At 37.4% G+C, this 67,281-nt stretch overlaps 1 protein-coding gene across 1 annotated transcript; it reads right to left on the reverse strand.

Annotated features, from left to right (window-relative positions):
• Positions 1-338: 338 nt before the first annotated feature.
• Positions 339-52,894, reverse strand: LOC126752607 (dual oxidase maturation factor 1). The gene is made up of 7 exons (XM_050463543.1): positions 52,633-52,894; positions 40,993-41,179; positions 38,041-38,098; positions 37,633-37,767; positions 4,742-5,173; positions 4,060-4,603; positions 339-1,283 (listed from the first exon to the last, which is right to left on the reverse strand). Exons 2-7 carry the CDS (start codon positions 41,155-41,157, stop codon positions 1,241-1,243), a joined length of 1,377 nt encoding a protein of 458 aa, XP_050319500.1. The 5' UTR covers positions 41,158-41,179; positions 52,633-52,894; the 3' UTR covers positions 339-1,240.
• Between the last annotated feature and the right edge of the window lie 14,387 nt (positions 52,895-67,281).

Consider the following 67,281-nt stretch of genomic DNA (forward strand, 5'->3'; position numbering starts at 1 on the left):
AAATTGATATTCGCAGCAATGTACCTGTCGGCAATATCCAAAGGTGCTAGGTGTAGAATGGCATGAAGTGCCATGTTGGTGTAGTCCGCAGGGCACCGCAGCTGTCGACGCGAGCCGTTCCCACGACAGTCGGGTCTAAGCACCATGCCTAGAAATTAGTTCAGGAATGTTTTATGCCGCTTAACAACAACACGAAAGCCGTTCTTTGGGTACGTGCTTCTTAGCGAGTTTGGTCTTTTCGAGCACCATCATTTTGGCAAAACTACGGTTTCTTAGAGCCGAAACACCACTTTTGGGAGCCTTCCACCTTTAAGAAGTTAAACCCTTCTAAAAAAACCTTATATTATGGCATTAAGTTGATTTATTTCATTTTTTTATAGCTTCTTAGTTTATAAAATATTCTCGCGTTCGAAATGGCTGCTGTGCTTCCTTACAAATTTATTGTTTCTAACTTAATTAATAAGCCAATTTGATACGCTACTGCATTACTGCAGGGTCTGAAAACACTCAGATTTTCACATTACTCTTTAACATATTATTTTATGACAAAAGTTACGTTTATTAAATACACATAGTTTAGGGACTAATTCAAATGTCTTAAGTTCGTAAGCATAAAATAAATTAGCATGAAATGCAAAATTTACTTAAATATTTTACATATTATACGCACTTAAAATTATCTCATTCAATTATTTAATTTTTGTTTCATCTTTTAATACTCAATAAATAATTTTGTTAAATTAGGACTAACTTAATCGTTACTTTCTAATAAACGCCTTCGACAATAACTACGGAAACTTTTAACAAAGCGAAACTTTTTGTTTTGTGAGAGTGAAAATAATTTAAATTTATTTTTTTTTAAATGTTGTGCTGAAACATAACTGATTTATCACATTGAAACTATAAAGTTGTGCCGTTGTCTGTGCTGTCATCTAAGCTTCTCGGAAATTGTCTCTCTATTTTAAAATCATAATCATACTTGTATTGGCATTCGATTGCTTAAGACCTAGTTTATTTTTCCTATATATGGTAATGTGTATATGTATACTTGTCAATTGTAGTTCTAAATAGTTTCTTATTTTTCGTTTTTGTATCACAATATTTGTTTTCAGTTACACGTATAACTTTAATTGCGAACCGGAAGTTACGCTCTAAATTAATTTTCACTTTAAATATCTGCTTTTGCTTATTCATATTTTCCAGAAAAAGAAGTTTGTCTCAGACATTAATATTGTTGAGGTCACCAATGTTCCACATCTCGAATGCGATTCATGGGTGGATTACTAAAAAGAGGAATAAAAGTGGCATGTGTATTAAAATGAATGAGTACCATAAGCAATATATAAAAATAACAAAAAAAAGAGCTTTGAGGTAAAAAACTTAATAATTCGTTCCACTAATAATAAGTACAGGTTAATAAGTGCCACATTATGCAATCTGAAATTTTGGTATCTGTGAAGTTAAATTTCTGTAATCAAGTTAGTAAAATTTAATGGTAAAAAAGTTGTTTCCTCCGCTACGAAATTTACTCACTCCCGATATACACAGTGCAATGATTCGATTTAACCCTTTCAGGAAGGCACCTAAACAAACTATGAGACATTGTTTTTTGATTTTCTGACTTAGAAGGCCTCCATTAACTACCAAAAAAAGTTTTAGCTCTCTAGCTTGATGCGGTCAAGAGATACATATATAAGCAGCTTTTAGCGTTTAGATATACAAGCAATATTTGAGTGATAAAATATACCTGTATATACAATTGAACGGGAAGGTTTATCTTTATTTATCATATATACATATATATGTTTCTTTTGTATTTTAGTTTTTTAACTGTTTTTGTGCGTATTGCAGCATATATGACCACGCATTTTGAGAGAGGTGTTCCAGTTTTACAGGGACGGCATCATCCATTTTCTTTCCAAACTATCCAATGACCATTTTCATCATATTGCTTTGAGTTGTGGGGTTCTTCAACAAGATTACGGCGCTTCGGACTAGACGACTCTGAGGAAGCAGGTGAAGCCGAAGTTCAGTCGGTTTCTACATTTTGCGTAGCACTAGGGCGTCCTCTCTTCTTTTGAGTAAAACTGGAAAACACCGTGGCGTAGCGCTTAAGAGCTCAGTGACCATATCTATCTGGAATTTTATAAGTGGCACATGCTTGGCGGTTGTATTAACGATTTTGAGATGTCTCCGATATAGGAGCCAGGAATTGATAACTACTGTGCCTAAGCTCCAGTAACATAATATCATGTGCAACTTATTGGAGCGATGTTTCATTTAATACAGCTCCATTAGCATGTCGGCAAGATCAACTCCTCCCATGTATTTATCTCGGAACCTCAACAAACTGTTTTTGGTTCATCTCCCACAAATGTGGGCAATAACTGAACTGACTGGAAAATAAGCCAGCGCACTGCGGCATTGCCAAGATTAGCTTCACATTTCATTTTATATGATCCCCTGCCAAGCTTTTTCAAGTCTGACTCAGACTTTAGTTCACATTTTCTCATTCGACTTTTTCGGACCGTGCCGCTTCAAAATATCACCATTTCTTTTAGAGCTACAAGAAGGCTTGCTGAAGTGTACCAATCATTCAAACACAGCGTGTAATTTTTAAACTTTGATACTGCGGATGTTAAGTGTAACACAATGTCCGATGATATGCTGAGCCCATAGGAAGGGCTTGCACATTTTAAGTCCGCAATTGTGGGGCTTAGCAGGGCTTTGAGCAACGATAATAGTGGACGGATTTTGTATAATTTGTCATAATTATTATCGCTTCGAGACGGTTACTACGGCTTATCAGAAAAATTGATAAATTTCTTTATTTTCTTAAATTTATTTCTCGGCCTCGAATCTTTTATTGCAATTAATTTCAACTCTTGGAACCATGCCATTCTAAAAAGCAGCTGAACTACGCCCAAGTACAACAAAACTCCATGAAATCGACGAATATCTTCATTTGAACAATTGAGTTCACTGCCGAACTCTCGGAGGGAATACATATTGGTCTGTTCCTCAATCTAATTTATTAAAGAATCATCGAAAACCGTTTTGACATATGGAATTGGCTTATGTACTACGTGAATGTCTTCTTCGGACTCAAGTAACGTCTTCAATGCTGGTTGGACTTTTTCTCCATTTTCTGGTTCTTTGGAAATTTCTTGGTTGGCAGTACTTTCTAGTATAACGATTTCTAATTCTTCACCCTTTTCTAAAATCTCTTTCAAACCATGAATCCAGAAGCTCATCGTCGTCTTCATCACACTCTTCATCAGAAGATTTGTCCCAGTATATCTTCAAAATTTGCTGTTCGTGCTTTACACATTTTAATATTTGTAAGATTTAAACGCCCAAAGTTGCTGGTAAGCAACTTGGACAAACAAAAAACTCTGTACCGGTACACAAAATATTTTCGATTTTTTTCAATATTTGAGATAGCGTGTGGTATTTTCCTGCTCACATAGCTCAAAATATGGAAGTGGTGTGAACTCTCTGGAGGATAAGGACATTGAGCCTTGCCACGCAGTGATCAAAGTCTGTGCGGATATTTGGTGGAAGAGTATACTAAAAAGGCGTTATTAGCCTTGAGCTCGCTGAGATTTCTTACCTCTGACATCGAGCTACTAAATGATTAAGCTGGTTGGGTTGCCTGACTTGCCTAAGCTGCTTAGAAGAAGATGAAATATAATTATCTCAACACTTCCCTCTCGATTATCCGCCTTTGCTAGATCGATTCTAGATATCCAGGCGAAAATAGAAAAAGGCACCGAAGCCGATTTCTGGTAAGTTCAAGGTGCTTTCAGATAGCTGATAATGAAATATATGAGTTTTTAATTGACTTCACAAAGGTTCTAAATGTGATCCCTCGCCAGATTGAGTGATCAGCCATCTAACATTACCTAACTGTGGACATCTTAAGAATTCTAAGAAAGTATAAACCAATACACTCAGTTTTGGGAATTTTTAACCATTTATGATTTCATATCCTATTTCAAAATTAGCCCTGGCCCTTAAAAACGTAACTGAAATTTCTTCCCCCATTCCAATACTTACGGCAGCATACGCGCCAGCGCGTGCTTATGTAATGGCGAAATATGTATGGCCGCTGATGCTATACTGGAGCCCGACTCCTGTGAGATGGTGCGCTGCAGACGCGCATTCGGACGCGCCGCTTGCAATTGCTGTGCACGTCTAAACGGATAACGCCATGGACTTTTCGGCACGTCCGGCTGGAAGCTTTTATTTTCAAAAGAACCCGGCACCATAGCACCCGATGCACCAGCACTAACACTCGCCGCACCGGATACGCCAGCACCACCGGCATTACCACCGTAATAAGCGGCAGCATTACCATGATCTCGTGCCTTCGACGAGAGACGACGCAAAATACGCGAACCCAAGCCTGGTGGATCCTCTAAGCCACCAGCACCACCGCCAGCAGTACCACGTTTGCGATAACGGACATCACTTGATTCCTCCAGGATAACATGTCTGTCGTACGGTGTGCCATAATACACTTCGAGCACGGTGGAGAAAGTGTGCGGCCACACTAAGTCAATTATGGATATTAAAACGCCACAAATGAAGCAAAGGATACCTGGAAAGAGATAATTGCCAAAGCAAATTAAAAAAAAAAAAAAAAACACATAAAAAATTAGAAAAAGAACATCACAGAAGCGATTAATTCATTCGACCTAATTGCAATCAACGTTAGTCATACGCAATATGCGCTTACCGGCAACCAGCAAAAGCCAATAACACCAGCCGAGCTTGAACTCCAAGCGGCCACCTTCCAAATAGATGATCAACGGACGCTTTGGCAGCATGCAATAATAGCCAATATTGGTGCCAATGAGCAATGCGCCCGTTAGCGCCTTCATGTAAGCACCGTAACGTGGTACAGCGATAAGCAGCAGATTCATGAGCAGCCATGAGGCTAACGATGCCCACAGCATTATGCTGGCAAAGTAGCCGGCAGCACGATATTGGCCACCCCAGCAAAAACCCTCGCGGCCCTGACTGAAATACTCAGCCACAGTCAGTATTGGAAATGGAAGGCCACGTCTCAACGCATCGCGATAATTGGCACTCATATCGTTGGCACCCTCCCATCCGAAGCGTTCATTGTAGTCCACATCCGGTGCTGTCCAATTGCCAACCGGTATGGCTGTGCGGCGAACACATACATATATAAGTAGCGCAAGGGAGATAAGAGAAAAATAATAGTTTTTGATTAGAAACGTGATGATGTTGAAATTTAAAAAGATATAAAGCGGAAGTAGGTGTAAAAACCAAAAGTGCGAAAAACCATTAATAAGAAAGAGAACACAATTTATTTTTCCAACTATTTTACGAGAATTTTGGTGTAATTATAAGATTTTCGTTCATGAAAAAATTTATTAATTTTACTTAATGTCATTCGTTTAATCAAACCGAAGAAGAAACTGTTGAAAATATATGGTTAATTGGTCTAAAACCAAAGCAAGCTTTTACTGAGCTTTTTGTTAACTTTAAGAAAGCAGTGTCAAATGTTGTTGTTGGAATAAACTAATACTATGTTCCCACCAAAAATTTTAAGTGATTAGATTACATTTAACCTCTTCACTAATCAGCCCGTTCTCACTGCCGTTGGACAGATGATAAAACAGCTTTTGCCATTCAAGAACTCACATCGCTTAATATTTATTAAAAGAAAACATTGTCATATAGTATTTTGTAATAAAAGCCGTATTCTTTTAAATAATTTCCATATAATGGAAATAATGGACGCATTTTTTCATTTTGGGAAGCCGATTTTCAGGTGAAATTAGATTCATTGCTTAAAAAAAATATTGTAGTGTCTAAATCAGGTGTGATAATGTAATAGATTCCAATGCTGACAAGTAGATGGCGCAAAAACCAGAGTCGCACCGAGAGATTTAGGTTGGATCAGTTTCAAATTATTTCGATGAAGTGGTTTTGAACTGTCATTTTTGCATGGCGAAATCTTGATAAATTTATAAGATTAGTGGGATAAACTACTCAACAGCCGAAATCGTGTGATTAAGTGTCGGTCTGAACATAGTATTACTTGATATCATAGAAGAGAAAGATAGACACTTATTCAGTGTTAGTAATTGTTGGGGACAACAGACACAAATTTCATCTTCTTCCTTAAAATCACTTGATTAACTAGAAAACGCTCAAGATATTTATACTACTAATCTCAAACAATCTGTTATTCAAGACCTAGATAGTCCTTAACAACCGCAACTGCAGTACATTTAACCAAATAAATCAGAACTCACTTTAATTACCTGAAATTTATCATTCGATAGCCAAACTTGACTTTCATCGAACCAAAAAGTTTTTAGAGTACTTTTTCTCGAATACTATCAAACCTATTAACAAGAGGTGCTTTGCTTTAGTGTCTGTTTATGCTTAGTCTTGTCATGGAATCTTATTTGCGCTAAAGTGTTAAAGTAACGTAAAATTTTTTGGCAAACGAAATCTCTAAAAATATAGTATCGTGTTTTGTAACTGCAAAAGCAAATCAAGAAATACAGTGAAATCGCTCATAAGCGGACACTAGTGGGACGAGCCTTTCAGTCCGGTTAATAGAGATGTGCGCTTAATAGATTTTCCTTAATGAACATTAAAAAATGCTGGGACCCGCCAAAGTGAATGGTTAATGGAGATGTCCGCTTAATAGAGCGTACATTTAATAGAGATTTTCCTGTACTTTTTAATCGTCAACATTCAGTCTGGCATATCTAGAAATCCGCCCGACCGATTTCAACCATCTTTTCTCTTGCGAAATCGGACTACATCTATTTTCAGTGGTAAGTTTTTTGAACATTTGGAACAATATTAACTTATGGGTTTTGACTTTTTAAATCATATGACATCGGTCAATGTGTAAGAAAACACTAAAAATTTAAATTTGGAGGGACAGTATCGTTCCTTAGTAAATTGTACATCTCTGTATCCAAAGCGATTTGAATCAAGTCAATTCTTCCATTAGCCCCCGTATACTTTTCATGCTCTTGCAAGCCTTATGTACTAGACTTAAGCAAGTTGCCAGGTTATGAAATGTTCGGTTATACTCGAACTTAGTCTTCCTTACTTGTTCATTTATAGTTTTCCTAAATAAGTTCACCTTGGTAGCAATTGTAGTTTTTTTGATATTCTAGTCGACCCCACTGACATAGAGTTGAAAACCCTAATAACACAAAAGTGTGAAGTTTGGCAACACTTCCATCTAGTTTTTTACATTATAATGGACAAAGCAAAACTTTTGCAAATACAGTTGAGTTGAAACCGTAATAAGGGCTTTCGTATTTAAAGAACAGCCAGTAGTATGTATACTGAGTTCAAAACGAACCCGTAGTTAGTATTTTAAGATTTGCAGTTTAGTCCAGAATTAAACACTTTATATATATTCTTCTCCAATTACCACAAAAACGAATATTTAAATTTAGTTATGCACTATAAACTTTCTACGTTCTTTGCGCGAACTATAGATCGTCAGCTGTCAAGCTGTTGAAGCGTGTAAAAGCTTTAAGGTGAGTTTGAAACCGATCATCCGCAGCTGATTTTGCGTTGCGGTTCATATGAGTGAAATTTGAAGAAACTTGTTTAGGCTGCCGATAGATAGTATATACATAGTACATACGTACATATATGTATACATAATATTTATGTACATACTTTGGAGCAAGAACATTTTCGACTTATAAATTAAAGAATTCAAATGCTGTTGTATTTCTTTTAATTCTTAGCTTCAAGCATTATAGCTATCATTAACTGAAAATTAATGTAAGGAATATTATGTGAAGGCAACCATATTCAGGTCTTTCTATTAAGATGAACCCGAAGAGACTCTACTATAATTCTGTATTTTGTTTGTAAAAAAAGACTAAAATGTTTGTTAACCAAAGTGGTTTGGAAACGACTGAATAACCTCAACCGAAAATAGCTTTGTCTTGGTGCTCTCAGAGGACACTTATTTTATGAACAAGCTTACCACAAACTATGGTGTACCTAACTGCTTTCAAGATGTAGAACCTTTACTTACTTGGAAATAATTTATATACGTTATGTTTATCATTACAAAATCTAAGGTCAAAGATGAGATTAACAATTGGGTGAGACCATCATAAATAATAACATTAGGTCCAACGAACTTAATTGAATTTTATCAATGGACTTCCCCCTGACACAATCTCTAATTCGCTGAAAATCTTCGAAAACAGTTAAAAAGGTACAATTTCATAATATTTTTAAATGGATGGGAAACAGTTCACTTAGCACATGCCTTGAGAATATGGAAGAGACAACTACTTTGAACAGTATTTACAAGAAAGCAAAGTATAAAGGCTAATGATAGCAACCTCCCAGTATATTCTGACAGTTAAAGGATTTTAGAGAGAGTCCAGGATTTTCAAAAACTCGATTTTCTTTGCATAAAGAAGATTTTAAGGTTCTAAACACATTGCTAAATAGTTAAAAAAGTATTCTATCTGCTATCCCTGGAAAACGAATATGGGTAAGCTGACGGTGAGCAACACCAAAAGCTCCGTCAGGTTCTGGAAGAACCTCTCCAAGCCGTTCGATGACAAGCGAGGTTTCAAACAAGGGGCTCACTGACTTCTTCAATCTATTGTTGGAGAAAATAATACGAGCTGCAGAGTTAAATAGAAAAGTTACAATCTTTTATAAGAGTGTGCAGCTGCTGGCGTACGCTGATGATATCGATATCATTGACCATAACAACCACACCGTTAGTTCTGCTTTCTCCAGGCTGGACAAGGAAGCACAGAAAATGGGTCTGGCAGTGAACGAGGGCAAGACGAAATATCTCCTGTCAAACAGTCATCGCATTCGCAACTTGTCCCACACGTCACCGTTGACAGTCGTAACTTTGAAGTCGTAGATAATTTCGTCTGTCATGGAACCAGTATCAACACCAACAACAATAAGTGACTAGAAATCCAACGCAGAATCACTCTTACCAAGAGGTGCTACTTTAGACCAAGTAGGCTATTGAAAAAATTGTACTCTCTCGACGAACAAAGACCAAACTCCATAAGTCATTCATTATTCCCGTCCTGCTTTATGGTGCAGAGGCTTGGACGATGACAGCAACCGATGAGTGGACGTTACGAGTTTTCGAGAGAAAAGTTCTGCGAAATATTTATGGTCTTTTGCGCATTGGCCACGGCGAATATCGCATTCGATGGAACGATGAGCTGTACGAGATATACGTCGACATTGATATAAATCAGCAAATCAAGAGACAGTGGCTGCGTTGGCCACGTCATATTTTCCGATTTGAAAAGAACACTTCAGCTTTGAAGGTTTTCGTACCCGCCGGTTGACTTTGTTAGAGAGATTAGGTGGAGAATGACCACAATTTTTCGGTCAAAATTGCACTTTTACCTTTTGACTTATTCGTCATTGTGTGAAAAATAGTTGACCGATCTTAATAAATTGTTTGAGAATTGCAACGTTGTCTTTAACAATAATCTGTGCCAAATATGCTTGGCCCTACTCACATTCGAAATAACTAAACTAAATAATACATCGAGAATAAATTATTTGGATCACCCTGTAGTTCTTAGTTTCAGCCATTTACTTTGTATCAACATAACACAAAGGAAGATTTTTATATTAGTTATTAAATTCTTACATATGTACATACATATATACATATATTAAAAATAAAAGTTCAGTGAAGCATCCAAAATTGGGTGAATTAACCTCATATTACACCTTGTTCAATCAAAGTGGACCACTAAGCTTTTCAACATGCTCGTAGCACATACATAAAACCAATAATCTAACAAGTGTGTCAAATGTCTTACAAAATTATAAATATACATACATACATACATAAATAAATATATCATAAGTGCGTCAGCGTGGAAATGTAAGTCAAGTTCTCGACGGCGCGTCAGCGCTGGAATGCACGGCATTTGTGCGTAATCCACACAAACATGCACACCGACAAGTGCATTCAGTGACGCAGGTGTGCTTGTGTGTGTGTGATTTCAGAAGTAGGCCTGAACTCGAATTACCAATTCGATATGACGCCAAAACGAAAAAACACAGGCGCTGGCGTCGGTCGTGTTCGCTTGACCTTCACAGAAATACAAGGTTACGCCGACAACAACAAAAATGAAACACCAAAACCAGCAAGCTGGTGGCAAAGGAGTACTTAACACAAAAACTGCCACCAAAATGGTAACGGCGACGAAAAATAGCAATGCGTATGAGCAACAACAAAAACAACCAACGCGTTGAGTATATGTGTACATGTGTATGTATGTAAGTGTGTGTGTGTAAGATTTTAACGTTTGTACGCATATTCGCCAGCTCGCACAGCAGCCGCGCCAAGGCATTAATTTTGTGGTCAACCGGTAAAAATGCGCATACGCGCATGCGTATGATTTGAGGCGAGCAAAACAAAAGCTCACAGCATTCTACGCGCACTTGTAGCGGCGAAACGCAAACCACTAGCGCTCTCAACTTGTCGCACACACCTCACCTTTACACTTGCATACAAACAAACACGCGGTTTGTGTTACAAAAAATGTCGCATATGTGGGGCTTTGAGTGTTACAGTTGCCGCGTGCAACGAACCACAAACACCGTAGCGCCGAAACAAATGTTGGTGAAGGTTGCGGTGGCGCGAAACGGCGACGACGACGGTGCAGCGGCAATCAATCGCAAATCGGCGAAGCGTTGTTTTCGTATCGGAAGTCATTCAACTGTGCTAAGTGGCGGCTTTTAACTATAATTATATGTAAATCTATGCAGCATTTACCGTTATATATGTGTATATGTTGTATTTAATCGTGTGTTTGCTTAAATAATTCGGTCTCTTGCTTGCTTCAAACCCCACCGCGGTTTAGCGTTAGCGCAGACCTAGTCTTCCGCAAGGCTCCATATCTCCAAATCTGCGCAGTTGTTTCCGTTTTGCCGCACACTTGCCTCTTCTGCACTCTTTCACGCCAGACTTTTCACTCTCCACTCCACTTCGGCTGCTTAATGTTCTACTTAGCTCTTTTTAAAGTTTTTTATACCCTGAACAGGTGTTTTAAGGTTTTTACGAGGCTTGTAAAACCAATAAGACAAAGTCGGAGATCCTTGAGTGAACTGAGTTGATCAGACATTTTCGTCTGTCTACGCTTCTGCACGTCTGTATAGACGCAAACTTCCCCATCAGCTTTTGAGATATAGAACTGAAAACTTTTACACGTCCTTCTCTCTTCAAGAAGTTGCTCATTTGTCGAAATGGCTGATATCGGACGACTATAGTAAAGAGCTACCATACAAACTGATCGATAAAAATCAGAAAAAGATCTTTTTAAACCCTTTTATGCTTTAAAAAATGCAACTGTGAAGGGTATTATGGCTTCAGTGCGACCGCAGCTAACGTGTTTTTTGCTTTTATCTCAGTTCCCCCCAAGTTTTTCGAATTGCAACCGCGTTACTTCCACTGCACTTGGCGACCGCGTGCGGTCAGCCCAGCCCGAACTGCTTTGCACTTCAACACACTTCGCCTGAATTGGTGCTAGTGCGCTGCAGTGTTATGCTGTGCGCCGAGCAGTCACTTTTGTTTTCAATGCAAGTTTAACCGGTATTTTTTATGTCTTTATTCCGTTTTGAGGCAGCGTTTTTATGTTGTTGTACTTTTGTCTGTTTTTTTGGGATAATTTTTTATTGTTGTTTATATTGTTAATCTCATTTTATTTTGCTCTCTGCTTTGTCCCGCATTATACTTACTTTGCAAAGGCATAACTAAATTTAACAATTTTTCAAAATCAAAAAGAATAATAAATTCTGTGAAAAAGTGTACTCAGCGAGCTTTTCATAACTATTACGATTTACAAGGTAATTTATGGTGTATCTCCTCAGCCGCATTCTCAACTAAACGCTGATATTGAAAGTCGCAACTTCTCATTCTACAACACAGTCACCTTGCAAAGCACTCGGGGAATATATTTTAGCGCAAAAATAGTGGAAGTGTTTGAAAATGTTAATTTTTAGCACAAAGAATTCATAGCACGAACTACATGCGATGAACAACCCTGTAGGAAAACAGTGAACAATCAAGTTTGAGCTGAAATAATACCCATATCCATGAGAGGTAGTATGGTATATGACTACTTTGCAACTAGTGAAAAAGTAGTCATTTTACGAGAGGTTTCCAACACAAAGCAAAACGTATGCAGTGTGTAATAATTTTCACAACTTTATTGTAATTATCTTAACCCCTTCTTGTGGAGCTTGTTAACACATCTCAGCACAAATATTATCCCGAAATCATGCGAGGTTACAAAAACCCATTTACTGAAGTAATATGCGCATTAAAATCGGAGAGAGACTCATCATAATGTTCCGTAAATACTCATTCATTCCAAGTAAAGCTATAATTTTGAGTGTCTCTTATCTTTTCCCGCAAAGGAGAGTTTTCACGAATGTAAAAAATTGTATGGAAAAAATGAGAAGAATTGAGAAAATATAAACCACCCACCAGGGATGCAAAACCAATCCTTTTCAAGCGCATTCACTTATACGAATGGAAAAAACTAACCTCAATCTCGTCCAGATCTAATTAATCGAAAATTAAAAGCCAACTTGATTTGATCATAAAGTGGAGAGCATACAAGTAAATTTATATATTCCAAATACATATATCCATAGTCACCCTTTCTTTAGCCATCAAATCACTTTTTACATTGGGTCTCAAGAATTGAAGATTTATATAAAAAAACATATTCAAAATGCTGGCTATCTAAAGCTACAATATTTTTCCATCTTTCTGGCTATTTGATAACTCCAACTTAAAAGTATACCCTGTTCTGCTGTGAACCGTATTCGACTGGAACAAAACATACACACGTAGGACTTTTTTTTTGTGTTGTAGTCAATGAGATTAAAGGTCAACCCACCATGATTTACTAAAAGGACAACAATAGCTGTACATGATGGAACATATCATCAAGGTACCTCAAATAAGCCACAGACCAGCACATCAGTCGCAATTTTTCCTTCAGTCTTGTTAAGCAGATTTATTGTCTCGTGTCTAGTCGAAAGTTCTGGACCATTTTCGGCAATCCTCCGGTTCGATTTGATATGTTTTTGTCATTCAAGACTTCCATCTGATCCCACCAAATACAGAGCACATTACCTTGTCGTCATGGATATTCGGCTTTGTCGTTGAGTTAGCTGGTTGGTCGGGTTGCACATTTACGTTCAGGGTTATCGCAATGGTTCCTTTAGCGTTCAAACAGTCTTTTTTGACATACTATAAAAAGTCGCCTTCAACGACTCTTGGTTTCAATTCCTATAGCACCCAATTGTGTTGATTTTGATTGTATCTGGCTTTTAAACATGGCTACTTGAGTGACCCCCTAAAGATTATGCACGCTCTCTTGTATTTAGCAACAATCTTCATCGAGTAATGCTTTCAGTTCCTCATCCTCAAACCTTTTTGGCGTCGAAGGATGTTTTTAGTCTTTAAAGTCAAGATCATTACCGTTAACTCGTGCACACCACTTTCGGCACGTTCGCTTGCTGGAGCAAAGAGATTTTCTTCACATTTAAGTGATAAAGAAGAACCTTAAAACGGCACTGAGCTCGACATATCTCAGAAATAAATTATTGTTTTTTTGGAAAATTGGAACAACAAAATAATATTCACGTTACGCCATCTCTTGCTGAGCCTCACCATACAATTATAGACCAAATTTAATAGATAATTCTAATTGTAATATAAGCAAGTACTCTTTGGAACTTTCTCTACTAAATTCAAGCTTTTAGCAACTAAAGAATATCAGCGATATCACTTTCTATGCGGAAATCTCTAGGCAATACTGGATGGCGAAAATAATTATTATAACTTAAACTGGCTGGCCAACTACCGTGGGATTAGCCTGCTCAACATCGCATATAAGGTTCTATCGAGCGTATTGTGTGAAAGATAAAAGCCCACCGCCAACAAACTGATTGGACCTTATCAGTGTAGCTTCAGACCAGGAAAATCAACAACCGACCAGATATTCACCATGCGCCAAATCTTGGAAAAGACCCGTGAAAGAAGAATCGACACACACCACCTCTTCGTCGATTTCAAAACTGCTGGAGCTGCCTTTATGCAAAACTAATATGGCAGTGTAAACTGACGTTGAGCAACACAAAAGCTCCGTCAGGATCGGGAAGGACCTCTCCGAGCCGTTCGATACCAAACGAGGTTTCAGACAAGGCGACTCCCTATCGTGCGACTTCTTCAACCTGCTTCTGGAGAAAATAGTTCGAGCTGCAGAACTAAATAGAGAAAGTACCATCTTCTATAAGAGTGTACAGCTGCTGGCGTATGCACAGAAAATGGGTCTGGCAGTGAACGAGGGCAAAACGAAATATCTCCTGTCTCACGTCACTGTTGACAGTCATAACTTTGAAGTCGTAGATAATTTCGTCTATCTTGGAACCAGCGTAAACACCACCAACAATGTCAGCCTAGAAATCCAACGCAGGATAACTCTTGCCAACAGGTGCTACTTCGGACTGACTAGGCAATTGAGAAGCAAAGTCCTCTCTCGACGTACAAAAACCAAACTCTATAAGTCGATCATAATTCCCGTCCTGTTGTTTGGTGCAGAGGCTTAGACGATGACAACAACTGATGAGTTGACGTTACGAGTTTTCGAGAGAAAGGTTCTGCGAAAGATTTACGGTCCTTTGCGATGAGCTGTATGAGATATATGACGACATTGACATTGTTCAGCGAATTAAAAGACCGCGGCTACGCTGGCTAGGTCATGTTGTCCGGATGGATGAAGACACTCCAGCTCTGAAAGTATTCGACGCAGTAACCGCCGGGGGAAGCAGAGGAAGAGGAAGACCTCCACTCCGTTGGAAGGACCAAGTGGAGAAGGACCTGGCTTCGCTTGGAATATCCAATTGGCGCCACGAAGCGAAAAGAAGAAACGAGTGGCGCGCTGTTGTTAACTCGGCTATAATCGCGTTAGCGGTGTCTACGCCAATTAAGAAGAAGAAGAAACTGGCTGGCATTTTACAGAAAACAGAAGAACAATCACTCATACCACTATAATGAAATATCGAAATGTTTTCGTAAATTGAGACGTATACCTGACAATGTTGTTGCTTTCACATATCCGTATGTACATTATTTCACAAGAAACTAGCGCTCAAATAAAGCAAGCGGAGAAAGAGCGAATCGAAGATCAATATAAAATCAATACATTACTTTCCTGCAGGGGTAGACATTTTCTTACCCATTTTTTGAAGCCTGAACTTATTCACACATTATTACATGAATCCAAGCTTATATAAATACATAGGCATACTTATATACATATGTATGTATATTGGTATATACATATAACGGATATTTATAGCGCGGGCGGCATTTAACTTGATTGCAAATTACAACTGTGTATTTATTTAAAATTTACTAGCAAAAACCACATGGCAATCTTGCTGTTTTATTTTCAAATATGTGCATATGTATATGTGTGTAGAGCAGTTTTTTCATTAGCATTCCTGTAGCACATTATTTCACTTTGTAAACAACAATTGAAAGTGAATTTTTTCGCAAATCGTTAACTGCTTCCTCGTATTTTTATTTCGCATGTTTTCATTCTTGTTTTAGTTTCGTCTATTTGCTGTTGTATTTAGGTCTAGGTTTGGCTTTGCATACAAAATATTGCAAAACTCAGTTGCAGCAATTGCGTTTAAACGAGAAATTGATATTTGGCATATAATAGATGAGCATGCGGCTGCTTAATTGGGGATACAATGGCAGCGTTATTAAATGGTGTATTTCGTAAAAAACTGAGAGCGAAAATTAGTAGCAATTAAGAGATTATTTTTTGTATATGAAATTTGCGAAGCACGCCAAAAACCATATTTTAACAAATTGAATCCATATGTAAGCCACGTGGATAGAATATCAATTTTTTTCATATATATTTATAAGCATATATATGTGCAATTATTTATCTTTATAGCCCAACATGCTGCAATTGATTTATATCAAGAGCATAAAAACAGTTATTTTAGCACTGCACGAATTTATTGAAAATTGATTTGAAGTAGTACACACGAAATCTTCTATGTATGGCTCATGTAGGATTACGGCGAAGGATTAACACTTAAAACTAATTTTTATTTACTCAATGTTGGCGTTTAACATGTTTAAAATATAATTCAAATTCGAATTGAAGTAAAAATTATAACTTTATTTATCGGTTGCACTGGTTAACAAACTTTAAGATTTTTTCACACAAGAAAACTCACATCAAATTTACTACAGACATTAAATAATAATGTTTAAGTGGGGAAAAAGACAGGACAGATTTTCTTGCGGCATCAAAACATATACAAACATCAGCTACATTTAAAAAAAATTTTGCTTGACCAAAAAAAATTCCTATGATTTTCGTGAATACTTGATTTCTAGCAGTCTCCGGAAATAATCTGCTAGCATTCCTGCGCTCCACTTTATTTTATAGCGCTTCTCCATTAAGGAAATATTTTGATGGAACCACTCGCCTTGTTCGTCACTCACAGCAGTCGAACTTGCCGGAAAGAAATCCAGATGAAAGTCCAACATAGCCCTTTTTAGGGACATATTACAACCCAAAACCTTATATGATATTATTAAGGGTGATTCATTTCGAGGTTCTTTTTGAAGATTATTTGCTGATGTTGGCCGCGGCTACGTCTCATTTGGCTCATCCGTCATTTTCGATGACTCGTTTGAGCATTACGACTGGTACCTGACAAATGACACGCCTGATGTTTGACGCCAAGGCTTGAATCGAAGTGGTGTTGTCCGCATAGACTTTAGGCTTTACATATCCACACAGTAAAAAGTCTAACGGGATGATATTCCACGATCTTGGTGGCCCATCGACCAGCCCAAAGCGTGAAATTATCTGCTCACCGAAATGTTCTCTCAATAAACTAAATGTCGTCGAGATCACGAGCTTCAATTTCATACATCAAATAGTCGGTTATCATAGTTCCACCGAGTCACAAACTCATTTCAGCTCTTGAATATCTTCACGTTGCTCTTCGTCCCAAATGCGACAATTTTGCTTGTTTCATACCCATCGACCCAGAAATGGGCCTCAACGCTAAACAAAACGTCGCTTGAAAATGTCGGATCTTCTTGGAACTTTTCAAGAGCCCATAAAGCGAAGCGATGTCGAACAACAGCAAAGCTGAATATCCATGACAGGAAGGTTGTGATCTGTGTGGTGGGATCAGAAGTGCGTGCAGTATTATGAACTGCTAAAACTGAACGGAAACACTAATGTTTAACGCTGCCAACAACAAGTCAACAAATTGAAACGACCGATTGCCGAAAACCACTCTATATTTGCAACTAGTCACGAGACAATAATTTTCCATTATCATCTTGGCCGCCAAACCGACGCAGTTCTTTTATGGCATCCACAAATTGCCATAAAAGTGGAAAAGTATAATAGATTTAACAGGTAAATTAAAAAGCCCAATTCATGGATTTTGAAATCGTGTTCAATGACTTGTGACACTTTTTGGTTCTTTAAGCGAACCAGTAACGCTTTGTAATAATCGCTGTTGATGCTCCTTCCTTGCTTCTTCCAATAAAACTTAATCCATGTGTATCCCTTGCCAGCCGACTATTGACTTTTTGCACGCTTTGGAGCGTGTTCATCGTGTGAAGTCCACTCGGAAAACTGTCGATTAAACTTCGGAGTGAATAGAGCCATGTTTTACACCTTGTCACATATCGACTCTAAATCTCGAGTTTATTACGCTTGAACATCTCCAAACACTATTCCGAATCATCAACTCGTCGTTGCTTTGGTCAAAAGTGAGCTCGCGCGGCACATACTTTGCATAGAGCTTTCTCATACCCAAGTATTTGTGAATGATGTACACGTTCAGTTGAGTGAGTTTTAGAGTGCATGTTTGTTTTCTTGAACAACTTCACTTTACAGTCATCCCAAATTATTTTGCGGACTTTGTTGATGTTTTTGTCGATAACAACTCTTTAGGCGTCCACTGCGTCTTCGGTGCTCATTTCACCCCGTCTAAGTTTAGCTACAATTGCTTGATGGTTGCTTTTCCTGAGATACTGTCTAGAAACTCGTCATCAAGCCAAGTGTTTGCTCCAACTGTATTTTTTCACTTCAAGAAGCAATATTTTTTATAAACGCGCAAAATTCCTTTTTATCTATCTTTTTCCGCAATAACAAAAGTTCTTTCACTCAAAGTGCTGTTAAATTTATAAACGCGCCTTTTGAAGCTGAGGTCTTAACTATTACGAAAGCCGCGGAGCTGGCTTCTAATGCACCAGCAGGCACATCCAGAGACAACATCTACGTAGACAGCCAAGCAGCAATAAAGACAGTAACCTCGTATCGCATATCGGCCAGAAGTGCCTTGGGAAGCAGTGCAGTAGTGAAAAGTGTTGCAAGAAGGAAGCAACTTCGTTTCTACTGGGTGCCACTCACCAAATGGCAATGAAATAGTGGACGAGATTGCGAAGAATGGTGTACGGCTAACATCCGAAAACATGATCAACATTGGGAAACCCATGGATTGTTTATACGACGATCTCGACAGAAGATAGACGGAACGAGCTACCTGGATGCAAAACTGCAGAAGTCATATGCAAAACGGTAGATGGGAAATAGACAAAATTCCTATTGGCATTCGATAGAAGAGCCGCAGGATGGGACTGACAGAAAGAGAAGACTGCAGGAAATGTCTAGAGCAGAGCACCAGAGAAACAATGGAGCATCTCTTGTGCACTTGTTCCGCATTGGCAAGACTACGCTGTATGCATCTAGGGTGCCCACTGGAGAAGGTATCGATAGTGAGGCAGAATCTGTTAAAATTCGCGTCAAGCGCAGGCAAGGTGACTACTCCTCTTGGAGCTGGCAACTGAACAATACTGATGCTATATTGCAAACTCGTCTTTAATCGACCATAATACATAAGAGTGCCAATTAAAAGAATTTGCATTTAAAAAGAGTGTGTTTATTATGGTTAACTATGAAGACTCCATTCCGCAATCGAAATTTTTATATTTTGGCATTTTAAAGTTCTCAAATCCTACACTGTTCAATAAGCCTACAGCATTTCCTTCCTTAATTGCAAGAAAAGTAGACACTTACGAACGTAATACTCTGATATTTTCAAGAGTCATTCACAGATCGCAAACACACAGAGCCCACAACAGGCCCTGGGCAGCTGCATAATTATTACAAAACCAAATTGAACACGGATATTGTTTCAATTATGGCAATTTATGCATGTATTTATGTATGCCACAATAAATAACAATGAAGCGTACATAAATATGAGTGGCGAAAATGCATAATTGAATGCTTCAACACGTTCAATGCGGAGCCAAACCCCTTTCTGGTGGCCAATTGTATGCAAAAACGACCGGCAAAAAAAAAACACAAAAACAAAATGAAAATGTTAGGTCGCGACTCCGATGCGATTGTCTGTATATACCATTAATATATATATATAATATGTATAAGTACATTTGTATGTATGTATGAGTGTTGTTTTCTCATTTTATTTCAAGTATTGCTATTTTGTCTGCCATGAATTCATTGCGTTTACAATGCAACACTCATTAATTCAAATGAAATAACGCGTGTACATATCAATGAATGTATTTATGCAAAATTATGCAAAAAAGGCTAACTGCGACTACCCTGACAGCGCAACATACGCATACATCTGCATATGTAAGTATGTTGGTATGCATGTATGTGTGCAAGTGTGTCTCTGGGTTGGTAAGTGAATAGTAGTCGGTAGTTAGTGAAGTATTTGCTGTTGCAATAAGTGCAACTCAATTTTGTTGTTGCTCAAATATACATTTTGCTTTTATTTTTGTAATTTCGTTTTTATTTTTCAGTTATGCCGCGCGCCGCCACCGCCGCCGTTGCGCTTGCGCTTGCGCTGCGGTTTCAAGTGCGCGCCTTTGAAGCTAAGTGCCAATGCGTTTGTTAAGCATGCTTGTTTTTGTAGATTTTAACACTGTTTATTGTTGTTTTTGTTGCATGTGTAATTTGCTTTTAGCATAACGTCGAGTGGCCGCATGTACAACATGGCGTATGCGTAATTATTGGAGGTCGTTGGCATGAAGTCGGCGCAAATGCAAAAATTGTTGAATAATAGCAACTGCGCGCAACAACAACGGCAAGTAGCAGCATAAGTGCTGTTCACTTGACGACAACTACGCACTCATTTTGCGCACGACCTATATGAATGACTACCGCAACATAGCGCCAAACCAGCCGCTTGCCGCTTGCCAGCAGTTGGCGGCACACGCACGTTTGTGTTTGGCGCGTCGGTAGTTCCGCATGCGCCGATTGAGGCCTACCAGCAGCTGTCAATGAATATTTCCTGTTTATTTTAATTTTTTTTTTTGATTTTTTTTTTCAATTTGATGTTATAGATTTGTAAGTTATTCATGTTGTTGTTTTAATTGAATTTTTCAATTTGCGTAAAATAACGCGCGCACTGCGAAAACTACAATTTCTTAATAAAAAATATATTTTTTTTTGCATTTGTTTTTGTAGTGTTAGCTTGCCGGCGCGCTTTTCGTTTTTACAGTTGCAAAGCTCTTATGGTTTGCCGCTCTGCATGTATGTGTGTGTGTGTGTGCTCATTTGTGCTGCTATGCGTACTCTTATGCGCAGCAAGAGTATTTCAATGGCAAGCGTTTTAGCACATTTAAGGCATTTATGGTAGCTGCTTTTGTATTTGTTTCATTTATTTTGCGCGTTTTTGTTGTTTTATGCTCAGGCAATGCACTGCCTGTCTGTTTTTGGTGCTTTTGACATGTTTGTCATTGTTGTTTTTTTATTACAGTATAGTCGCAGTATGTACCCGGTTGTCATTGACAATGGATTAATCGATTTATGTTGCATTTCCTGACTGTAAACTAGTCTTTATCGAAGTGAAAAATCATAAAACAACGAAAAGTGGAAATGGAAATGGAAGTAAAAATGGCATGCCAACTCGTAATTGGTGCGTGTCTCAATTTTATAATTTAAGACAGTTTGTGCGTGAAATTTAAATTGGCCGCTTCACTCGCAACATTAAAATATTGCTAACAATTTATAAGTCATTGCCGTTTTTTAAACCAATTTTTTCGGTTTACTGTGTTTAATTAAATTTCCATTTCACAAATGTTGAAGCACGCAAAGAAACACTAAAAGTTGCCGTATCCTTATATATAGTTTTTTCACGTCATAAAAAGCGGCGGTATTGACTCCTCCGACTATAAGAAAAAGTTCAAATTGCAAAATTTCATAATTGCTGTAAATATAGGTTGTCAAAAAAGTCTTGCGGTATTTTCGCTAGTTGGCGCTGAAAGCGCGTAGTTCTAGTTTTATTCGTCGCATCGGGTAATAAATTCACGTATTAAAAGTTAAAAACATGGAGCAAAATAAAGAGAAAACACGGCATATTTTTTACTACGATATTTCGTGCAGTTTATAAGTTTCGACCTGGTTTCAACGTTTTCGTTCCGGTGTAGAGGTGGTCGAAGATGCGCCACGCTCCGGAAGGCCTGTCGTCGAAAATTGCGATAAAATCGCTGAATTGGTCGAAAGAAACCGGCATAGTAGCAGCCGTAGCATCTGTCAAGAGCTGGGCATGAGTCATCAAAAATTCATTTCAATTTCAATAAAAAAAAAAATTCAATAAAAATACCGCAAGACTTTTTTGACAACCCATTATAAACTAGCGATTAATATACATACTTCGATAATTCGACCTTTAAGACTACACTAATTTTTTAAATAAATATTTCAAATATTTCTGAGTTTCAGGCTTCTAAAACATAGCCAATCAGTTCAATTACTTCTATCAGTTTATCTTTAAACTCGTTCTTCTCAATAAAATTTTCGCATTTGTTGCACTGATTTTTCAAAATTTTCTACATGCTCTGTACACAGTCCTCCCTTCAATAATCTATCAGTTTTTATCAGACCAAAAAGTACTAACATTTTAGGTAAAATTAAACATTTTTTAAATACGGATCTCTTTTGATTTTTTTTCTGCTTCCACCGTCGAATATTGAATCGCATACTTTTAGAGATGATGTGCTCCGAACAACATGACCTAGCCAGCGTAGCCGCTGTCTTTTAATTCGCTGAATTATGTCAATATCGTCGTATATGTCATACATATCCATCGAATGCGGTATTCGCTGTCGCCAAAGCGCAAAGGACCATAAATCTTCAGCAAAATCTTTCCCTCAAATACTCCTAACGCCGACTAATCTGATGTTTGTTGTCCTTGTCCATACCTCGGCACCGTATTAACAGACGGTAATAATGACGGACTTGTAGAGTTTGGTCTTTGTTCTTCGATAAAAAAACATACTTTTAAATTGCCTACTCAATCCAAAATAGCACCTGTTAGCAAGAGTGATTCAGTGTTGAATGTCTTGACCGATATTGTTGTTGCTGTCAATGCTGGTTCCAAGATAAACGAAATTATCTACTACTTCGAAGGCATGACTGTCCACAGTGACGTGGGAGCCAGCTCGCGAATGCGATGACTGTTTGTTTGATGACAGGAGATATTTCGTCTTGCTCTCGTTCACTGCCAGACTCATATGCTTCGCTTCCTTATCCAGTCTTGAAAAAGCAGAATTAACGGCTCGGTTGTTGAGGCCAAAGATATCAACACCATCGGCGAACGCCAGTAACTTTTACAGAAGATTGTACCTTCTCTATTTAGTCCTGCAGCTCGAATTAATTTTTTCAGGAGTACATTGAAGAAGTCACATGATAGGAATTCTCCTTGTCTGAAACCGCACTTGGTATCGAATGGCTAAGAGAGGCCTTTCCCGATCCTGACTGATTTTTAGGTATTGATCAACGTCATTTTAAAGAGCCATATTAGTTTTGCGGGGACACCAAGTCCAGATATAGCGGCATAAAGTCACCTCCTTTCGTTGCTGTCGAATACGGCTTTAAAACCGACGAATAGAGGGTGAGTTTCGATCTTCTTTTCAAGGGTACTTTCGAAAACTTGGCGCATGGTAAAAATTTGGTCGATAGTAGATTTTCCAGATCTAAAGTCACGCCGATTTCGCTTGGAATCTCCAATTGATGCCATATCAAGAAAAGAGGAAACGACCTGCGCGCTGTTATTAACTCGGCTATAACCGCGTAAACGGTGTCTACACCAGTAAAGAAGGAGAAAGTCACACTGATAAGGTGCTATCAGTTTTTTGGCGGTGGGCTTCAGTCTTTCACACACTAGGATCGATAAGACCTTATATGCGACATTAAGGAGGTATATAACATTGGCGTATATTGTGGGTCCTCGTTTTTGTGGATTGAACAGAGCACACTTAACATAAGTTCCAGTCGCCAGGCATGTTTTCATCCGACCATATACTAGAAAGAAGCTAATGCATGCACCTTGCCAATTCCTCGTCGCCGTATTTGAACAGCTCGGCCGGCAATCCATCGGTCGATTTATTTATTAGTACCAAAATTTTTAGTTCACAAAAATTACTATACATATAGTATAAGGATATGAATAAGCGTTTATCTTTTAATCCGAATACTACCACCAGCTTCAATGAAAAAGCCCTCTCCGAACTAAGAAAGTTTCTCTCAAATTTTTTTATCTTTAATGAGATGTTAGAGAAGAATTTTCAATGGTTCAGTCTTAGTGAATAAACCTTCCTAATGCAATACTATATGAAAACAAAAAACTATTGTTGTGTACTGATTATATCAATTGCATTATCTGAAACAAATATGTTGTTAATTTCGCTTTACTGAACAAGTCAAAGTATATTTTGTGCCATTTTTTAAATAAATACTAAAAGGTATTTGGCTGAGAAGAATATTCAGAAGTAAAGTTTTAAAATATAAGATATTCTACAAACAATTTAATGAAGAGAATCCTTCTTCTTTATTTACAGTGAATGCTGTATAGGACGGAGTGAAGTGCTGCATAAACTTTTTTTCCTTTTTACGAATAAAGCTGAGCGGAATAAACACCAAATAAATTTTTGCGTATTTAAATTTCCACAAATTATATAAAATTATCTTCACTATTAACTACCATACCCGTACTGTCAAAATTAAGTACTTTGAATCCAATTCGAAACTTCATGTTAAGGCAAAACGTTCCTTCTCTCATAGCTTCTCTTGCTCCAACTAAGACTTGTCTCATTTAGAAACGAAACCTCAGTTCTAATTTACTCTAAGGCACGGATTCAATTCCCAATAAGGTAAAATTAAAAAACAATAATCCTGCTTTCGGAAAACAATATCAACCTTTCGCATGCACTTCTAAGATTGAATAAGTCTCTAAATAAAAATCGGTCGCAAACAGTTAATACGGAGGCTGCTATATATATTTCTGGCCTAGGCAACACTAAGTGTTGCCAGGTGCAATCTGACATTTCCATTGGAAAGTTTGATATTTTTTAGCATAACATCACTCAGAACGTTTTGTCATTTAATCGTGAATTGTTTTATTTACAGGGAATTAAAAAATTCATCTCGGCCAAAAAATGGAATTAACTCGTGAACATTTTCGTGCGATCATTTTTCACAACTTTCGACGTGGATTATCACGACAAGAGTGCATCGATGAACTAAAATCTTTGTATGGCTATGAAGCACCATCCTATAGCACTGTGAAAAACTGGTACAACGAATTCAATCGTGGCCGACGCTCGCTCAAAGACGAATTCCGTGAAGGTCGTCCAAAAACAGCCGTTGTGCCAGAAAACATCGATGCCGTACGTGAACTGATAATGCAAGACCGTCATGTAACATACCTTCAGCTAGAGGCATGCCTATGCATTTCTCCCACCAGCATACATTCGATATTGCATGAACACCTGGCCGTAAAAAAGGTTTGTTCTCGTTGGATCCCGCACAATTTGTCAATCGCTCAAAAAAAGGCTCGTGTGGATTGGTGTAAAGAAATGCTGAAAAAATACGATCGCGGTGCTTCAAAAGACGTTTATAAGATCGTCACAGGTGACGAATCATGGATCTATGCGTATGAGCCTGAAACAAAACAGCAATCGACCGTGTGAATCTTCCAAGACGAGCCAAATCCAACGAAAGTTGTTCGTGGAAGAAGCACTTCGAAGCAAATGGTCGCCTGTTTCTTCGGCAAAACTGGTCATGTGGCGACTGTTCCGCTTGAGCAACGTAGGACGGTCAATTCTGAGTGGTACACCACCATTTGTTTGCCTGAAGTCTTCAGAGAAATTCGAAAAACGAACAAGAGAAGACGAATCATTGTGCAAGATGACAATGCGAGCTCTCACACATCGGCTCAAATCAGCGCCTTTTTGACCGGCCAAAACGTCGAATTAATGGGTCATCCGCCGTACAGCCCTGACTTGGCACCCAATGACTTCTTTTTATTCCCACACATCAAGAAAATAATGCGTGATCAACGATTTTCGTCGCCAGAAGATGCTGTTGAAGCATTCAAAAACCATGTTTTGGAGGTGTCTCAATCGGAGTGGAAAAAGTGCTTCGAAAATTGGTTTGAGCGCATGCAAAAGTGTATAAATCTTGATGGAGAATATTTTGAAAAACAATAAAACCATTTTCGTTGATAAATATTCCTATTTTCATTATTAGGCCAGAAATATATATAGCAGCCCTCGTATTATTTTTTAAGTTGTAAATAGATCTTCAATCAAAACAGAAAGAAAAGTCGAAGGTCTGAATTGTAACTAATTTTTTTGGATAATATACTTGTATATTGCTGTGACGACTGCCGTAGTCGCGCACTGTACTGATGTAGAGTGCTGATCGTAAATTCACTATTAAAATATATTCGGGTAATTGATAATGTTCTGATACGACTCTACTCTTTATAGGATTTTTAAAGCCCCGGTAGTCAAATTGTATAATGCCGATGCGTAAAAGAACAAGTAATTAAGACATAGATGGTTTAAGCCAAAACTATCGTCTATCAAATGTGATTAGCCGTACATTGTTTTTAACCACAACTTTTCTTACTAACAAAAAACTGTTAAAAATGTAAACTTTTGTTGTTGCTGTTTCTTCATTATGTGCATTTTAGTATAACATGCAATTTACTCAAACATTAAATTGCAAAAAGAATAAGCAAATCTTCAAGTTGTCAATCACTTTGAGATGGTGAAAAATGACGCAAATCAGTAAACTGGCAGAAGCGCAACTGTCAGCAGTCAAAAGGTGTCACAAAGTTAACGAAGTCTTTATTTGGCAATAGACCGCCGCCGCCGGCCGATCAAAGCGCTTGTCAAATGCGAAGTGTGCCCAATCTTAAGTTGTTTTCAAGCGATTTTCAAATTTGTATTATTTAATGTTTTTTGTGTGCCTTTTGCAAACACTTTATCAAATTTGCTTTTATGCAACTATTTAGCGAATAAAATATGAAATTGAAATGCAAATCATTCACTAATAAAAAAAAAACGAAATAAAATAATAAATGAAATAAAACAAAAGAGCTAATATAAAAAGCGTTTTGCACACACTTCACACGAGTGCGTACTCATCAGGCAGGCAACCAGCCAACACGCCGAGCCACCAACTAATCGAGCGGTCGCACCGCCAGCAGTCAACAGTTGGTTCAAACAAGCGAACCAATAGCAATCGCGACAAGTGGCTTTTTTGGCTGCCACCATCAATTTTTGCTTAATCACCACTCAAAATCATGACGAGGCTTAAAGTTGAATGGATGCATGTAGGAAAACATTAAATTAATAATTATTGCTTGGCGCACAGTGCGTAGCACTTCTACTCGTACTTCGTACTCGTTCATTACAGCTGTCAAGCAATTTGCGTACGTCAGATAAAAGCGGCAACCCCACGACCCAGGCGGATCTAATGTCGGTAGACATTTGGTATGTTCACGCGCGCACTCAACATCCTGAGCCAGTTCAGCAGGCCGACAAGTCGCTACACTGTCTGCCGCCAGCCGAAGGCGGAAATGAAATGAATTGCTGAAAAAACTGCTCATTTTGTTAAGACAAGCACGCGCTTGTAATAGTTGGTTGTGGATACGTTAGTTGTTGAACGAAATGTTGCCAGAAGTTGAAAAACAAAAAAAATGTTTCATTGTGATGATTAAATTGCCTCATTTACAAGCTCAAACCAAATCAAAAGTATCTAAGTGAAATAGAAATTAACTAGATGATTCATGAAATTAGCTAGTAGACTTAGCGATGATTGCTGAAGAGACATGACTTATATATAATAAGAAGTGCTGCCTTGACGCTTGTAATTAGTAGTCTAGTACAAATACTAGTTGACTGGTTGAAAGTCAAGGTAATGTAAAATGTTCAGACTAGTGGGCAGAGTACTTTATAGTTACAACACAGTGGGAATCTTGGGTACCAGACCAAGGCTATTCCACCTCATCAGGGTCTAAAATATAAATTTCTGTACTGAATAGCTACCAAAAATCAAATCGATCTGAATATTTACATATTTCGGCTTAAACTGGACTACTTCTAATGCCAGCTTCTGCTGGTCAAATCTATGAAACAGTACGGGAAAGTATCTAAAAATGCAATTCAGTTTCTATACGCACATGTATGTATGTATATTCAAGTGGCTGACTGATGATAAAATGCACTGAACGTTATCTTTCGCCTCCTGTCTCAACAAAGAGTTAACTATACAGAACAAAGTAAAAATAAATATTCTCTCTCAAGAAAGTTATCCTAATTTCATATTTCTTTTCACCGCCAGACTTAGATTTGAAGTTACAGGAGCCAGAAAAATTGTTTTCGGAAATACGGATTCATTATTCCAAGGCCCTTAATCTGTCTGATGTAAAAGGAAAACTGTCAGAAAATCACCGCTTAGTAATATTATGAAGGTAGATAAGAAACCAAAATCCATATTTGATTTATCCTTCGATTTGGGTTTCAAACTTATTACTGCGAGAGAAATACAGTACAAATATGAAATAAAAATTATCAATTCCAATTTTTAGGTAAACAAAGTGGTTATAATCGAAAAGTCAACGATATGCATGCATTACATAGTGGCTCATTTTATTAAAAATTCAAACAGAAAAATCCTTTTACATTGCGTGTTTCATAACGCAAAACGATGACTGCCAAGTTTTGCGAATCTTTCGATGACTTCTTCGGCGGTGATATCGATGTCATGATGCATATGAAGCAACGCTAATCCAACTAGTCTTTCTTGGAGCATGGTCGTCCTAAGCCATGTTTTGATGCGGCGAAGATAAGAGAAAGAACGTTCAGAGCTCGCGTTTGTTACGGGACGTGTACAGAATACTCGGAGATAGGTGTGGATTGTTGGGAATATGTCGACATCAAATTTTCTTTATGTTTCCAGTGCAGAAGTTGGAATTTCGCTGCCTTCAATTTTTTGTTGCTGCTGCCAGTGACATTGCCAGTAGCTTAATTCACCTTTGAATTTCAATTTTTGTACGTTTTTTTCATCATCCAGAAGATTCCCGAATCTTTCTATCAAGCATCCGATTAGATCATCGATATAAGTAGTTTTCTTTTAAAAGACTTGCTTTTTATGGGAGCAACACACTCAATTGGTAACCATCCAAAACTTCTTGTGAAAAACGAGCTTCCAAATTTTCTTTGATGGTATCCAGCAGAGTTATGTAGACAGAGACCCTGTAGTAATCTTCGCAAGTTTTCTCGTCGTAATTTTCGCGTTTCGTTTGTCGACCACATGTTCTCGGTTTTGCTTCGTCAACATCAAGTTTTTCCGCCAAGAAATTGGCCTCTGAATAAATCAATCGGAATATTTCATCAACTTTTTCCCTCTTTTTTTCCAACGTGGCAAGCAACGTCCCAATCATTTTTGATGCCTTCGACAAATCAATTGCTTCGTTTTGAAGGACTACGCTGAGCGAATGGGTGAGCGATAGAATGTCGCTGAGACAAAAGAGCCGGACGATAAATTCGAACTTGCACAAAGCCGATATGAGAATTGTTGCTTTGCGTGCTGTTTCTCTGTTCTTCCACTCACTGATTTTTGACAGAGCTTCGATGATCAACGGTAACTTCGCAACAAATTTAAGGACAGCATTGTGCCTCTCTACCCATCTTGTTTCACACAACTGGATAATTTTTCACCAAGTATCTTTGCTAATACAGTCACACGTTTTGGAAATGAGTTCTTGAAGAATTTGTCGACTTCTCGTATGGCACTGGCAACGTTTTCGATTAATCGTACTTTCACTGACTTTGAAATACTGTTGTTGAGTTTGTGCGAGAAACACGGAGTCATGACAGCATTTTTTGCTTCTCTCCGAATTTCGTAGACTGCTCCGATATCTGACAGCATGACCGCACATCCATCAGTCCCTATCGTAGTGCATTTCTCCATTCGGAGATTCATTTTCTTCATTGTCTGTCAAACCGGCTTAACAGCTTAGCGAAGGTCTATCATATTTGAGATCTACATTTCAAAGTCGCCCGTGGCGTAGTGGTTAAGCTGGCAGGTCACTTGCGCAGCCTAGGGTTCGAATATTTCTTTCTACAAAATGTGAATAAAAATCGGGAACATTTCCCGATAGAGCCGGGAAAATTTCCGTGTCTGATTTCAAGGCGTTTCCGCACCAGCAGTTATCGTCGGGAATCGCCGGGTTCCGAGGACGAGGGCAAGTTAAAACTCGGGTTCTATATGCAAAATTGGCTACTACTATTGTTGAATAAACAAACCTAACCTCAATTTTTATGTAAACACTCGTTTGAATGTCAGTGAAATTTCACCACGCACAAAAATTAACAGTAAAATCGACAAACAACATCGATACTTACCATTTTAGATATTCAAAATTGGGCACTTTATTTTCCAGAATAAGGTATAACTTCACAGAAATTAACGAAAATGAAATGGGTAACTTGGGCAACTTATACAGTGTTCCAATAAAGTCTTCGTACAGCCCCTAATAAAAATTTCATTGATAAAAATCAGTAAAACATTTTAAATTTTTTTAAAAATTTTTAATGAGTTTTTGTTTACGACATATTTCATTATATATTAAAGCAAAAAAAAACATAATTCATTAAACCGTTTCAAAACTATACATAAAAATTGGAATAATTTCTTTATTTTAACTCCAATAAAGTCTTCGTACATTCTATTAAAAGTAAGATAAATTATAAATATATCCAAATGTGTATGATTTTAATATTTTGTGGGATAGCCCTTGTTTTTAATAACGGCTTTAAGGCGGTCTGGCATTGATTCCACAAGCTTTTGTGTATATCGCACATCTATTTTCATCCATTCCTCTTGAAGAACTTCTTTTAGGCGAGCTTTTGAACTTATATGATGAGTCCTAATCCGTTTTTCGAGCAAGTTCCAAATATGCTCTATTGGATTAAGATCAGGACTCTGTGGTGGCGTCTCTAATAAATGGGGGACATTGTACGCCAAGTACATCCTTGTATTATGAGCCATGTGCTTGGGGTCGTTGTCTTGCTGGAAATAAAATGCTTCAGATACGCCCAATTTTTCTACGCTTGGCTTCAAATTTCGTTTCAAAATGTCAATATAAGCACGGTGGTCCATAATTTCCTCAATTATTTCGAGTTTGCCAACGCCATTAGCAGCCATACAACCCCATACCATCACTCCACCACCTCCGTGCTTTACTGTTTTAATTGTATTTTTGGGGTTGTATGCTTCTCCCGGTTTCCTCCATACTTTAATCCTGCCGTCAGATCCAAAAATGTTGTATTTCGATTCATCAGAGAATACAACATTCCGCCAAAACACAGGAGATGCATTTTGGTACTTCTGAGCGAAGGCAATGCGCTTCCTACGGTTTATCACGTTTACGAGTGGCTTTCGGCGAGGCGTGCGTGACTTAAACCCAGCCTTAATTATAGCTTTGCGTACAGTTTCGGGATTAACTTTTTTTGGCTGAATTGGTGAAGCTCTGTAGCGATTTTTTGAGCACTAATGAATGGATCTGCAGTAACCATTCGTTTAATTTTTAGGCGATCTCCATCCGCGAGAATTGAAGGCCGACCAGATTTGTTTTTGTTTTCTACTCGGCCTTCATATTTAAAGCGGCCAATAACGGATTGTACAGTCGAACGGCTACGAGACACTATTTTGGCTATTTCTGCGTATGATTTATTTTGCTTTACATGCAAATTTATGATAAGCTCACGTTCGTTAATGGATAAATATTTACCAGGCATTTTTTTATAACCACGAAAGTTTTTTGTTAAAATCCACAACCTTTACGATTCAAATGAGTCACTGAAATATTCCGCTAGCTTACTTATTTCACTTTAACAAAGTACCGTTATAAGGAAGGTTGCCTATTATTATTTAGAAAAAGAAGTTGCCAACAAAAGCGAAATGTACGAAGACTTTATTGGAGTTTAAATAGTGAAATTTTTTAAATTCTTATGTATAGTTTTGATGTTTTGTAATAAATTATATTTATTTTTCGTTTAATATAAAATGAAATATATCATAAATAAATACGCACTAAAAAATTAAAAAAAAATGTTAAATATGTTACCGATTTTTATCAATATTCTTTTTATTAGGTGCTGTACGAAGACTTTATTGGAACACTGTAGTTACTATATAGATGATTCCGCGGCATAGCGTGATTCTATTGGACAGTCAAGTTGAGGCATTTTTGGCGAGATAAACGGATTTAAATGAAACGTCACCATGCGTCGAATGTTTTTATACCTTAATAGTACCAATTGTACAGTATGAGACATATACGAGGTGTGTTCAAAAGGTATCGCGACAGTTTGCTGACAGTTTTCTTCGATTGCAGGGGCGTGGTGCATCATGAGTTCTTGCCACAGAGAAGAACGGACAATAAGGAATACTCGTATTTCCTGCAAGTTATGCGCAATTTGCGCGAAGCAATCCGCCAGAAATGCCCGGATTTGTGGAAGAACAAAAATTGGGTTTTGCACCACGATAACGCCCCTGCTCACACATCGTTGCTTGTGCGCGACTTTTTGGCCAAAAACAACACTAATGATGCCGCAGCCACCGTATTCCCCAGATCTGGCCCCCTGTGACTTTTTCTTGTTCCCTAAACTGAAGAGGCCCATGAAAGGACGACATTACGCTTCTCTTGACGAGATAAAGACGGCATTGAAGGAGGAGCTGAAGAAGATAAAAAAAATGATTTTTTGAAGTGCTTCGAAGATTGGAAAAACCGTTGGCATAAGTGTATAATATCTCATGGGGATTACTTTGAAGGGGACAAACCAGCTTTTCATGAATAAATAAATAATTTTTGAAAAAACACAAAATTCGCGATACTTTTTGAACACACCTTGTATGCCCGCAGAAATATCGAACCTATGGAGCATTCGATAGTCGCAAGCGCCATCATAGTCGCCCAGAAAAGGGTTAAATAAGTTTAGACAGGTCATATAATACAATTTATGATAGTATCTTGTTGTGATTTCCATAGTGCATTTGATGAGAGAGTGTCACTGTTGTATTTTCATTTTGTATTTTCATTTTTATTGCTGAGAATATTTTTCTAGCAAACAAGTGAAACTTTCAGGTTCTGCGGTTCCAAGGGGGGGGGGGGGGAAATTTCCCTAACTAAACTAACTCAACTAAAGTCTGTTAACTGATGTCGCTAATATACTTAGTAACCGATCACCGAATATGTCATCCCCAAGCTTTTTTGAGACAGTTCTGAAATACATGAAAAATATGATGTGGTAAACCAACCAATGACAATAATTTTGAGGTTCCGCTTCAATCGGCTGAGTTCTTCAAATATAGAAAGTAAAACTTTGTTATTGCATGAATCGAGTGGGATGTAGAATTTTTTAAGTTGAGTACATAAAGATGTATCACGGTGACACTAATATGCGCTAATATGCGGAATCTTATTAATCATTTCTTAACACATCTCAATTGAGCAATATACATATAAGTTATAGAATCAATTCATTAGCACTTTTCTTATACTCCAACTACATAGCTCCATAGTCACTCTTTACACGCTTCATATATTTTATACAAATGTGTTGGTAGTTTTACAAATTAACACCTCAATGCGAACTCCCTGACGAAACCATCGTTTTGATCAGGTAAAATTACGCAAAGTAAAACATATAAAATTTTGTTCGAAAAAGAGAAGAAATGTCGTATTATCTAATAAATCATGATAAAACATTGTTGCGAATTCGTTGCAAATATATAAAACAAATAATAAATAAAAGCACACACGCTCGAAAATTATAAAATCCCATTGCAAGAGGTGGATAAATATTTGAGTTGACGAAAAACATCAAAGCAAATCGTGGTTGTGAATGGAGTGTGATGAAGAGAAGACACTAAAATAACAAAAACCGTTAAATGGTGATGTGATTATGTTTACAAAAGTTGCGCTTAGCTTAGGAATACATAAGTATTTACACATATAAAGCCACTTGTTGTGAATACATCGGATTATGACAATTATGTTATTACAACATTTTTATGGGTTTGCAACCGTGCAAAGTCTTTGAAGAAACGTTTGAAAAGAAAAAATTGATATTTCCCACAATAGTACTAAATAACAAAAGATCGCATAAAATTTGCAAAAGCTAAGTGGTTAATCCGTACAAATCGAATGCTGGAAATTTTGAGCACACAAAACTCATAAAACGGCTGACAGATTTGGCAATGATGTTTATTACAAAAGTTAGGGATTAAACCATATGAGAAACACAATTAAAAAGAATGCGGTGTAAAAATGACAATAGGTGAAATAAAGTTATTTGACGCTCCTATCGCTCTAGATGTTTGACCTTACTTGACCCTCTTCGTAATAGCTACAAGCATACAGTTTTGGTTTTTACAAAAGATAAACCACCTCTGAATAAGTGATTTGACATTATGTCTTATATTTCTATATCAAATTGGACTTAAACATCATAGTAGAATTTATGTAACGAAAAGCCTCTGAATTTGTTGATGATGCCAATGCTAAATAGTCAGTAACTCGAAACAAGCCTTTTTACGACGGCATTTCAAGTTCCTTACGTAGAACTGCAAACGAAAGCATTGGTTTTCAGAAAAGTTAAAAGGACAACCGGTACGATGAGAAGTGTCGTGTCGGAGTGGAGAGGAATGTTACAATCGACCACAACACGTGCGGGATAGAATAGATACCGAAAGTTGAAGAGGGAAGCGAGACGCATTTGCAGACAAAAGAAGATATAGACCAAAATTCGTGAGTATGAAGAGCTTGACAAGCTGGCCGACAGTGGTAATGCTCGAAAATTTTACGAAAAAATGCGGTGATTAACAGAAGGTTTCAAGACCGGAGCATACTCTTGTAAAACCCCCAGAGGTGATCTAGTGACTGATGCCCAGAGCATACATAAATTATGAAGGGAACACTTCTACAGCCTGTTGATTGGTAGTGAAAGCATATCATCAGGAGATTGCGAACCCAATTCCCTAATCGATAATGACGGAGCAGACTTTCCGAGCTATTCAAACACGGCGGCGAAGAACTGATAAGGAGCATGCATCAGCTTCTTTGTAAAACATGGTGGGACGAAAGCATGACCGGCGATTGAAATTTAAATATCGCATATAAGGTTTTATCGAGCGTATTGTGTGAAAGATTAAAGCCCACCGTCACCGTCTGATTGGGCCTTCTCAGTGTGGCTTTAGACTTGGAAAATCAACAACTTACCAAATATTCACTATGCGCCAAATCTTGGCCCAAGACCCGGCAGACACCACCTCTTCGTCGATTTTATAGCTGCTTTTGACAGCAAAAAAGGAGCTGCCTTTATACCGCGATGTCTGAATTTATTATCCTCGGCAGTGTAAATTGATGTTGAGCAATACAAAAACTTCGTCAGGATTGGGAAGGATCTCTCCAAGCCATTCGATACCAAACCAGGTTTCAGACAAGGCGACTCCCTACCGTGCGTCTTCTTCAGTCTACTACTGGAGAAAATAATTCGAGCTGCAGAGCTTAATCCAGTAGGTACAATCTTCTATAAGAGTATACAGCTGCTGGCGTACGCCCATGATATTGATATCATTGTCCTCAATATCCGCGCCATTAGTTCTGCTTTCTCCAGACTGGATAAGGAAGCAAAGCAAATGGGTCTGGCAGTGAACGAGGGCAAGACGAAATATCTCCTATCATCAAACAAACAGTCGTCGCACTCGCGACTTGGCTCTCTCATCACTGTTGACAGTCATAATTTTAAAGTCGTAGATAATTTCGTATATTTGAGAACCAGTGTAAACACCACCAACAATGTCAGCCAGGAAATCCAACGCAGGATAACTCTTGCCAACAGGTGCTTCTTCGGACTGAGTAGGCAATTGGGAACAAAATCCTCTCTGGGCGAACAAAGGCTCTACAAGTCACTCATTAATCCCGTGCTGCTATATGGTGCAGAGGCATGGATGATGACAACATCTGCAGAGTCGACGTTATGAGTTTTCGAGAGAAGGGTTCTGCGGAAGATTTATGATTAATCCCGTGCTGCTATATGGTGCAGAGGCATGAATGATGACAACATCTGCAGAGTCGACGTTATGAGTTTTCGAGAGAAGAGTTCTGCGGAAGATTTATGATCATCTGCGCATTGGCAACGGCGAGTGTCGCATTCGATGGAACGAGATACGACGACATTGACATAGTTTAGCGAATTAAGAAACAGCGGGTGTGCTGGCTCGGTCATGTCGTCCGAATGAATAAAAACATTCAGCTCCGAAAGTATTCCACGCAGTACCCGCCGGGGGAAGCAGAGAAAGAGGAAGACCTCCACTCCATTGGAGAGGACCAGGCTGCACTTGGTATCTGGAATTGACGACAAATTGCGAAAAGAAGAAATGGCTGGCGCGCTGTGTTAACTTGGCTAGCGTAAGCGATGTCTACGCCATTAAAGAAGAAAAATACTCTTTGTTACTTCTGGTATTTTTAACGTATTTCTTTGATAAAAAATAAACACGACCGTTCTGATCTGAGTAACAAAGATCCTTAACTTAAACATCACTAAAGCTTATATAAACTTTGCCTGAACTTATCCAAGCCATTTACCTCTAGAATCCCAATAATTTAGTAAATGAAAATAGATAGGAGTAGAAGTAAATTATTTTTCTAATGATCATATTAAGCCTTCGAGCTGTAGAGTCCATAAGGTAAAGAGACCATAGTATAAGGTTTTCTAAGCAAATCCCTTAAATTTAATTTTCTAGAACATTAGAGATCGCTACTGAAATATTTTCCACAGATTTATAAATATTAGTCAAAAATTAAGAATGACTAAAGCAGTTCAACTTCAAGTTACGATCTCTCGCTTAAATTTTTGTTAAGGAAGTATAGATATTAAAGTAGAAAGGCGTTTAAATTCATGTATAATATTCAGTTTACGAGTCCATATTGAATTGGACTTGTCAAAGGTTAGAAGATTGTTATCTACTATATCAAGCTGCAGCAAAAAAATTTCAAAGACGGAACAGACGCGAATACTTTTTCCAATAATCCGGAAATCTGGGTTTAGATATACTTGTAATACTCAGCATTTGTGAAGTAAATTATTCTTACATGTCATCCGCTCAAAGCTGAATGGAGTGTACTTCTCCAGCTGCATTAAAAATTATTAGTATCTAAGTTCCTGAAAGTTCATGCATTTTAGCAGTATTTGCAAATGTTCCGGAGCTTATTCCGTCCTCACCCAAGCCCTATGCTTAAGTTTCTTAACGGAGAAATTGTTTACTAGTCCTCCGATCTTGTATTAATCAATTGCAATAAACGATATTTATGGTCTTTGGATCTAAGACATTTTCAATCAGAAAGATCTTCATCACCCCCAGACAACTTATTTTGGAGGATTTTTGGCGATCGGCTACGGTATTGAGAGAATCCAATTTTTTATTTCGAAAGGTCAATATAGAGTTATCTGTGAATTTGCTCGAAGAAATTTCAAAGCATTAACTCAATATGTTGCTAAAATGTAAATAGTACGTTACGCCATTTAAACAGTGAGACCTTTGACCACTGTAGATAATCATTTCATGAAATAAACTTAAAACCGTTATAGAACTTCAATTTTCTTTTTATTGTTACATCTTCGTCGTCCCAATGCTTCTGCATCACAACTAGTTCCCTAGCTATATAGAAGCAGATATAGAATCCTGTGTTTTTCGCCATTGAAACTTCGTAAAAATATTTCTTAGGTGCAAAAGTTTCGTTCTTATACAAAACATTTGTGTTGATAAGAAAACTAGGTGCGTTTATTGGTTTAATATATACACTGCATTAGGGTGGTCCTTAAAAATTCAATTAATTTCTCGTCTTCAATCTCTATAAATGTGATCGGGCATATTAAAACGCATATAGATTTTTGGTCACTATAGAAACTTTCAAAGATTTGTAGCAGAAGGGTTAAAGTTCATAACACTGAACATTTTTTTTTATATTTTGTTTTAACTTAGTTACGAGTAGTTTAAGATTTTAAGCATTTTTTACTCATTTAAGTACCACCCTAATGTCACACAAACAGAATTATTCCCCACCCATTTCAAAAAATGCAAAATTCACACCCGCACTCATACCTGCTCCCACACTTTCGCTTACCTGTCAACGTCACATTGACGTGCATGAGGCCGATATGCGTGCCTATCCGCGACGGCATCTTCTCACGCGAGAACGCCTTGTACGGCGCTATGATGGTTGTGTGCGCCACATGCCAAGCGGAGCCCAGTCGCGTAACTGTTTGTATTAAAGTGAAACAAAAAATTCCAAAATAAGTACATAAACTTCAACTATAACACACAAATTAATGATTTAATAGACGGTCATTTGTAGTCGAAAAAGTGTGCAATAAAAATCCGCAAATAAATAGAGGTGCTAGCGAGTATAAATCACACGCGGGTCGACCGTGCCTTCGCGCAGGCGCCTGCCTGTGTCAACCAGCTGTGAATTTGCTCAGTGCATGTGTATGTATGTTTATGGGTATATAAAATTGATTGCATAGCTACTCACTTAGTATGACTAAGCCCACGAACAAGCTGAGAGTGACTGTCGAAAATGTGGTGAATTTCTGCAATAAAAAAACGGACAAGTTTCATTAAAGTGAGCAATTCAATAAGAAAAGCTAAAATCCATATTATAATAAAAAAAAAAATAAATAAATTATCAAAATAAAATACCGTCAAACAAGAAAACCGAAAAAATAATTAATTAACAATTACAAGTTTGTGGTGTTTCTCTTTGCCTTATATTCGTATTCTTTGACGCGGAAACCTTTTATCGCGTCATTCAGCGCTGTTGTCATTTTTCGGCTTGATTGCCGGTAATTGGTTGAGATTTAGAATGTTCCATTTTAGTGTTGTTAAAATTAATTAAAGGCTTATGATAATTACATGCAATCAATTTTCTCATAAATACTACCACGAATAAAGATACGAAATGTCTATGGGTTTTAGAATGTTCCAAAATTGCGCTTAAGTAGATTTTAATGTTTCAACAAATGCAGAGTGGTTTGACTATAGATCTGAAATTCCCATACAAAAGCTTAGAACATTGATCATATATCACCTCACAGGCCGGTATACTTATTTTCTCTAATATTTTCTGTCTCTGGTTCAGCAATTATTCGTATCTGGTAAAGTCGAAGAGCCCAAAATGAATTTGTAAATGCCACAACCCAACCTAACTATTTTTTTAGTAAACAAAAATCCGAGCAATCAATCCATCAAACAGAGATTGTAGAAAGACCACTTGAAGTTTTAAGAACACTCAGGGAAAGTAATATGACTAACTGTCAACTCGAGGAATATTACTATCTCTCTCTCTAAACGAAGAACAATACAGTTACATCACCCTCTAATGCTATAAAATATCTTAAATAGTTCTCGAATTGAATACAAACTCGCTGTGTTCGATCTCTGCGATGTTTCCAAAAAATTAAGGAAACTAGTAATGAAATTATCCACTTGATATTAAGAATCGGGAGTCTGTCCTTAATAAGGTGGTATAACCTTACTGTTCTAATACAACATATTAGCTTATGACTGCCTATTAGATGTGTATTGAACTGACAGCTATATGTAGAAAAAATAGTATCCTCCTAGTAGATGTCTACTATCCTGCTATTGTTAAAAGTCGAGTCGGGAATATTGGTTCAAAGTCCAAGTTATTAGTAGACTACGTGGTAATATTCATTGAGATAAGTCGTTGGGTTGAAATTAGAAATAGACATGGTAACATTTGCGAACATCTCCAGGAAGACAAAGAATATAAGAAACATCAAATGCAACTAGTGGAATATATCTTTTTCTACACCATTAATCGATTTTAGTAATATGCAGTATCTTTATGTTAAGGTCTAAATGATTTAGATTGCGGATCAAGAAACCGTCAATGAAGAAGATGGTATAAGATGAGGAAAGCACTAACTATACAAACAGAAAAGATAGTGAAGAGGCTGACGAGCCCTCTAATGACTAAAATTTTCGTTTGAATTAGTACTGCAATGAAAAGTACATTAGATCTTGGAAGAGTACCCCTTGAACTACTATTAAGCGATTATGATAAGGGAATTTCTTTAAAAAGTCAGGTAAGAACCGGCAAAGTTAAGGAGTACATTACATTTTTTATTTCGTTCCTTTTAAATAAAAATGTTAGATGTGATAAACTCAGTAAGTAAAATAGAAAGAGTCTTAGAATAGTTAATTCCACCTATTTGATTAAAAAATATAGTAAAGTCAAAATCTTTGCCATTATTTTGAAACGATTAGACGATATACTTATACATAAGGAAACTAGACCTCGCCCCAAATCGAGACGATCTGACACAGTTTATAGTATATTAAAATCTAGTCCCTGAGAAATAGCAATTTCTAACTGCGAATCAATTGAACCAAAATCAGTTATGGAGCCAAAGGTTAACATGAAAACACTCTGCTTCTAAGTAATTTTAAACTCAATGGGAACCGGATTATTATTTGGATAAGAAAATAAGGAAGACAAAGAACTTTCTGATTTCATTTCTAACTGCCCTTAAGTGCTTTTTCCAGCGATAGATGAAGTGACATAGAGCTATCTCGTATAAAGTGTAATTCTAAATAGAAAAAAGTCGTTTCGAAAAGTTAGAAAAGCATTTAAAGTTAGTAAGATTATTTATAAAGTGTAATTCTAAATAGAAAAAAGTCGTTTCGAAAAGTTAGAAAAGCATTTAAAGTTAGTAAGATTATTTCCAAAATGTTGTTTAATAAAGTTTAGGGATATGTAAATGAAGAATCTAAGTTTTGTTTGTTAGCCTTTTGTAAGTTTTTTGTGTTTTTTTAACACTTACGATCGTTAAGGGGGTTTATAGAAGCTCTGACGGCCTTAATACTAAGGAAAAAACTCTGAAATTCCTACAAAAAAAGGTAAGGCAGAGTTCTTCATATTTTTAGCTAATCGTGTTTTCGGACCTTTCTTAAACCACACATTTGTAGTCACATTTCCCTCTCCTAACGAGGTATCTGCTATTTTCAAACTTACTCGTCTTGACTTTTGTTCCCCATTTAGACACAAATTGCTTGTTTCATCAACCTAATAAAAACCGGTTATTAGTCAGTTCGTATTTCATTAGCAAAGATAAAGAAACAGTATAAGTCAATGCGCTGCGGCTTTACTAATTTTAGCATAAAGCGAAAATAAATTTCATTATTCACTTTTCCACTTAAATTCTGGGATTTACTCAAATCATTAAATGAACACAGCAAAAACGAATAATAAAATACTAATGAGCTACAAACTAAGCTAATGCTCGTAAACTTTTATATATATCAAATAACAGTTAAACTCTATGTGTAGAATAACAAAGTAATTTGAATACCGTTATTCTCAAATGTATGGCCCCTAGCTCTAATGAGGTTTTAGTACTACATATATGCTATATTTATGTAAGCTTGCCAACTAACACAATATTGAAATTTAAATATCTACCTGTTTTCTCACACCGGGAAATATCACTAGAAAAGCAACGTAAAATGTTGCAAATAAAACAGAGACGGCAACAATGGAGACATCGCCTGTCACCGGTGTACGATTTGGGAATGAGTATAGTGTGGGTCCACCGTCGTCACGAAAAGCGTCAAACCAACCCTTCATGCTGTTTTGAAATTTTTGTGTTCTGAAAGGAAAAGCAAAGTAAGATCAGTAAATTAATAAATTTAAAATAAAAATTATTTAGATGCAAAAGAATATTTTCTAGAACGTATGTCACATTTTGGTTTCAAAGTTGATAAAGTAAATTCCACATCATTTGATGTGATATCGACGACACTTTCGATTAAAAGAAAGATTATTCGTTTCAACTAGGTGAATAAAATTGCCTTAATGAATTAAAATACAAATAAACGACTTAGTTTTTAAGCCCCCAGTGATCTTTTATTTTGACCTATCCTCTTCGACAGCTTTATACGCCGAGTTTTCTAATAGGGATGATATGATTTCTAAGTGTCGTTTTGACCACTTTTAATATGTCATGATCTGTAATTTTTGTTTTCATTTTATTTAGTAATGTTTTTAATTTCATCATAGAAAGATATAGGCAATAACAACAAATTATTCAAATTTATTATCAAAATAATTATTCTCCAATTGCAACTCTTCGTGCGCTTTTGCGATTTTATGGTCGTAATAATCGTTCACCTGTACTCGAATTGTTGAAAATTTCCAGCGTACATTTTCATTGCATAATGTTCAAGTGCTAAGTAGAGAAAGAAATGCTGGAAATAATGAAAATATTGCTGTTGTTCAGACAAGTGTTATTGAAGACCACAATTTGTTGATTCCAAGACGTTCTCAAGAATTGAGTACATCCAAAGCCACAACCAGAGGCATTTTGGAAAGGATTTGGGCTTGCATACGTATAAAATTGTTATCAGTTACGAACTGAAGCTATTGGACCACAGTAAACGTCGAAAATTTGCTGATTTTGCAATGAAACAACGTGAAAAAGACAAAAATTTTTTTAAGAAAATCAGCTTCTCGAATGAGGCTCACTATAACTGAGTGAATAAATAACCAAAACTGTCGATTCTGGTGCGAAGAAAATCCACAAATTATTGGTGAACAGCCATTACATTCTTTGGTGTGGCTTTCGGTCTGGTGGAATCATCGATCCGTACTGATTTCGAAATGAAGCTGGTAACTCCGTTACTGTTAGTGGACAGCTGCATAGATCGACGATAACCAACTTCTTATGGCCGCAATATTTGGTTTCAACAAAACGGGGCTACGTGCCACGTAGCACCTGCAGCAACCGAATTATTGCGAAAAAAGTTTAGAAATTCGATTATTTCAAGAAACTGTGACATTGAATGTTGTGATTTAACACTATTAGACTAATTCTTGTAGAGTTATTTGAAGTCATTGGTCTTTAACAATAAACCAGACTCTCTTCATGACACACGACTTGATCCAGTGGAAAAAGTACTCAAAAATTGTGTTCATCGAATTCGTTTCTGCAAAAGAAAAAATTTGCCTTTCCTTAAAAATTAGTGTGCTTACTTTTAAGGAATTATTTCAGTCTCATTGAAAAATCCTGTACAAGTTTCGAAATATTTTTGAATTCTATAAGAAATTTAGAAACTAAGTAATTAAAAATTCCATTATTTTAGATTTTACTTCGACCGGAATTTGTCTCTGTGAATCACTATGATAATTACTTTGATTGCCCACCAAAGCTCGGGGAATTTGAGTTTTCATAGAGGTATGGAATAACTAAGCATTTTCAAAAGCGATAATATTAATTATATTAATAAACAAAGTTCGCACCGCGACCCAAGGTTTCCCTTTGTAATCGGCTTTGGTCTGGAGAAATGGAACCTACTACAAGGTGGGTTCCAAAGTAAACAATTTTACAATCTATTTTATTCAACATAGTCTCCTTCTGCTTCAATACATCTTTTTGCACGGTCCAAAAGCATGTCAAACGAGTGTTTTAACTCGTTGGCCGGTATGGCCGCCGGTATGCCGGTGCAAGCCTTTTGAATGGCCTCTACGTCTGCATAACGCTTTCCTTTCATGAGCAAATGCATTTTTCCGAAAAAGAAGAAGTCGCACGGTGCCGTTAATGGTTAAAATGTGATTTTTGGTCAAATAATCGACATTCGAATGTAGGATTCTGAGCAATTTTTGGTCGTCAGTCAATTTGTGCGGAACAAACCGTGCCCACACCTTTCGTAAGCCCAAATGTTCGGCTGATTTTTGATGAATTCATGCACAGTTTCGTTAGAATTTCTGGTGATCACAGATTTTGATTGTTGATCGTCATTTATGTCCTCACGACCACTTTGAAAACGTTGAAACCACTCGTGCACTCTGCTACGGGATAAAAACGATTTTTGCTAAAAAATGTGTTTTACTATGATAGGCCGAGGATCGGGGAAATTAACCTGTTTAATAAAATAAAAGCGTGACCAACTGATATAGTAATGCCCGATTGTCTGTATATACGCGAACTAATCCCTCAGCTTTTGATATATCGATATGAACGATTTACAGACGTGCTTTTCTTCCCAAAAAGCTGTTCATTTGTCGGAATCGCTGATACCGGACGACTATCGTATAGAGCTGTCACACAAGATGAACGTTCGACATCAAGTACATGTATGGAAAGGCTTTTTTTTTTAAAGATATCCTCGCGAAATTTGGAACGGATTATTATCAAAGGCAGCGTTACAATCTCCGGGGAAACTATTCAGATCGGTCAACTAGCGCGTAGAGCTGTCAGACAAACTGAACGATGAAAATTAAGGACTTGTATGGAAAATGTGAACAAAACTTACTTCCTTAGCAACATTGTTGCGAGAGTATAAAAATGAAGGACTTATATGGAAAAGTTTTGTATTTGCCAAGAGATCTTCACAAAGTTTGGCACACATTATTGACCAATGCAACGCTACAGGCTCCGAACATATTGTTTATATCGGACCACTACAGAATATAGCTTCCATATGAACTGACCGATAACAATCCAAATAAAAATATTTTTATATCCTTTTTTTGCTACAGAAATGCAACTGTGAAGATTACTATTATTGCTTGGGTGCAGTTTTTTCTTGTTTTGGATTTTTGCTATGGACAGTATATATGTATGTACTTGTAAAAGTATAATCATTTTACAGCAGCAATTGTTGTAAAATTATCGAAGTAATAAATGCAATACTTACTAAGCCAAAGGTAAACACAACAAACCAAGCTGCCACACGCTTCACTGTTTTCTAACAATAACGCTATGATCTTCAGAACAAAGCACGGTAACCGATCGCACGCCGTCTTACAACTAAATGAAGACAAACAAACAGTTTTACGTACATAAATAGAAGCCTGGGAGGAATTCAACAAGTCATGTTTGGCTGACTGTGAGCTATTCTCACCTATTAATAAACAATTTATCATAAGTACATAAATGTTATGCAATGCGGCATGCCGCTTAGCAAGAACAAAAGCACAACTAATGTATGTACTTATCTTATTCATAAAATAAAAATATAATTTTTTTTAACTAAATGAATAAATTTTTATTGCGATATGACTTGATTTCTTTGTTCTGTGTAAGAAAAAATGTTAAATATATATTTGTATGTAAGTGTGTGTATTGCTAAGTTTCCTTTGTTAAAACTTGTCTAATTGTTAATTATTTTGGTTTACTCGTATCCGCGTTTAACAAAAAACACAAAAATAAATGATTTGACCAAAAGCCGTAAACTCATTAAGAGTGCCAAACAAAGAACAGAAAATATATAAAAAGAAAAATTAAAGCAATTTGTAGCGGTCAGCAGAAACATATGTACATATGTATGCTTACAAGTATGCGCACTCATACAAATACATATACATATAATATTCAGAAATATACGTATGTATATATAAGTATTTATAAAAGGCGGTAGAAGTATTTAGTGTCGACTTGCGATAAAATAGGTGAATGTACATATGTATGTAGTATTGTTGTTATTTTTAGTGTATTTGTTTAACGAACGGAACGCGTAGTCGCTCGCCTGCAGGTTAAAAGCCGCAAACTTCAGTATTCTCAAAGTTTAAGTGGCAAACGAGCTGATATTTACTTGAGTTGAGTTGGAAGTGACGTCTGGCGTTCGATATATTTGGTAGAACAAAAGAAAAAAGTCGATAAAAATATAGCAGATGAAACTAAGCTGTGCCTGTGGCAACAACCGGTTCTTATTTGCTTTTTATTGTTTCACATTATGTTCTCTTTTATTTAATTTATTTTCAGCTCGCTAATGTATAGCAACGACTACAGTATGGCGTAAAATCCAGTGTATGATTGTCCGTCTGTGATTAGATTGCTTCAAGCGAACATATTTTATACCTTTCATGACATGTCATAAATGCAAATAATATATTTATTAATATTTATGTATTTACCCTACTAAATGTCTTCAATATTAAAGGGTGATGCTTTTCGATGTTCCCTACTTTTTTAAAGAAATCAACACAGAAACTTCAAATTTAATAAGCAATGTTTATTATCATTCGAAAGAACATTCTTTGGCATTTATTTTCTGAAGATTATCTCTTTCAAATGTTGGCCGCGTCTACGTCGGCTACGGTTCATCCGTTGAGACCAATTTTCGATGACTCGTTCGAATATTTCGACTACCGAAGTATTCTCTCAATAAATCAATTGATTGATGCGATGTGTGCGCCGTTTTGTTGAAACCATATGTCGCCGAGATCAGGAACTTTAATTTCAGATATCAAATAGACGGTCGCCATTGATGTTTACGTTCTCACCAGCATCACTTTGAAAGAAATATGGACCGATGATTCCACCGTCTTACAAACCACGCCAAACTGTTGTTTTTTCTGGATGAAATTGCAGTTCTTAAATCCCTTCAGGTTGAAAAGGTCGAACCTTCTTGGAACTTTCCAAAAGCCCATAGAGCGAAGGGATGTCACTTGAGACGGTCGAACGACTTCAGTTCTTGCACAAGCTGTACTTTGTATACTTTCAATTTAAAATCTCGGCGTAAAATGCACCAAATCGTTCTATAAGTCAGTCCGAGTTGCTGCGAATGGCACCGAATCGACTCTCAACGGTCTTCGCAAACAGTCTTAGCTACGGCTGCTAAATTTTCGACACTGCGTGCTGGACGTGGTCTACTCGGTCAAATATTAGGTTGTCAAAAAAGTCTTGCGGTATTTTCGCTAGTTGGCGCTGAAAGCGCGTAGTTCTAGTTTTATTCATCGCATCGGGTCATTCTATACCTTTTTGGAAAGCTCACGCTAGCATGTGTTTGATTGATTATCGTTTCTTTTAAGTCGTTCGTGAGTTATAACGTCGCAAACATGGAGCAAAATAAAGAGAAAATACAGCATATTTTACAGTACTACTACGATAAAGGCAAAAATGCATCTCAAGCCGCCAATAAAATTTGTGCAGTTTATGGACCCGATACAGTTTCCATTTCCACCGCACAACGATGGTTTCAACGTTTTCGTTCTGGTGTAGAGGTGGTCGAAGATGCGCCACGCTCCGGAAGGCCTATCGTCGAAAATTGCGATAAAATCGCTGAATTGGTCGAAAGAGACCGGTATAGTAGCAGCCGTAGCATCGGTCAAGAGCTGGGCATGAGTCATCAAAAATTCATTTCAATTTCAATAAAAATACCGCAAGACTTTGACAAACCATTATGTTGTGCTGTTATATTTCAGTGTTTCAACAAAAACTTTCTACTTTGATACTCAATTTTATTTTACTTTCAATTGTATTCTAGAAAATTTTTTAAACAGGTGGCAAACCTGCCTTAGACTATTTTCAATTATAAAATTTTATTAATTATATTATAAAATTATTTATGGTAAATTATTGAAACAGATGACAAATTATAGAAACAGACGGCAGCCCTACCAAATAATAGTTTCAACGAGTGCCCATTTCTTTTGATAACAGTAGTCAACAAATCGGAAGGAAAAATTTGCGACCGATGTGCTGAAAGTCTGTGGAGTATATGAGGTGATATTCAGAAATGAAGTTAAAAAATGTCCAAAACGTAACGCTATTTTTATAGTTTTAGTAAATACTCATTTATAATATAACTTTTATACCCCTAACCTTAAATATCCGCCTTAATTCGTCTTTTTTCCTCTAAATAGCAATACTCACTATTAAGAAACTATTCATCGAATTTATACGAATGGATTAATATATGAAGTTATTAGCAAGTTCTATGACCCGAATCGGGGTTATCAGTTCAGCAAAGAACTCACCTTCGTATATATTATAAATATGTAGTAAGTAGGTTGCCTTTTATATTTCCGGATTTGTAAATTTTAGTGTTGCAATCTGGCAACCCACAACTTTACGATTTTCGATATTATATATACTCAGAACGTCTTGACATACGAGCAACATTTGTGTTGTTTATAGTAACTTTAAATATTCATCTTAACTCAATAACAGTACATCGTTGTGCATCATTAAACTTTTGGCGATGGAGCTCCATCAAGGACCAGTCTTTATCGATGTTATAGTGAATTCAATCGAGGTCTTAGATCACACCAAGACCAATCTCGTGAAGTTGTGGTACCGAAAACTATTGATAATGTGCGTAAACCGATATTGCAAGATCGTCATTTGACCTAACGTGGGATTGAGGCAACTAAAAGCATTAGTGGATATTGAACATTTGTAAAGTCTCATGTCAAGTGCTCAAGAGAAAAATTAAAAAATACAACACTTGTTATTCGAAACATGTCTATGATTTTAGAACAGATGGGAAATAGTGGACTTACGCGTATGAGCCCGAAAGTAAACAGCAGTCGACGGTATGGATGTTTCCAAATTCGCTGAGTCCAACAAAATTAGTTTGCGCCCGAAGCACTTCCAAGCAATTTTAAGCCTGTTTTTTTGGAACAAATCAATATATCGCAATCATACCACTAGATCTACACAGAACAATAAATTGTGAGTGATACACACTCAGTTGTTTGTCAGGAAAACTAACCGCCGAAGACGGATCGTTCTTCATTACAACAATGCGAGCTTTCACACATGAACTGAAATATAATTTTAAGCCACTCAAAACATTGACTTAATGAGTCATCCACTGCATAGTGCTGACTTGGCAACGAATGAGTTCTTTTTATTCCGATGCGTACAAAATAAACGACTTCTAAAGAAGCGATTGATGTGTTCAGAATGCATGTTTTTGAGTTAGCTCAATGAGAAAGGGGAAAGTGCTTAGAAAATTGGTTCAAACACATGCAAAAATGTACAGATCTTAAGAGAGAATATTTTAAAAAAAGAATAAGACAATCGGTGACAACTATTTGTTTTCGTTCTCTAGTTCTAAAATATAAAAGACAACTTTCATATTATTACAAGAAACAAGTCATCTTCAACAGGAATATTGTCTCTTTCTGCGGAAATAGATTCACCGACACTATAAAATGCAATGAAACTAAGCAAAAGCGTTTCTAACAGCATTGAGAAAAGGACGACAACCGACTTGTTTTAATTCATCAATGAATAAGAAGATTACGATGCGCATATCCCTTTGGTAGCATCAATTGACTTAGTCTTAATGATTCGATCGCAACAAAAAGTATTGACTGCTTTAGCCACGTTTGATGTTTATGACGTTTTCTTGTTAAGAACAAAGTATAAAAATAATTATTCTTATAAGTCTACTATTTCAGGTAAAACAACCTGCTTTTTGGCTCAAATAAAAAGTGTTAGAATAATCTACGCTTTATATAAGATTACCTGAAGGTATCATATTACCTGAAAGAATATCAAATCTATAAAAAGTCAGAAATTCCACTACAACAACAATACCTCTTACATGTAGTAATATTGCCTTAGCTATAAACTTGATATATAGTATACATTTCTTTTTGAAAGTTAAATATTATTTTCTGCTACACTTTTGAATATAACGCTCATAAGTAGAAGCAGTTCATAAAGAGTTTTTTTCAATCAAAACTGCGTAACTTTATGAATGCACCCAGAATATATCGCTTTTCTATAAAAAAAAAGTCCTCAAAGAACGATTCATTGCTTTCATAAAAGCGAAAGGCATCACAAAGTGAAGGAAGTAATGAATTGAAGACTTCTAAAGTAAATGGAATATAGCAAAACAATGCAAAAAGCATAGCATATGAAGAGAATGTGTCTAAAAATAAATATAGGCATGCGCGTGGGTTTTTTGATTGCTCTCAAATCTTTGCGAATTCATTATGGAATTCTTTTGAACATTTTGATTTGTCATGCTCAAATGCATAAAATTCTCACTCACGTTAAATTACACGTGGCTGTGGGTTTTTCTAATCAGAAGCTAAAAAGCATTAGGTGAGTCACATAAAATATTATCAAAACAAGAAAAAACATTAACTTCAGCTGTACCGAAGCTAATATACCCTTCACAGGTTATTCATTTCTTTTAGTAACTATGTGTTCAGTTTGTATGGTAGCTATATGCTATAGTTAACCGATCTGACCAATTTCTTCGGAGATTACATTGTTGCCTTAGAAAATAATCTATACCAAATTTGGTGAAGATACATTGTCAAATGTAAAAGTTTTCCATACACGAACTTGATTCCGATCGTTCAGTTTGTATAGTAGCTATATGCTATAGTTAACCGATCTGAACAATTTCCTCGGAGATTACATTGTTGCTTCAGATAATAATCTATACCAAATTTGATGAAGATACATTGTCAAATGTGAAAGTTTTCCATACAAGAACTTGATTCCGATCGTTCAGTTTGTATGGTAGCTATATGCTATAGTTAACCGATCTGAACAATTTCTTCGGAGATTACATTGTTGCCTTAGAACGTTTTCCATACAAGAACTTGATTTCGATCGTTCAGTTTATATGGCAGGTATATGTTATAGTGGTCCAATGTCGGCCGTTCCGACAAATGAGCACCTTCTTGAAGAGAAAATGACGTTTGCAAAATTTCAAAAGGATATCTAAAAAACTGAGGGACTAGTTCGTATATATACAGACGGACGGGCGGACGGACAGACAGACAGACGGACATGGTTAAATCGACTCAGCTCAACATACTGATCATTTATATATACACTTTATAGGGTCTCCGACGCTTCTTTCTGGGTGTTACAAACATCGTGACTAACTTAATACACCCCGTTCAGGGTATAAAAACCCCTTGCTTTTTATGAAAGTTTAGCAATTTCTGAAAATTTTTGTAATTAATGCACTGAAATCATAAAAGAAATCACTATCATTAGTAAAATCTCATTTTTAAATATATTTTGGCGGCAAAACTATTTGTAACCACGATCTTGACAATATCTACTATCGAAACATGCATCATCTGAACTAGCCTCATCAGTTCTATATGTACTAAGCCAGCAAAAAGATTTTCTAGACTGCCAAGAACAAAAATATTGCAAGCAACAAAGTTAACTAATTTGATCCTGAACTTTTAAATATGTACATATGGTAAACAAAACTTTGCACGAAAATTCCCATTTGAAACGTAAAGAACGTCGGTCCTTCATTATGCCAAATATGGATAAAAAAGAACCTTGTAAATCCAGTTTCATTGTCAGATCATTCATTACCATAAAGGATTTTCTCTTTCATATCGTTGATTCGTTTCTTTTTGCGCTCTAAGCTCAATTTGTAAAACGAAATGTGAAATGTTTCTTGTAATCGGAAGTATTTTCTTCCTTTCCTTACGATCATGACGACTACAAAAGAAGTACTGATACGAAATTGTCGTATTCTCTTTATCTATCGTCTACATCGCCACAAAAATTTGAATTTTCCCAGAAATTTTGGCTCCCATGCTCATTTTCAAACAGAGAGACATGGACTAACAAAATTTTAGGTGTTGAACTAACATTAATCCTAATCTGAAGCTTTAAAACCTCTATTGTATTCCTGTATGGTTATTTTACCAACGATTTTGGCTTTCGCTTATCGTCCCTCCAACGTCCAAGAATTCTTTTTGAACAATCACTGATATTCAGCATTGTTGTCTATATTCCTAATGCACTTTTCTTTGACTATACTCAATGAAACGTAGACGATAGCGATCCGCAACTTCAGAAAGATGAAAAGTTTTTAGCTCATTTGTTCAATGGTTTATCCTTGTCGTAAGATTTAAGGAATGAACGGAAATGTTGTAAACATTTCAATTGATAATTCCCTAAACTACCATATTAAATACAAATTTTTTAGCAAAATTTGTTTTTTGTTTTTTTTTTTTGTATTAAATATGGTTCCCTTCAAATGATACATTGATTATAGCGATCCTCCAACTTTTCGTTACCATTTTTGCTGCATGTTTTGTTTTTTGCTTCAAATAAGTCCTCAGTTTCGGCGAATACCTCTTCATTCCGCGAAATTTTTTGCCCAGCGCGCATTCTTTTGAAGACTGAGAACAGGAAATAGTCGCTGAGCCCAGATCGGGAGAATAGGGTGGATGCGGAAACAATTTAAAGACCAGTTCATAGATTTTTGCCATCGTTTTCACTGATTTGAGACACGGTACATTGGCTTAGTGAAACAGAACTTTCTTTTCTCATCTAATTCGGCCGTTTTTCTTCCTTCAAACTGTCCATTAAGTATATGTAATAGTCGCTGTTGGTGGTTCTTTTTTTCTGAGTATAGTCAATAAAAATTATTATATTTGCATCCCAAAAAGACATAACCATAACCTTGCCAGCCGACTGTTACGTTTTTCCACGCAAAGCGGGTTCATCTTGTGTAGTCCATCCCGATGACTGTCGATGTTTCTTTGAAGTGAAATGATGTAGCCATGTTTAATTCATTGTCACATATTGACGCAAAAACATCATCTCCAAACACTGGTCCGAACCATCAACTCGTCGTTGTTTTCGGTCAAAAGTAAGCTCGCGCGGCAATCATTTTGCACAGAGGTTTCTCATAGCCAAATATTCGTGAATGATACGATCTACACATTCAGTTTATATATTTCGAATGCCTGCTATCTTGAACAACTTCACTTTACCGTCATTTTTTTGTGGACTTTTCTGATGTCTTCGGTAACAACCACTTTTGGGCGTCCACTGCGTTCACCGCCTTTAAGCTTAGCTTACCAATCCATGATGGTTGATTTTCCTGGAATTCAATTCAAGTAGCGCAATCTATGTAACACGCCGGGGACTTTCGAATTGAGCTGTTAATATCAGTCAGCTATTCAGGTGAAAGGGGCCTATTGCAGATGGAATGATAGATGATAGGTGGAATAAGGTAAGCTGTGATATTTTGAAACATATTGGTTTCACTTTTATTGTGGCAACTCTATAAATAGTTTTTTTTGGATTCCGATTGTGCCTATTTAAAGTGCATACGGACAGTTTACTTCCAAGAACAAAAATATATCGATTTGCCAACTATAACCAATTTTACTATAAATATAATCATATGATGCCAGTATAAATATACGTACGACCACAATTTGAAATGACAGTCAGTTGAAATGAACAACTGTAACTCTATAAATGCTTAACTAATTTAATATGTATAAACACGACTATTTAAATAACTACATATATTAGTTATATGCATATATAGAAATACATAATACGGATTTAGTTACACTTACCAAACTTGTCTAGAATCTGCATTCAATTATAATCTAGTATACGAACAAATGTTGCTTGTCTTCTTTGTAATACGTGTCTATATAATACTTGTTTGTATGTATGTGTGTTGAAGTTGTACTCGTCCGTCTCCCACTGCTAATCTGACGTGGATTTCAATTTACTTTCAGTGATGAAAATAAGTTATGACATGAAATATTTCCCAACATCTGCAGGTTACAATGAAAATATCTGGTTTTGTTGTCAACTGCAGTAATGCATTAGCTGTAAATTGAAAAATACATAATAATAATTAAATTAGTGTTACTATCGTTAATTAAATATTAATTAAGAAATTACATTACACTGCATGATCTCATAGCACTTGCTTACATAAATATAATTTCATACCAAATTTTGCCAAAGGCAGACATTATTGATTTCAAGTAAAGATTTGTATTGGGTAATGAAGTATGATCAAATAGTTTGTAGGCAGAATAATAAATTTTGTAAAAGTTCGTTTCGCAACGTGCTGTGCCAGCAGAAACTCTCACAATCGACCAAGCAAACACGAAGAATTGATGATCCTAAGCTAGGTTTGGAGCTAGAGGTATTCCATCTTAATATGTAAATCCAATGAAGCACAGATGGTTAAAGGAGACATTTCACTCCACAATCCAATTGACAACCACGGTTAAAACTTTCAACAGCGACTCTTAAATAACATTACTGGAACACTTAAATCGCGAAACCGACTTCATTTGAAGAAGCAGAAACAATGACGATAGCGAATATATTGAATATGGCTTCAAATAGTTTCCGTATGCGATTTCGGCTCTGAGCGACTCTAATTTTATTTATTTTACATTGTCACAAAAAGTACAAAGAAATGGTAAATAAAACGCCAACGATGTTTGCAGTCCTCGAAACACTTTTCATAATCACTTTTTTGGATGGCAGTTCTTTTGCAAATTTTGTTTTATCTCTTCGTCGAACCAAATCTGGTGCAATATCATCATGTAAAATCCCTAAATTGTTCTTCCACAATTCCGACAGATTTCGAGGAATGTTCTCACGCTAACGCCTCAATATGGGCAAATAGAACTCCTTATTCACCGTCTGTCCTTCCGGAACAAATTCATGATGCCGCAAACCACGAATATTGGAAAAATACTTGTATGACCTTGTATCACCTTGATTTTTTAGCGAGATTGGCGTGTTTTTTTTTTTTGAATTCGGCTCGTTTTTTTCTCCGTTCTGTTGATTGTTGACTTAGTTGCAAGTGAAACTTATAAACCCATATCTCTTCGGCAGTTATAATGCTCTCCATGAATGTGGGATCGGAATTCGCACGATCAAGCATGCCCAAAGAGACCTGTTTACTGTACTCTTATTGAAAAACATTCAGCTTTATCGGGACGAGTCGAGCAAGAACGCGTTTCATACCCAATATATCCACCAAAGTCATTCGAATGGACTCGCGAAAAATGTCGCGCTCTCTTGCTTTAACATTTGCGAGACGATTTTCAAATATCCTTAGCTTATTTAATATTTTCATCATTGGAAGAGATCGAAAGTCGGCCAGAACAAGGCATGTCTTCAACGATCAGCTGCTGTAAACAAACTGGTTGACAGATTCCGCAATATTTGGCATAGTAATTAAAGTCCTAAGGAGACAAGGACAGTCCTACCTCAGATCAAAATTGTGATTATTCTCCTACTACAAACCAAGCTGACTATAATTTTTGTTTTTTAATTCGTATAAACCTATTTGCAAACTTTAAGTTGTATAAACATTTTTTTAAATTGAACAATAAATACAAGTTTTATAACGATTTTGGTGCGACCAATTTTTTTCGTACACATACTTTATTTGAACACATGTAAAAACTGAACACCAGTAAAGAGAAAATAGTAGGAATATGTTAAAATTTTCTTTGATTATGTCAAAGATGTTCCACGATTTGAAAGGCCAACTGTCGAAAACATCGAAAATAAAATGGAAATCGTCGAGTCCGATCATCATGTAAGCACTATTCCGATTGCCTGGGAGCTAAACATTTCTCAGAAAATCATTTGGTACCATTTAAATAAAACTGAACACTAAACGATCATCGATGTATGGGTAGCAACTCCATCCAATCCTGCAGCGGCTAGTTACTAGTGAAGAAAATTGGTTCACTAATGACAGCGTCAAACGAAAGCAGTCGTCTTCAAATCACAGTGGGTCCGAAAGGGTTTACTGTGTGTTTGGTTGCAGGGTGAGCTCCTCACCGACGACCAAACTCTTAAATCGGACCTGTGCTGGCGACAATTGGGCCATCAGAAGTAAGCATTCGACCAGTGACCAATAAGAAACGAATTGTGTTTCATCAAAACATCAGTAGACAAGCCCCCAAAACTTGGTTCTTATGTATCACCTTATAGTTTAGATCTGGCATCAAGTGTTTACTACTTTACCTGCCTTTAGCGAATGATTTTACTTTTCATTCGTCTCAACAGCTTCTCTGCTTGTGAAAATCGACTGTCCAAGTCTTTTGTCGAATGGGGTGGGAGTTTCTGTGTCGGTAACGTTAAGGAATTACTTTCAAAATGGCAAATAATAACAACAATATATAAATATATAGATAATATACTTGGTCCAAGTCTGAGAAGCTACTAAGCTTCTACAATGACTAAGAGAAGACCAAATTCATCGGCTCTACAGATATTCTGAGTATGATGCCAAAAGGTGGAACATTTTTCAGGAGTGGCCAAAGTTGGTACGTTTATAGGATCAATATCTAAAGTCGCATTCTTCCTTCATTTGATCAACTTTCTGTTATGCTAAGAATTTCAGTTATGAACTGTCAATACCGTTTTCAAATCGATACGATATCCTCAGTACCAAGAAAGTTTCATTATTTTCTTGATCTCTCCAGTCAGTTAATTATGGGATAACTGTATCAACGCTCCTTAAGTCAAGGTTGAGATTCATATGCTAACGGCTGTTAACTGATCTAAAATACAACTAAAGTAGGTAACCTCTGAGAACCAACGACGTATACATACATAGTCATACACTAGAAGCCATAAATGAGGAATTTCGCTACATACGAACGCTTTTGAAATTTTCTTGCATAGGTCAGCCACGAAAATTATTAGCTTCCTCCAAATTTATAGCACTTATTTTTTCCAAACTTCCACCAATCAAAATGCCAAACGAACGAAGCTCAAAAGAGTTTATCGGATAAAATCTAGCCACCAATTCGCAGCAGCCGCGGTTAACAAACGAACAGCCGATAATGACGAATTGAAATCAGAAACGTATACAAAGCCAGCCAAGCATTTGATGGAAGCCAACATAAAGAGCAGTAAAATAACACTTTTTGACGTAATATGTACGTTGGCCGTTGGACTTGGTCTTCAACCAACTACAATAGTTACAGCCATGCAAGCCGTGGAAGCTTTTGTGCCGCACAAAACACAGAAAAGAAGTCAACGAAAACGAACGAAAATAAAACGTGAGGAAAAGGCGACATAAACAATGGCAAACAAACACTCACCAGCAAACAGTGAAAACAAGCTAACGCCAACCGACGACACGATTATTTCGCTCCGCTGCCGAGGTGCATAAAAGTGGAAAACGCGCAATCGCAGACGCCGCAAACGAGGGCCGGCTCGTACGTCGTCACAACGACCGCATCTACACAATGCGCGCCAAAAAACAAACAGCCATGGAATGGGTAATAGAGTGGGCGTCGATCGACAGCAGTGGCAGTAGAGTAACCATAGCCTCCGAACAAATAGAAAATCGCGCAAATCAAAAGCACCAAAAAAATTTCAAAGTAAGCCAAAAACGAAAACGACGCCGTTTGTCAATGGCTGGTGACGCCAAAGCCACGCGGATGGTACTCGTGACTTGTGGACGCATTACCATCAGCCACAAAGGCATCAGCACCAGTAGCAACGACGGCGGCAGCAGTGTGCGCGTCATGAAAATAAAGTGAACGATGCTTCCGCTCCGCTTGTTGACCAGCTGACAGACAGCGGCGCAGCGAGATATAGGCAGACATGTAATGCCGTTAGGCAGCCAGCGAGTCAGTCTGACAGTCAAATCGTCAAAGCACATGCGGGCAAGTAAGCAGTCGAGCGCAAAGTTAGCCAGCAGTAAACTGGTATTAGACGACGATGGCTCTGAGCTTGGCAGCAGCGTTTACATCAAGGTAGTAGCGATACGGCCCTCTTTAATAAGGCACCCTGCAAGCGTGCGTAGGTGTTTAGCCTTGCCAAAGTGAATGATTTGTGGAAATTGATGTCTTGATTTGTTTGTTTTTAGCTCACATCGTTTTCTTTATGTGAATGGGAAATCAGAACTAACACGGTTTGAGAAGTTTTTGGAACGAACTTATGAGTTCCTGAAATCATCAAGCAATATCAAGTCATAATATGAAACCTGATGTTGCAAATTCAAATTACTTTCGTCTTGCTTCTAATTGTATATACTTAAACTATTTCAGTCCCGAAACCAAGTTTACTAGCAATTCGTTACTGACTACCAATAAATGCCGCAAGAAAACTGTTTCCGCAGCTAGTAGTTCATAGAGCCATTCACCCATCTAACAACCAGTTTGACTGTACAAAGAAACTGGGAGGTTCCCATTTTAAAAAATGTTAGGAGCTTTTAAATATGACCAAAACCCTGCTATATGGTACAAAAGTGACCACAGAAATCTGTCCTGGACCCTATGAACAGCGATGTTAGATCATGTAACGGGTTTATCCAATAGGGACGCTACAAAAGTAGACCGGTAGAGACAGCAAACGACGCCATATTTTTCCCGCTCTTTTGACATTCTCTTCAGTAAGATTTGCCATTTCATCATGTAATGATATAAGATTGAAAAACGAATTGAAATTATTAAAATTTACTACCGAAATTCGGAATCAGTGGCCTCGCCTTTAAGAGAGCTACGTCCAATTTATGGTCGTCATAACCATCCTGTCAGATCAACAATTGAGCGTCTAATGAAAAAATTTTAATGTTCCCGTGCCAGTGAGACAAAGAAATGCCTGTATTGTCGAGAATATTACTGCCGTCAGCGCATCATTTGAGGAAGACCCCAATTAATCTCTCATACGTCATTCTCAAGCGTTGGTTATCTTTGTGACGTCGAATTTGGCGAATTTTGGGAAAGGATCTCGGCTTACATCCTTACAAGTTCAAATTGACACAGGAACTGAAGCCGCTTGATCACCAGAATCGTCTTATGTTCGTGAAGTGGACTGAGCAACAACTTGAAAATGATCCGGAATTTCATCGAAAAATCATCTTCAGCGATGAGGCTCATTTCTGTGAATGGCTTCGTCAATAAGCAAAATATGCGTTATTGGTCAGACATCAATCCACAATTACTCCTTGAATCACCATTTCATCCCGTAAAAATTACGGTTTGGTGCGGTTTATGGGCCGGCGGCGTCATTGGGCCGTACTTCTTCTGTGGTGATCAAGACCGGCACGTTACTGTGAATGAGAATCGCTACCGTTCAATGAAACCGAATATTTTTGGCCCGAATTGGATGATACGGACCTGAACAATATGTTGAAAATCAAGTTTGGTGAACGTGTTATCTCACGAAATGGCCCAGTCAATTGGCCGGCTCGATCGTGCTATTTGACGCCGTTAGACTATTTCCTGTGGGGCTAAGTCAAGTCTATTGTATATGCCTTCAAGCAAGCGACGATTGATGAATTTTGTACAAATATCGAACTTGAAATTGCAGCAGTATCGGCCGATTTATGCTTGAAACCCGGCTTCAGCGTCTGGACTTCTGCAAGCGTGCCCGTGGTAGCCATGCAAAAGAAATCGAGTTCGGCAAAGAGTTTGGACGATACATTTTCTGGATGAACAGTCAATAAAAAAGTGACAACTTTAGCTACTTTTTTCACGTATAGAGGTTTGGTGAAGTGATAAAATACCGTTCCGAAAGTCATGGGAGTAAAGCCAGGTCTGACAAAGTTGATTAATATAGACTTTTTCGATTAATGATTCCTTCTAGTAGAACTTGACAAAACAAATTAAAATTACTAGATAACTTCTTGGACCTAACCTTAAGGTATCTCAATGTGGTAGCCAACAGGACGGATAAACGTAACCGGAACTGACCCGGATTTTTATCCGGCCAATTATTGTCAACTCGGCTGAGTTTTGCAGCTACAATAACAACAACAAAAAAATATCATGTCAAAATTATCTGGAGAAATACGAGGTGCAAACATCCAGGCAACTAAACTATCAAGCTTTCACTAGACTAAGATTAAAACTTTCTACATGGCATACTTAAAGAACCGGGCACATTGGCTAGAATCAAACAAATTTGTAATGCGCTCATTCTTACTCTTTTTCCCTTTCTTGGCCCCACCTAGGATTTTTTTTTACCACGAACTGGGTAGATTTATTAAGTTTTCCAAGAAGTTTGTAACACCAAGAAGGAATCGTCGAAGACTTTATAAAATATTTATACAAAAGATCAGCTTGATGAGCTGATACGATTTTTCCATGTCCGTCATGCTGCATACATGCGTAGTAGTCCCTCAGTTTTTCAGTTGTCGATCTATAATTTTGTTCACGTTCTTTTCTAAAGATATCGATCAATAGTTGCAAAATATTCATACATACGGTCCGTGAAAACTCTGTCACTATGAATATCCCATCCAATTAATTTCACCACATTGTGAATACCCCCACCTAGTATACATATGTATGTACATACATAGATACATACGAATATTCCATCAAAACTGGCTCGAATTCAAACACTACTCACAACTTTTGATATCTTTCCTGCTCAACGGCTGTATTTTTACACTTTTTTCTGCATCTACACTTTTGTTTTCGTTGATTTCGCTTTCAACATTTCACGTTTCTCAGCCGCTTACCGCATTTCACAGCCGAAAGTGAAACTGTTTTGCACAGCGCAAAAGGAAGTAACCCAATGCATAAGCAAACAAGTACACGCTTGTACGCCGCTATGTACATTTTACGTATGTGTGTGTGGATGTGTACTCGAATATGTGCACGCACAATAATGTGTGATATAACAATAACAACAGCGCCAGCACCAATGATTACATACTGCGGCAGCGGCAGCGCCACCAGCAACAGCAAACACACCATAAACCGTGAGCCCACAACGGCCACAAAGAAGAGGAAGAAACCAATAAGCGGCAGAAATACACACAACACAAACAAGCGCGGAGTAGTTATGGCAACCGCAACAACTGGCTGGCCGCAGCGCAGGTGTGTATGCGCCAGTATGGTGTTTGTGTGCGAGCGTATGGCGTCTGCGGCGGCATCCGCATGTCAGAAAGTAGGAAAAAACTTGCGGATACCACAGCTGCGCGGCTGGTTGTGTTGTCTCTCAGCGCTTCGCGCGCCTAGCAGCAGCGCTTAATGGCGCACCCGGCGCTTTTATGGCGGCCACTCGGCCAGTTGCAGCAGCATTGAGCATTGAGCTTGATGAGTATTGCTTGTGGAATTTTTATTTCTTTGTGCGCCATTTTTCTTCCTTCAATATCTATTGTATGAGTGTGTGTTTGTGTTCATTTTTTTGCGGTAGCTATGAATGCGGGAAGAACATCCTTCCTTCATTTTTCGCACAAACACACACACTCGCACACAAACAAACACTTTTTAATTTTCGTGCTTTTTGCTTTTGTTATTGTTTTGTTTTCTTTGCACTTCCACTACCTCTTTTGTAAATGAAGTTTATTTTACTCCACTTCCCCGGTATTTTGGTCTTAATATTTGCCAAAAATGAAAACGCACACAGGCGGCCGCCACCAGCGAGTACTCAGCGCGCTTCGCAGTATTTTACGGCTTTTTTACAACTCATAAACATCGGTTCATTGGTGGTAAAAATAATGTGGCGCCACGCTGAGAATGCAACACCAACATAATTACGTTAATTTCAATTCTCCCAAAGCAAAGTGCAAACAAAACAAAACAAAAGTGTGCGAAATGCAAAACATAAGGAAATATTCGTAAGCGAATGGCTTCCCCATAAAAATAAAGTAGGTACGCAGCAGCACGCCCCACCGAATTTTGCTGCTCGCAAACTGAATAGCTGAAGTACTTGCTCAGCTTCATTGTGTTTGCACAATTGAAATTAATTAAATAACAAAAGGTTCTGCGGTGCGTACTGTTTCGAAATATGCGTGAAATACTAGGAATTGGGAAGTCGGTTGAAGCACTTGCAATTCATTTCACCCGTTGATGGAAAATGTGAATTCTAACAACATCTCATAAACTTATCGTTCAAGGAAATGCAGAATTTTAATAAAAAGCCAGATCCTCCTTCCTGTGAGTTGAAACTAACTGATGCATTGGCGTTGCTTATGTAGCCGCTGCTATGCAGTGGCCTATACTAACTAGCATATGAAAGAAGTGAATTCTAAAAACGATCTTGTATGCATTTCTGCTAAGAAAAGCCTACATAAAAGCCATCTAATTTCTTGACTTTCAATGGAATTCTACTCTCCCTGTTATCAATAGTAAAGTTCAGGAGAATTAAAGTTGTTACCAGATTCAAAACAAAACCAAATATTGCGAAAAATCTGGGGATAGGATATAAACATTGCCTTAAAAACAAGCAACCGAATCATAGCAGCAATTGGGGACTAAAGTTGACGTCTAAGTGAGACTAATCATCTGTTATGACGTTTCAGTACTGGGGCCAGCAATGAAAAAGTAGTGTATCTTAAAAGCTTCATAAAATATTTGGGGTACTCACAACGTATCATAAAGCATTGTAAAATCATAAAATCATAAATTTTATACTACTTGAAGTTTAAAACATTTGTCGCTGGATTGCATACTAAAATAAGTTTACGCAAATACAACTCTGAACGCAATATTTTCGGTTCGTTATAACTTATAACTTTATGAGTCTATGTGAAACCCCTAATTGCCAATATTGACAGAATTTAGAAGGACTCATAAATTACAAAAATACAAAACTAATCTATTGTCTAATGACATTACTTAGATCACATCTGGTTTCGTATTCAGCTTGAAGAAGACAAAGATTACTGAATATGTATTACCATACAATTATTATTATTATATTTCAGTAAGATTTTTAGTAAGTAATCAAAAAATAAAGTATTATAATGGGTTGTCAAAAAAGTCTTGCGGTATTTTCGGTAGTTGGCGCTGAAAGCGCGTAGTTCTAGTTTTATTCGTCGCAACGGGTCATGCAATACCTTTTTGGAAAGCTCATTTCACGTGCTAACACGTGTTCGATTGATTGTCGTTTCCTTTAAGTCGTTCGTGAGTTACAGCGTCGCAAACATGGAGCAAAATAAAGAGAAAATACGCATATTTTACAGTACTACTACGATAAAGGCAAAAATGCATCTCAAGTCGCCAATAAAATTTGTGCAGTTTATCGACCCGATACAGTTTCCATTTCCACCGCACAACGATGGTTTCAACGTTTTCGTTCTGGTGTAGAGGTGGTCGAAGATGCGCCACGCTCCGGAAGGCCTGTCGTCGAAAATTGCGATAAAATCGCTGAATTGGTCGAAAGAGACCGGCATAGTAGCAGCCGTAGCATCGGTCAAGAGCTGGGCATGAGCCATCAAAAATTCATTTCAATTTCAATAAAAATACCGCAAGACTTTTTTGACAACCCATGAGATAAACTATTGTGAATTCATGCAGTTGAGATTTCGTTCCAAAAGAAATTTCCGGAGATGTAGTGCAGACAGCTGGACATTGCCGAAATCTAAACAGACATTTCCTATATATGTTTGTATATTATTTCTGTGCTAAGGTTTCTAATCAATTGAACATCTGTTTAATTAATTTTCATTGTAAAATTCGATAGCACGCATTTAAATGGTCTGAAAAGCACTACCAACCCACGTGGAAGAATAATGATAATTGAAATCTAGAATATGCATAAACAGCGTAACTACAATGTAGATAGCATCGCCAGAAATTACTTAAAAGTGGTTTCAGAAATATAAGTTGTTCCTCAATTAGTTGTCAGAGCAATGTGAAATCTCCTCTAGCCTGTGTTCCTAACCCCAAGAAAGTTATGCACAAAGCTAATAATGATTCGGTACTATTATAGGGACCTCCTTCAATTACAAGGGGCATTCCAAAGTAAACAGGACTTAAAAAAAAAAAAACAGAACAAATGAGTTTTTCGGCAAAATCAATTTATTTTATTCAAAATAGTCTCCTTCTGCTTCAAAACAGCTTTTTGCATGGTCCAAAAGCATGTCGAACGATGTTTTAGCTCGTTGGGCGGTATGGCCGCCAGTATGCCGGTGCAAGCCTTTTGAATGGCCTCTACGTCTGCATAAAGCTTTTTACGGGGAATGGTTAATGGTTAAAATGTGATTTTTGGTCAAATAATCGGTCACAAGCGTCGAATCGATTTTTGGATTCTGAGCAATTTTTGGTCTTCAGTCAATTTGTGCGGAACAAACTGTGCACACACCTTTCGTAAGCCCAAATTTTCGGTCAAAATGCGATAAATCGATTTCCATGAATTTCAATGATGATTTCGACTGATTTTTGATGAATTCACGCACAGTTTCGATGGAATTTCCGGTGATCACGGCCCGGATGTTGATCGTCATTTATGTCCACTCGTGCACTCTGCAACGGGATAGGCAATCATCGCCATAAACTTTTTTCGTCAATTGAAACGTTTCGGTAAAACTTTTACCAATTTTATGTTGGCTCTTTGTTCGAAGCTCATTTTCGCACCGATAACACAAACATACTGACGCTTAAAACGCAATAACTTCACTTGCAATCAATGAAATGTTATGAAATTCTCACTGGACAATCGATAAAGATAGCAGATTCTAACGCACTAATCGACATATAGATGGCGCCACCAGGGGGCGCTAGATTCAAAAAGTCCTGTTTACTTTGGAACGCACCTAGTATAATGAACAGACTTACTCCGAAACAACGTTTGCAAATCGTTCAAATTTATTACCAAAATACCCCGTTAAATCCTCAAGAATACAATCAATTTATTGAAGGAAACTTTTGACGAGCGCATTATCTCGCTTCACGGGCCTATGGTGTGGCCTCTAAGATCGTGCGATTTAACACCGCTAAACATGTTTTGTTACATTATAAGAAATCATTTGTCTAGACAGATAAACTCGAGAGGCCAATTTCTGCCAAAAGTGGTCGAAAATTGAACCTTTCGGCGGATATTTGTTTGAGCCAGCTGAGATGGTCACTTGCCCGAAGTTATTTTAGAAAATATAATAGCAAACCGTTATTTTTGTAATCCTTGGCCATAACATAAAATCAAATGCGTTTCATTTCTTCTTGAATAATTATAAGAAATACGTTACTTAGTTGGAATCGAGAAAAAGCCATAAATGTAAACGTAATTACTACAAATTGGTTTTCAACTTAGAAAAGTTTGTGATCAACAAAAACGCCATGCTTCTCAAGGAATCGCACTTTAATTCAGGTTGTCAGTCAGTTATATGGCATAAAATTTCTCATAAAATATATTTAATTCTTTACATGAATAAACCTATGTGTTTCGAGTAGACAGAACGGAACTCACTGACAAAAACTCCAATGGATTTTTTAGCTTGAACTTTGTAACCTCTCTGATTGCTTCATTGTTATATGTGAAATTTGTATAAATTCGAATACGCAATAGAATGATCTCTAGAGTTTTCTTCTTTAAGCGTTATACCTCAATGTTATTTCTCAAAATTATTCTTCTTAAAAGTTTTAAGCGACCCCCAAATAGCTTGCAAATATAAATAAGTGATATTTAACTGCTGAGCTTACGTAACCGGAACGTTTCCGAATTAAATTCGAACAAGGGCTGTCAACACGACAGCCTTCCATAAAATTATTTGTCGAACTATCTCTGGCAATTCGACAACTTCAACAATAACAAGAGACGTAGGTTATAAGAAAACCTCACTATTGGAGAGGGTAGGAAATTCCGATTCAAACCAGTAAACAACACACTACATATAGTAACCGAACTCGGGCGGCTCCTTCTCTACCCGCAAACCGTACAAGCCGTTGGAGGAGAGGGGCTGTGAGCTTCTTCACGGATGGGTCAAAGCTTGGAGGGAAGGTCTACTGTCGAGAGCTTTCCATCAACATCAACAATTCATCAACAGTGTCAGACTTCCTGACTATTGCAGTGTCTTCCAGGCCGAGGTTGCAGCTATTAAAGTAGCAGTAGATTTGCTACTCCGGAGCGCAGCCGCCTTCAGAGAGATGACCATCCATTCAGCAGAGCCGCGATACTAGCCTTTAACTCATTTAAGGTGCGTTCAGGGCTGGAGTTACACTGCTTAACCTCGCTATCGTATGGCTGCCAGGCCACTGCGGAATGGCAGGAATTTGTAAAGTTGATGAGCCAGCAAGGAAGAGTGCCTAGAGCCGTTATCGGTAGAATGGGAGCGGATCGGTGCTCCCTTATCCTCTTGCGATCTACTATTAAATAGCTGGGCTTTGCGGAAGCTTGGTCAGCGCTGGGACACAATCGGTACATGCGCTATCGCAAAAGCCTTTTGGCCCAATATCAATGGCAAAAGATCAGGTGATCTCTTTGCCCTCAGTAAGGTTAGCCTCTCCCTAGTGGTGGGGCTTTTAATGGGCCATTGCCCTATTGGCATCCACGCAGTAAGGCCGGACGCTGCCTGTCGAAAGTGTATGGAAAAAGATGAGGTGGAAACAACTCAACACTTCCTTCTTGACTGTCCCGCGTTTGGGCGGTCAAAACTTAATCACTTGGATGCGCATTCCTTCGGACATCCCACCGAGCTGTCGGGAGTGGAAATTAAACGCCTGTGCAAGTTCAATTCATTGGCCACTAAGCGTTTTGCAAATCTATAGTTCGAGCACAAAACTTCTTCCTTTCTATGGCATCACAAAGGAGTAGTCCATCAGCCCATGTGCGATCTTTCTGATCAGCCATCTAACCTAACCTAAGTAGTTCGTATAAGTCATCTTGTGACACTTTCCTAGCTTGTCGTGATTTCTGACCATTTGGACGAACAAAACTTTCTGTATATCATTCAATATAAACTCCTTTATTGAGAATAAAATTAATATCGATGAGTAATTGCACTTCAGTCTAATTGGTAATTGCGGATATTTTTTATATGGCCGAAGAAATTAATTGAAATGATGAACCGTTAAAAATAGGCTAAAACAGCGTTAAAAGCATATTTTTGTCATTTTCGCAAAAGAGAAAAAAACGAAAGCGGTGAAAACATAACGTAAGCCCAAAAACCGCCGAAACTGACGAAAATAAACAAACAAATAAAGTCCAGTAACAAAAAAATGCAACTATGTAATAACACAAACAACAACTAAGCTTTGAAAACAAACAAACGGCTTACACAGTTTATGACTACGTGCTGTTGTTGTTGTAATGACTTAATATTTACTCATGAATTTGGAGGCGAAAAATTGAGGAGAGTGAGAGAGACAAATATCAAAAAAGGAATCCTAAAAGGCAAATAGTGGAAAGAAGAGAGTTGAAAACGGCGTGGAATTGCCAAAAAATGCAAAATAAGTATGTGTGTGTTCTGGTAATGTATGTGTGTATGCGTTTTTGTATGCCTGTAATGACTACCGCAATTTGAGCTGCCGAAAACCACGAGGTTTATCGAATAAATCTATATTTAGCCTGGCAAGAGTGCATTGCATACTCAATGGTGGTTACTGTCCCAAATTCCTACGAATCGTATGGCAGCCAGTTTGTCTACGGTTTTTAGAAAGATTAAAAAAATTAATATCGGTCCACTCTACACCGTCGATATCGAAAATAAAAAATTGGTTTAACGAGTTTCAACATGGTCGCACGTCGATTTTTGATTAATTACAACCAAGTACTCCAAAGGTGACAACTACGGAAGATTCACTGGTACACACAAGAGACCAAAACACTCTTGTAACCGTCGAACTCACAGGCTGAACGAACCCCGAAGAAGGCAAAGACTGTCCTGTCGCCAAGAAAATTGATGACCACCGTTTTTAGAAAGTCATAAGGTTTGATCTCCATCGACTACCTAACGAAAGGCTGACCTCTTTCTGATTTGGCAGATTATAGAGTATATTGCAGTCTCAGAACTACAGAATCTCCGCCATGCCAAAGCCATTTTAGTCACATAAGGCTACGAATTGTTGCCTTATTCACCGTACACTCCAGATTTGGCCTCGTTCGACTGCTTTTTATTCCCACGCTTAAAAAAGTTAATAGCCATTCGAGTAGTCAAAGAATCTGTAGCCTCGTTAGGTTAAGTTTATGGAGCTAAAATGACACTATATTAAGAAATACATTCTTATACCACCAACAGGGCATGTTAGGTTTGCCTCGGAGTTTGTAATAGAAATAACAACCCTATAAAGTCCATACACATATATTTAAGAGTAACTCAGCGAGCTGAGATGATTTAGCCATGACCGTCTGTTATCCGTATATGCGCGTAGTAGCCCTTCAGTTTTTGAGATATTAATATGCACACGTTCTTTTCTAGCTGAGCTGCTAATTTGTCGGAACCACCAAAATCGGAGCCATATAAACTGAGCGATCAGACTCAAGTCCTTGTATGAAAAACTTTTTTATTTGACAAAATATCTTAACGAAATTTAGCAGCGCTACAATCTTTG

This window comes from Bactrocera neohumeralis, chromosome 3 (genome assembly GCF_024586455.1).
Source record: "Bactrocera neohumeralis isolate Rockhampton chromosome 3, APGP_CSIRO_Bneo_wtdbg2-racon-allhic-juicebox.fasta_v2, whole genome shotgun sequence".
Taxonomy (NCBI): domain Eukaryota; kingdom Metazoa; phylum Arthropoda; class Insecta; order Diptera; family Tephritidae; genus Bactrocera; species Bactrocera neohumeralis.

What these genes read in the sequence shown, in the direction of transcription:
- LOC126752607 (XM_050463543.1), bottom strand. Translation starts at nt 41,157, where the DNA reads ATGAAGGGTTGGTTTGACGCTTTTCGTGACGACGGTGGACCCACACTA. An exon ending in TTCCCGGTGTGAGAAAACAG is followed by an intron (nt 38,099 to 40,992) that starts GTAGATATTTAA and finishes TTTTTATTGCAG; the next exon opens with AAATTCACCACATTTTCGAC. An exon ending in CGTCAATGTGACGTTGACAG is followed by an intron (nt 5,174 to 37,632) that starts GTAAGCGAAAGT and finishes TTCGCCGCACAG; the next exon opens with CCATACCGGTTGGCAATTGG.